The sequence below is a fragment of the Loxodonta africana genome, chromosome 4 (assembly GCF_030014295.1).
Source record: "Loxodonta africana isolate mLoxAfr1 chromosome 4, mLoxAfr1.hap2, whole genome shotgun sequence".
Taxonomy (NCBI): Eukaryota; Metazoa; Chordata; class Mammalia; order Proboscidea; family Elephantidae; genus Loxodonta; species Loxodonta africana.
The window spans coordinates 66,293,295-66,354,242 of record NC_087345.1 but is presented as its reverse complement, the minus strand read 5'-3'; the positions used below and the strand labels follow the sequence as shown (position 1 = coordinate 66,354,242).

The window sequence follows — 60,948 nt, the reverse complement described above, 5'->3', positions numbered from 1 at the left end:
CTTGGAAAATTATAGTCATACTAGCAACGACATTTAGCTACTCTTATTGGCAAGAGCCATCCAAGGAATTTTTTAAGAGTACAGCTCGGATTCAAATCCAGTTTTGGAGGATCTGAGATATCAGACCCTTTAGCATCAAGAGAGAAATGGTGATTATTTCTCAGCATACACAGACTAGGAATTTAGCCAGTTGCTGGATTCATCTGTTCTCTTTCTATAGGTCATTTCTCTTCATTAGTCTTCTTGATGGTTGTCTCATTTTTACCTTCCTATTTTTTTTTTTTTGATTGGCCTAAATCAGAGTTTCTCAAATTTGGTATTTTGGTATTTATATATAAAAAAAAAAATTTTTATGTAATATATATATATTACAGCTTCAATTAGTTTTTCATTCAAAAATTTTGTACACGAATTGTTTTGTAACATTGGCTGCAATCCCTGCAATGTGTCAGCACTCTCCCCCTTTCCTTTTCCACCCTGAGTTCTCCATGTCCATTCATCCTGTTTCCCTGTCCTTTCCTGCCTTGTCTTTGCTTTTGAGCAGGTGTTGTCCATTTGGTCTCGTATACTTGATTGAACTAAGAAGCACCTTCCTCACATGTGTTATCGTTTCTTTTATAGGCCTGTCTAATCTGGCTGAAAGGTGGACTTCAGGAGTGGCTTCAGCTCTGAGTTAGCAGGGTGTCTAGGGGCTATAGTATTGGGGGATTCCTCCAGTCTCCATAAGACCCGTAAGTCTGGTCTTTATCTGTGAATTTGTATTTTGTTCTACACTTTTCTCCATCTCTGTCCGGGAACCTCTATTGTGATCCCTGTCAGAGTGGTCAGTGGTGGTAGCCAGGCACCATCTAGTTCTTTTAGGCTCAGGCTTGTGGAGGCTGTGGTTCACATGGTCCATTAGACCTTTGGTCTAATGTTTTCCTTGGGTCTTTGGTTTTCTTCATTCTCCTTTGTTCTGAATGTGCTGGGAACAATAGATGTATCTTAGATGGCCGCTCCCAAGCTTTTAAGACCCCAGATGCAACCAAAGTAGGATGTAGAACATTTTCTTTATGAACTCTGTTATGCTAATTGACCTGATGACCCCCGAGACCATGGTCCCCAGTCCTCAGCCCCAGTAACTCGGTGCCTCCAGGTGTTTGGATGTGTTTAGGAAGTTTCGGTGACTTTGCCTTGGTTAAGTTGTGTTGTCTTTCCTATATTGTGTGTTGTCTTTCCCTTCACCAAAGTTAACACTTGTCTACTATCTAGTTAGTGATTTCCCATCCCATGTCTCTCCTCTCTTGTAACCATCAAAGATTGTTTTTTTCAGTGTGTAAACCTTTTCTTGGGTTTTTATAATAGTGGTCTCATACAGTATTTGTCCTTTTGTGGTGGACTTATTTCACTCAGCATAATGCCCTCCAGATTCATTCACGTTGTGCGATGTTTTGTGGATTCATCATTGTTCTTAATCATTGCATGGTATTCCATTGTGTGTATGTACCATAATTTGTTTATTCATTCATCTGTTGATGGGCACTTAGGTTGTTTCCATCTTTTTGCTATTGTGAATAATGCTGCAGTGAACAAACCGGTTGCCATCGAGTCAATTCTGACTCATAGTGACTCTAACAGACAGAGTAGAACTGCCCCACAGGGTTTCCAAGGAACGGCTGGTGGTTTTGAACTGCTGACCCTTTGGTTAGCAGCTGGACACTTAACCACTGTGCCACCAAGGCTCCACTGCAATGAACATAGGAGTGCATATGTCTAGTCTGTAATGGCCCTTATTTCTCTAGCATGTATTTCTGGAAGTGGAATTGCTGGATTCTGTGGTATTTCTATTTTTAGCTTTTTAAGGCGGCACCATATCATTTTCCATAGTGGTTGGACCATCTATTTTTTGAAGAAACATATCCTAGGCAATTGTGAGCTGAAATTGACTGGTGTTGGCCATTTTGATTTGGACAATCATATGGTCTACTATGCTGGGAATGACAAATTAAAGAGGAATGGCATCACATTCATTGTCAAAAAGAACATTTCAAGATTTATCCTGAAGTACAATGCTGTCAGTGATAGGCTAGTATTCATATGCCTACAAGGAAGACCAGTTAATATGACTATTATTCAAATTTATGCACCACTCACTAATGCCAAAGATGAAGAAACTGAACATTTTTACTAACTTCTGTAGTCTGAAATTGATCAAACATGCAATCAAGATGCATTGATAAGTACTGGTGATTGGAATGGGAAGGTTAAAAACACAGAAGAGGGACCATTAGCTTGAAAATATGGCCTTGGTGATAGAGATGATGCTGGAGATGGCATGACAGAATTTTGCAAGACCAACGACCTGTTCATTGGAAATATCTTTTTTTTTTTTTTTTAACAACTTAAACCATTACTGTACATGTGGACCTTACTACATAGAATACAGAGAAATCAAATCGACTACATCTGTGGAAAGAGATGATGGAGAAGCTCAATATCATCAGTCAGAACAAGGCCAGGGGCTGACTGGAGAAGAGACCATCAATTGCTCGCTCCTATGCGAGTTCAAATTGAAGCTGAAGAAAATTAAAACAAGTCCACAAAGAGCCAAAGTACAATCTTTGTTGCACGGGCCTGTCCTGTGCATTGTAGGATGTTTAGCAGCATTTCTGGCCTCTACCATCTAGATGCCATAGCACCCCCCAGTGTGACAATTAAAAATGTCTCCAGACATTGCCAAATGTCTCCTGGGGGAAAAACTGCCTCTGGCTGAGAACCACTGGACTAGATGAAGAGCCTGGGATACACCAATATTTCTATGCAAAACCTACATTTTGAGATGTTCTTATTTGTTTTTAGGATACAAGATACTGCATGCCTTTTGAAGCCTCCGATAGGCAAATTTCTAAAACTAGAAGCTCTGAGAAGATGGTTCCAGGTAACTCATACTGCCCAAATTTTCCTGTGGCGAAAGGAACACTTGGGCCCATTATCTGAATTAATTCAGAAAAAAAATAAACGAAACGCAAAAACTTTGTCTTTGGTCCCAATTTGAGTAACTGGAGAAAATGTGGTTTTCTTGCCCCTAATTTCCAGGGTAATAGCTTCAGTTTTCTGTTTGATGTGCCAGGGATCTGCCGGCTGCACACAGAGTCGGTGAAGGGAAAGTTTGGCAGGCAGTATAATGTTTGTTGGGGTAATGTATCTTAATCTTTACCAATGTGTTTGGATCCTTCTTCTGGGTTTTGTAAGAATTGAAATAGGAGAACAATCCTGTTTTTATGAATTGGTTCTTTCATCTCAATGGCCATTTCAGTGGAAAAGGCTGCCCTAAAAATTAGGATTCATTGTTGTTTTTGTTAGGTGCTATCCAGTTGGTTCTGACTCATAGTGACCCTATGTACAACAGAATAAAAACTGCCTGATCCTGTGCCATCCTCACAATCGTTACGTTTGAGCCTATTGTTGCAACCACTGTGGCAATCCATCTTGTTGAGGAGCTTCCTCTTTTTCATTGACCCTCTACTTTACCAAGCAGGAAGTCCTTCTCCAGGGACTGGTCCCTTCTGATAACATGTCCAATGCACGTGAGACAAAGCCTCGGCGTCCTTGCTTCTAAGAAGCATTTTAGCTGTACTTCTTTCAAGACGGATTTGTTCATTTTTCTGGCAGCCCATGATTATTCAATACTCTTCATTGGTACCATAATTCAAAGGCATCAACTCTTCTTTGGTCTTCCTTAATCACCGTCCAGCTTTCACATGCATATGAAGTGATTGAAAATATCATGGCTTAGGTTAGGTGCACCTTAGTCCTCAAAGTGACATCTTTGCTTTTTAACATTTTAAAGAGTTATTCTGCAGCGGACTTGACCAATGCAATACTCTGCTTGATTTTTTTGACTGCTGCTTCCATGGTTGTTGCTTAAGAAAAACAGTAAGTGTACAAAAGGATTTAGGATCTGCTTGAAAGAGTTTTTTTTTTTTTTTTTTGGAAAGACTTTGGAGCCCTGGTGGTACAGTGGTTAAGGGCTCAGCTGCTAACCAAAAGGTTGGCAGTTGGAATCCACCAGCCTCTCCTTGGAAACCCTGTGTGGCAGTTATACTCTGTCCTATAGGGTCATTATGAGTTGGAATCGACTTGACAGCAATGGGTTTGTTTTTTGGGGTTTGAGAGAGTTCAGTGAAATGAAATGTGAAAATCCTTGGTTATTACTACTAATAGGCAATCATTTGAACAGAGCAAGAGAATACTGTGTGGTTTAAAATTAAGAAAGTTGTGTGTCAGAGTTGTATCCTTTCACCATACTTATTCAATCTGCATGCTAAGCAAATAATCTGAGAAGCTGGACTATGTGAAGAAGAATGTGGCATCGGGATTGGTGGAAGACTCATTAACAACCTGCTATATGGCATTACACAACCTTGCTTGTTGAAAGTGCAGAGGACTTGAAGCGCTTACTGATGAAGATTAAAGGCTACAGCCTTTGGTATGAATTACGCCTCAACATAAAGAGACCAAAAATCCTCACAACTGAACCAATAAGGAGCACTATGATAAATGGAGAAAACTGATGTTGTCAAGAATTTCATTTTACTTGGATCCACAATCAACACCCATGGTAGCATCAGTCAGGAAATCAAATGATGTATTGCATTGGGCAAATCTGCTGCAAAACACCTCTTTAAAGTGTTAAAAAGCAAAGATGTCACCTTGAAGGCTAAGGTGCGCCATGATATTTTCAATCACCTCATATGCATGTGAAAGCCGGACGATGAATAAGGAAGACCGAAGAATAATGATGCCTTTGAATTATGGTGTTGGCCAAGAATATTGAATACATCACGGACTACAGAAGAATGAACAGGTCTGTCTTGGAAGAAATATAGCCAGATTGCTCTTTGGAGGCAAGGATGGCGAGACTTTGTCCCTTGTACTTCGGACATGTTATTAGGAGGGACTAGTACCTGGAGAAGGACGTCATGCTCGGTAAAATAGAGGGTCAATGAAGAAGACCCTTGACAAGATGGATTGACACAGTGGCTGCAACAATGGGCTCAAACATAAAAACAATTGTGAGGATGGCTCAGGACCAGGCAGTGTTTTGTTCTGTTGTACATCAGGTCCTATGAGTTGAAACTGACTCGATGGCACCTAACAACAACAACATTACTACTAATACCGTAACATCTCAGAAATGTTTGTTGTTGCTCTCATAGATGATGATTGTGATGTCAGAAGGGCAGGTGAAATTAGATTCTTGTTTGGCTCTTGCAGGGGATTTTTACAGTTGTAGCTATTATTTCTAACTAACTGATAATGATCAGGTGTAGGGAGATTAGATACCCTGAGAGGGTCCTTATGATGGATTGAATTATGTCCCCCAAAACATGTCTGTATCAGTTTGGCTGGGCCATGATTCTCAGTATTGTGTGATTTTCCTATATGTTGTAAATCCTGTCTCTATGGTGTTAATGAGGGAGGATGGGTGGCAATTGTGTTAGTGAGGCAGGACTCAATCTACAAAATTGGATTGTGTCTTGAGGCAATCCCTTGACACATAAAAGAAAGAAGTGAGCAGAGAGACAGGACACCCCATACCGCCAAGAAGGCTGTGCAGGGAGCAGAGCGTGTCCTTTGGACCCAGGGTCCCTGTGCAGAGAAGCTCCTAGTTTGGGGGAAGATTGATGAGATAACCGACAGAGAGAGGGAAAGGCTTCCCCTGGAGCTGACACCCTGAATTTGGGCTTTTAGCCTACTTTATGGTGAGAAAATAAATGTCTCTTTGTTAAAGCCATCGACTTGTGGTATTTCTGTTATAGCCGCACTAGATAACTAAGATAGTCCTCTACTTCAAACTAGGGGTTCTAAATCCTCCAGATTTATAGTGGAAAGAACAAGAGCAACTGCTTTTTCTCTGGTTCCACATTTTGATGGAAAGGATTGATACACGTGATGGATTAGGGGAGGGCTTCATCACCATGGTGATGAGGCCTGGGATGTTATGGGGAGCAAAAGGAATGATGAAACACAGTGGAGAAAGGATGATGGGGAAGAAGTTGGAAAGCATGTGGAAAAAAAAAAAAAAAGAAGCCAAAAAAGAAATGAGAAGGTTAATAAACTGGGAACTTAATGCTATGTGTACCAGAATAAAAGCTTTCTGAATGAAGGATTAGAACCCTGGAGAATAAGGGCATTCTGAAAAGCAGATGACTTAGGGTAGAAATTTATTGTGAATCCATGGAAGCAGCAAGCCCTAGTCATCTATCATCTATACGGTGCTGAGTGGGGTTCCCAGCCTCTTTTTCACACAAACTATCTCATGACTCTGCACAACGGCCCAGTGAAATGACCCAAAAGGCAGCCCATCTTATAGATGCGAATATGAGATTCAGAGCACGGGGACTTGTTCAAGTTCATAAAGCTACTAAGAGGGAATTTACATGCTGATTTTGTAGTACTTATTCCACAACACCACATGGCTCAGCAGACTCTGAGAGAGCAGATTTTATGATAATGAGGTCTGAGAAACATGACCGAGAATTGAATCAGTTTCTCTGGAGAAGGAGGAAGCTACAGGAAACAGCAAACAAAGGATAGATGTGAAAGTGAGTCTTTTCTTCACACTGATGGTAAATTCTACATCTCTATATTGCATTTAAATAATGTTTTATATATCTCAGACTGAGAGTGGTTGCTGAGACCCTGGCGTGGTGGAGGCGGTGAGTAAAGAAGTAGATGGGACTGTAACAGAGGGAGAGAGCAGCCTTCTTTGTTTTGTCAGGGGCCAGTCATCTCTAAATTCTTGAATAACAGGGAACAAGTTATTGGGCCTGTACCTAACTGAATACTGGGAGCCAGTATCAGGGCAGAGTTATCTCTGGAGATGGGAGGGAAGAGAATGCAGTACACAGGGCTTGGGCTCACTGTACCCTCTGGATTGTGGATTCCATTTAATGAAGAATAGAGCTGAGCCTGTTCTTGGCACTGACAAGCCACAAAGAAAAGCCATCAGGCCATGTCTCCGGGTGGTCGAAGTTCCTAGAGCTCAAGTTTAGGCAGGCAATGAAATCAGGTAAATGAGAAGAAGTCATTTTGTTTTTGCAAATTTGGTCTGCATTGGGTGAAAAAAAAAAACTCATTTTAGAATGAATACAGAATTTCTACAACTGCTCTGGGCAATTGCTGTCTTGAATTCATAGCTGAATTCAACTGTATAAGCTCCGTGAATGGGTCATTACTCAGTTTTCTAGCAAGGAGAAAATAGGAAGTCAATCTCAGATTTTAAGGAAATTAAGTAATTCTCTGGACAAATGTGTATAAGGGATGGATGAAAACAGAATATCTCCTAGTTCTCTACAAAATGTATGATTCTATTTGTGTATAATTTATCACGTTGGATTTAAGGACAAGAAAATGATTATATTTCAAAAGCAACGACTTGAACATGGGATACAGCCAAAGAGAGGAGAATGGGGACCTAAGTTGAATCACCCAAGAAAATGGCATTAAGAAGCTGATGACTGGAAACAGGTTAGAGTTCCTGCCTTTTAGAAGTGTTATATTAGGGCTTGATTCCATAGTGTGTAATGCTTCAGGAATACGTGCTTTCCCAGGTGTAGACATTATTGAAGGGACTGGTGGGGCAGTGGTTAAGAGCTCAGCTGCTAACCAGAAGGTTGGCAGTTCGAATCTACCAGCTGCTCCTTCGAAATCCTATGGGGCAGTTCTACTCTGTCCTATAGTGTCGCTATGAGTTGGAATTGACTCGGCAGCAACGAATGTGTGACACAATCAACCCACATAAAAAAACCATCGATGTATAGTATCTCTCTTAGTATTATTTATTTTTAGCCCTTTGAGAAAAGCCAGTAAAATAAATGTAATTGTCATTGTGCCCAGGGGTGCCCAGTTGGATATGAGGCCTTGTAAAAGTGTACTAATTATAACAGTGCATATCATGAGGAATTGGGGAGGGGAAGGAAGGGCCCCTCCAACTTTCTGCTGTCATAAAAAATGAAGAGGATCATGGCCAGGCCTCAAATTTGGAGCAGTGCCCTCCTTTATGAATGCGTAAAAGACACACCGGTAGACTTAAGCCAGGGGGACCCAAAGAGGCCTCCAAAGCTGGAGAGGTTCAGCATGAACTTGTAATGTTGCTCTCCTGGGGCAGCCTTTGGAATTCTGGGTAAATTGCTGGCGTATTCAGGGCCTTACAGATAGCACAGCAGAGAGGGAGCACAGTGGTTAAGAGCGCGGGCTCTTGAGTCAGATAAACCTGGGTTCGAATGCAAACTCTACCATATTTCGTGGTTATGTAACTTTAGGCAAATTATTTTACTTCTTCAAAACCTCTGTTTTTCTCATCTTTAAAATGTAGGTAATGGTCTATCCACCTCATCAGATTCTTGTGAGGATTAGTGAGGTTATCTGTGAGCTTTATGCACTGCTCCTGGAACATTGTGAGCATTCAATAAATGATAGCTGTCGTTATGATTTTATTTATTAAGCCATATGTATGCAAGGTTCATCATATGACAGAGATGGTGAGAGCAGCATTCATAAGACATGACCTTCCAGACAAAGTTGGGGATCCTCAAACTAACAGCTAACCCAAGAGCTCCTTGGAGGAAGCTAGTCAATGTCTGTCCCCATCATGTAGTCCTGGACCCCCTTAACCTCCCAGCTCCAATATTCCTACCTAGTCCCAAATAATTTGGTAGACACAGTAACTGGTCCCATGCTGTGACATGATTAGGTTATTTGCTTAAGATTTGGAGTTAAACAGATTGAAGCTATGCTATCCTTAGGTTCCATAGTGTTTGGTTATGTGTGTTTTGTGTCCTCTTGCCTTCATCTTCTCCAGTGTTCAAGCAAAGAGTGGAAGCATAAGAAACGGTAATGGCTGCTGAGGGTGTAATGAGATAATGTCGACTCCTATGCCCCTTCTACTGCTAGGCTGATGGTGTGCCAAGTTTGATTTGTAGACAGCTTTGGTTATTCTGTGGGAGACTTTGCCAGTGGCTTTTTTTTTTTTTTTTAAGCATGACAAGAAGTAAGCAACAGAGTTGACAAGAGAACGTGTTACAACCTGATAGGTGGGACATCAGTCATTAGAGAACAAGACTAGGAAGAAGGGAAGGGAAAAAAGATAAGAGAATAAAGGGGAAAGAGAGAAATACAAAGACCTGAATGTTGAGGAGGAAACTGAAGAAAAATGAAATTTTCTGAAGCTGATGAAGGTTAAGAATTAGGAAATAATACATAGTTATTGAAAGTAGGAATGAGATGACTAGAAAGCCTCAAACAAAGAACCAGTATTAGGAAGGGGGCTTTGGGACATTATCTGATCCATCTCCCTATCTTTATAGCTGAAAAAAAGAAAGAGAAAGAAAAGAAAAAAAAAAAAAAAAAGAATCCTTTGTGTTTGGGTCTCAGGCCTCATTTTCATTATTGGCAAAACAAGGGAGTTGGACTGTAATCTACAGTCACTCCTCACTTATCAACATAGTTAGGTTACGAAGTCCAAGTTGTTATGTGAAAGTCAGTGTTATGTGAAAATGGAGGATGATCATATCGAATCACAAAATGAAGGATGACTACATCATTATATAAATGCCAAATTACATCATTACGTAACTGCCAAACCACAGAGAATCATGGCCCAGACAAGCTGAGACCTAACCTTGACCATCACAGTGTTACTCTTGCCTTGAACTTTGGTTTTTGTTACCGCCAGACATACATCGTTAATGTGCAGAAGAGTCAGAGAATAGATTTTTTACTATTGTAAATGCAAAATGTCACATAACAAGGTGGTCAATAAATGATGAGCAGTTGCATAAGTTTCTTTCCAAAGCTAACAATCTATGAATATATGGCAATATATATTCCTAAGGTTCCTTGTTTGGTGAAGATACATCACTATGGTCTGTATAACTTCCATGAAAGCTACTCTGTGACAGATATGAATGTATTTGATTTTCTTAGTTTTCAGAAAGTCAGAATCATAATGCCCTCGAAGTTTTAAGTAGCTTATAAAAAATATATATATATACAGTGTGATAATTAAAAAGAAAAAAAACTATTGTCTTGACCAGCCCCAGATATGTTCTGGAACTAATGCTAAACTTGGGAAAATAAGAATCTAGGCTAGGACAAAGCCCTGGAACTTTCTGGCATTCTTTTAGGCGATTCTTCAGTTTGCTCGTTGTTAAACTCTATGATATCTGTTTCCTTGGTGTCCAGGTTTTCCATTAAGTACAGCATATCAGGAAAGACTTGAGAGCTGGGTACAATGTTGATTCCACCGGTCTCTGGGGATGTTTCTGTATCGAGTAAAAGGGTGGGCTCAGGGCTTGGAGGATCTAGATTTAGGCCTGCCAGGGAGGTGTGGTTGGACTCCAGGCATTCTGGGGGGCTCCACTTTTTCAGGAACCTGTCATTATTAGCAGGGTCTTCCTCAGAAGCAAACTTGAGTATATTTCCCTCAGCTTTGGCTGAAACAGTTTGGGGACTGGGGCCCCTAGGAGGTATACCCTTCTCTGGGGGAGACAGAATTGAACTTGCAGGGTCCTCCTGCTGCCCAGTACTGCTTGACTGAACCCCGGTAAACTCAAAGTTCAAGAGGGAAGCAGTGGAATCATGGTGGTGGTCATCTGACTTGGGCACTGGTGCCTCGGCTGCTGTGATCAATACCTCGGGGACCTGCGGCATTTTGGTTGGGGAGGCCTTCATACTGGACTGTGGGGTCAGACTCTGTAAAGTGCTTGTCCAGCTGGTTTCCCTGATTGTGGACAGTTCTGCTGTGCTAGAATGCAGCTTGGGGCTCTCTTCCAGGGAGTAGGACTGATTCCGGGTGGGTAAGGCCCTGTTGGGATTTCTCCAGGGCAAGTCCAGCAGGTCTCTGGCTGGGCTAAGGTCGCCTGGTGGGAAGAACGCGGAGCTGTCACTGGCCTGCCTCCCAAAGCTTCTCCTCCTGGGGCTGGAGGGGTGTTCATGGGCACTCAGGAACCTCTTGACTCTTCTAATCACAGAACGTCGGTGGCCATGCTTCTCATAATCCCACAGCCACTCCTCACCAGGAAAGTCAGACTCAGACAGCCTGAAACACAATGACAAAATACAGGCAGAATAGCTTCAAGGGGTTGCCTTCAGGGCAGAGCCTCAAAGCTAAGAGCTTGGTATTTTCCCATTACAGATTTTGAAATGAGAGAGTGATACTTTAACTTGGGATTGTCTAGCAGATATTCTCAAACTTTTTGGTCTCAGGACTCTTTTCTATTCTTAAAAAATTACTGAGGACCTCAAAATTTTGTAGGTTGTATCTGTGGACATTTAATATAAGTAATAACTTAGAAGTTTAAAAAATACAAGAATGTACAAGCACACGTTCCATTAGCTGTTATGTGATGACATTATCGCGTATCATGCCCTCTCTGGAAAGCTCCACCTTACACTGGTGAAAGATGAGAGTGAAAGAGGCAAATAACATGTTAGTTTACTGAAAGAAGAAATTTGTTTAATGAGTCAATCAGAATTTACAGGGCTTTTTTTTTTATTGAGTGATTAGCTGTTGGAGAACAGGGAGTGCCCAAAAAGGAGCTCCCTCAAGCATCTCGAGTGCAGGTTTTTAAAGGCAGCATGGCAGCGGGTTTAGGGGATTTCCAGTTGGGAAGTTGTAATGATTAGATCTTAACATGTCTTTAATCAAACATAGGGCCTTACAAAGCGAGGGTCTTTCTGTCATTGGTTTCATAAGTATACGTGTCTGGTGGGAATTGGTTGTTTTGGTATGGTGAGTCAGAAACATTTTTAACTGTTACATGGTTCTCCTGGGGAAAGTTTTTGTGGTTTGAACACTTTGAAAACTCCCTATTCTTTCAAGGTTTGTGCCTGGCACAACTGGCCATTTTGATTTACTGTTCTCAGAAAGGGTTTGCACCTTGCACAAATGATCATTAATTTTTATTTAATATTTAACAATGGTATAATGAAAATGGTTTTGATCTTAGGAGCCTGGAAGGATTGCAGGGATTGCTGTTGTTGTGTGCTGTCGTGTCGATTCTGATATATAGCGACACTAAAGGACAGAGTAGAACCACCCCATAGAGTTTCCTAGGTTGAAATCTTTATGGAAGAAGATCACCAGGGGTTTGCACCTGAGGAGCTTCTGGTGGGCTTGAACCACTGACCTTTTGGTTAGCTGCCAAGCACTTAACCACTGTGCCGCCAGGGCTCCTTACAGGGAACCCTAAGGGTCCCCTAAACACACTTTGATAGTCATTGATTTAGAAACTTTGACAATAAAATAAAAAAAAAAAAAGATATTCTATGCATTTTTCTCCTTTATTATAAGTGAACTAAGGTCGTGTCTCCCCAGGATCCACGAAACTTTCCAGAACAATGGATCCTAGCTAAATTCAGGAGAACGCAAATAACGGCTATCTTTTTTTGACTATGTACTATGAGCCAACTAAGCATTTTGGATACATTAACTCACTTGATTATCACAACAATGCTCTGAGTTGGTATTATTATTATTCACATTTTACAGATGAGCAGACTGAGGCTTAGGGAGATTCATTAAGCCCACGTACCTAGTGAGGGCTAAACCTAGAGGTCTGACTCCAAATCCTTTTGATATAGCATCTATTTCATAGCGGCTCTGTGGGAGAAAGACCTGGAGATCTGCTTCTGTAAAGATTACAGCCCATAGGGGAGTTCTACTCTGTCACATAGGGTCACTATGAGTTGTAATTGACTCCACGGCACCCAACAACAGCAACAAGTGATGATGTGACTCCAGGGGCAGAATAATAAATAAAATACAATTCTTGCCCAGAGGTAATTTGGGAATATTGACAAGTAAACAATCTGGTCAATTATTTGCATTTCTGTCTGCTCAATTACCATTAAGGAAGGAGAAATGTGAATCTGTGAAAAGAGAGTATTTATTGAGGTGGTGAGGGCTGATGGTTGAGCTCCACCTGTGATTAAGTTTAATGGATTTGCCATTGCTAAGAATTTCCTGTTGTGTTTTTAACATTTAAAAATAAACAGATAATCCTGCCATTTTGAACCTGAGTGGACAATTGAGGCAATGATGAGGGCTATTTACTACTAAAGTCTACTCGTGGCTCAGATTACTTGGTTATTTGTTTCACATCTCTGTGGATTTAGAGTCTTAATGAGATTCCAAGAACTACTTAAGCACTATGCTTAAGCTACAAGTGCTGCTCACACTGACCCTGGGAGAGGCAGTGACCAGACCATCCCAGTCCAATGTCTATACTGACATTATGATGAAAAGAAAATTTTAAGTCTGCCTGTTGTTTTTTATGTGACATAAAGGAAAAAGCTAGGACAGTACAATATTGATATAACCTGAAAGGGCAAAGTGAGCAGCCAAAGCAAATGTTGTTCCTCCGTGTTTATGAATAAAAGATGGGCAATTGAGATGATTAACTAGCTAAATGTCCTGGTATGGGGTTCCATTACAGCTGTGTGCTGCTATTCTAAAGCCCCAGCAGTGCCCTTGGCTCCAGATAGCCTTCTGGCCCCACCCTCCCATGCAGGGCTCAGATTCTATTACATTGACTTGAGAAATGCAGATTCGTGCTTCAGCAGCCTCAGTGACCCTGCTCGTTAGATTTCCTTAGGTCAGATCTCCAGTCACACTTCACAGGAATCCATTTAGTTAGGGAGGACACAGGAGGAGAGACAGGCCCAGTTGTTCATTAAGATTGCCATACTGGATGTGCTCTGGGAATCTGAGGTCGATTGGCAATCTCTCTTTATAGGATAAGTATCTATCCTCCATCTGGAATCTCATGTATTTATTTGGCATTTGTTTTCCTTAACTACCTCTTCTAAACACAAAACCTCGTAAGAAAGGGAAGCTACTCAAAATCTTCTAGGAAAAAATGTTTGTATTATTATACAAAACTTTCTACCTTTGTATTGCTATGTTGGATCTGTCCATTCAGCTGGGACAAGAGGAGTAAGCCCCTGGGTCATAGATGGGAGAAAAACAGAGAAATAGGGAAGAATAGGTTGTAAATGAGGCTAGTGCTCTTTCTAATGTTCTAGTGACTCAGTCCTTGAGATTGGCAAACCTGCCTCATGAGTCTGTGGTGTGGACACATTAGATTTATCCACTGATTCACCCAACTAATTTTACTGAGTATCTACCATGAACAATTTATTGTATTAGGTATTGTGTAACCCCTAAAGGAACTTATAATTTAAAACGGAGGATAAGCCATATATATAAATATCCACATATGGGGAAAAGAGACCCCCCCCCCTTTTTTACTATCAGTTGTTTTATTTATTTTCTGCCTGCTTTTTTCTTTTAGTTTTGGTGAAAATATACACAGTAGAACATATATCCATTCATCAATTTCCACATGTATAATTCAATATCATTGATTATATTCTTCATGCTGTATCACTATTCACCCTATCTCTTCCCATATTGTTTCACCACCATTGACTTAGACTCACTACCCCCTGAACTTCTCATCTATGCTTTAGAGTTACTATTGACAATTTGGTCTCATAGATAATTCTTCAAAAGTATGCAATGCTCATGGCAAACATTCTTTACTAATTTAGCTAAACAGTTTTTTAGTTTAAAGGTGACTTTAGGGGATAATTTCTGATCATGGCTTGAAGATTTTCTCAGAGAAAGAAGAGCTGGACTTTGTATACTAAGTATTGTTGTTACAGTGTGCTCTGGAGTCAATTCCAACTCATAGCAACCCTATATGACAGAGTAGAACTGCCCAATAGGGTTTCCTAGGTTATAATCTTTATGGAGCCGATCACCAAGTCTTTTCTCCTGTGGAGTAGCTGGTAGGTTTGAACTGCCTACCTTTTGATTAGCAGCCAAGCACTTAAGCAGAACATCAGCAGGGCTCCTTTGATACTGAATAGGAATTAAAAAGTGGAGAATTAGATAAGTAGAAAAGGAACCTGACTCCACTAATTAATAGGTGTGGGTTTGTGAGCAGGTAACCTATCCTCTCTGTAAATCACTTTCTTCATCTGTAAATTGGGGATAATATCCATCTTCAGGGTGACTTACAGAATTGAATGAGATAAGCCACAAGAATGGAATCTTTCTGGCTATTACCAGCCATGGTACACTCACGTGGTATAATTCTCGGATTTTTTCTTGATCCCTGGGGTGTTGATAGTTGCCAGAGCACAAAACTCAGTCTTTTTCAATAAAGAGCTAGAAAGATAGATGATTCCTTTGCCCACTTGAAAATCTCAAGCTACTTGAAAAGTAATATTGATGAATTTTGTCACCCAGAAATGCTTTGGATAAGAACCATGACTTGGGAGTTTTCCATACTGTTAGTCAGAAACTAGGTCTTTGGGAGAACTCTTGGTTGTCTGTGACCTGGGAGTGGCTTTATGTGTCTCATGCTGAAGTGATGAACGATTCCTTTCAGGTTTTTATGGCTATGGAAACGCAGTAGGAAAACTCCCCAGTGCGATGAACCTAATGGCCTTTCATCTAAAGGTTCCAGTGATGGAGGGTTTCATTGTCAACACATGATGCCTTGCTCCTTATTTCTCTGGTCGTCTTGGTGCTCAATATGACACCGAAACTGTGCTTTAGGAACAAAATGGTTTAAAGCATAGAGCACACAGAATAAAATAAAAGATGATTTCCCAATGGAAAGGCTAGGATGTACCTTTCAGGTCATTTTATACTTTCTGCTCATTCTTATTTGATTTTAAAAAATGTAGCTGTGGTATAGGGTTAGTACAATCCTGACACCCAAATTTAATGCTGCTTAAAAGGCACAAAAATAATTATAGCTGAAACATTAGATGATAGAACTTAAGTGCTCTCCTTATATTGCCATATATTAGAGAAGGTCACCTTAAAAAGTTAGGTCTTTTGTTCTGGAGCTCATTCAGATTGAGCTAGGCAGGTAATTAGAGATAGGAGGACATTCATGGCAAGTGCCATGCAGCCGGCAGTTTCCAGAAGGTGGAATTTGAGAACTGCTTCTGTGGTGATGAAAATGATTTATTTTGAGAGCTTGCAGAGCCAGGAGAGCTGTTGCTCAGCCTGACACTAACTAGCTGTGTGACCTTGGGAGACTCACTTAAACTCTCTTTGGCTTATAGTATCCTACTTTGTATACTAGAGCCCTGGTGGCGTAGTGGTTAAGAGCTCAGCTGCTAACCAAAAAGTTGGCAGTTCAGATCTACCAGCTGCTCTTTGAAAACCCTATGGGACAGTTCTACTTTGTCTTATAGGGTTGCTACGAGTCAGAACCTATTCGGAGGTACCTAACAACATTTTTTCTTTTTTTTAACAACAACGCTTTGTATACTGATGATCACAATACTCTACATGCCTGACAGGTGGTTGGGGAGTTCAAATGGGGTGATGTCTATGGAAAAGCTTCGAAGAGCAGAAAATATAGAGGACTCTGTCAATAACTGGCAAACTTTCAGATGTGGTTTTTCAAATCCTCATTGACTTTTCACACATGGTTAGGGAAAATGACAGTGTCTGCCTGATGGTTACTCCCTTCTTTTTCCTTCAAGAGTTTCCTTTAAAAAACATGAATATGCCTTAGAGTTGTCACCTAACAATGAATACCTTAGGAAGGATAACTTAACAGCCATTTAAGGTAAGATAAGGCACTGGGTCAAATGGAGAAGAAATATTAGGATGAGAAGAAGCTGGGTTGTTAGAGGGAAGGAAGATAGGGCTGATCAGGCAGTGGGGATTTCAGAACCAGGACTGCACTGACCTTGCTTCTCAATATAGTTTGTTGCAACATTTGCCATAAATTGACAAACTCTGCAGTATACATTTACTGTATAATATAAATCATTGATACAGAAATATAGAAAAAATGAGAAAGGTTGTGCCACATATTGGGTTATTTCTGAAAGGTAGGAGAAAGATAGATTGGGGAGACAGAAAAGGTGATGTTAAGCTAGCCAGGCTAGTTGGTTATAGTAGAGTCTAGAAGGAGCAAGAGCAGGTGTTATTATTTCTACATGTCAAATTGATGTCTGGACTGGGATGTGTTCTTATTTCAATCTCAAGTATTAAAAAGACAAACCCACCAGGGAAGAGGGATTTGCTTTCCTCACAGACACCTGGGGGATGGTTGTCAGCCCCCTGCCTCGTTCAGAGCGTGAGCCCTGCTGCAACCAAATACTGGTACCTACACCAATCACCCCTGCCCCCTAAGACTGTAGGACAGAGACGTACCACACACTTGATGACCAACTACCTGGACACCTGAGCTGAATTCATACAAGAAAAGTGAATGGACTCCTAGGCTGATATACCCGATAACAGCTATAGCCATCCAGTGACAAGACATCAGAGCTTCAAAGGTGAAAATAATCAAGATAGCTCACTCAAGCAACCCATTTGGGCATATCAAGACAAAACAAAGCAAGAAGCTAGGATAAAGTAAGCAAACATAAACTAATACACTAACATGAAGATGGATTGGAGACAATAGTCAATATCAAATCACATAAAGAAGCAGACCACGATTGCTTCAACAAGCTCTCAAAACAAATACTCAAGGAATCTTCTGGATGAAGGTGCCTTCCTGGAATTAGTGGATGCAGAATACAAAAGATTAATATACAAAACTCTTCAAGAGGAATGACATCAGGAAGGAGATCAGGCATTACTCAGAACAAGCCTAGGAACACACAGATAAAGCAGTTAAAGAAATTAAAAAGATTATTCAAGAATATAATGAAAAATTTAATAAGCTGCAAGAATCTATAGAGAGCAGTGATCAGAAATTCAGAAGATTAACAATAAAATTACAGAATTAGACAACTCAATAGAAAGAGAAGCAGAATTGAGCAAGTGGAAGGCAGAATTTGTGAGACTGAAGATAAAGCACTTGCCACCAATATACTTGAAGAAAAATCGGATAAAAGAATTAAAAAAACTGAAGAAACCCTAAGAATCATGTGGGACTATATCAAGAGAAATAACCTACGAGTGATTGGAGTACCAGAACAGGGAGGGATAACAGAAAACCCAGAGAGAATTGTCGAAGATTTGTTGGCAGAAAACTTCTCTGATATCGTGAAAGATGAGAAGATACCTATTCAAGATGCTCATCGAACTCCACATAACATAGATGTTAAAAGGAAGTCATCAAGGCATATTATAATCAAACTTGCCAAAACCAAAGATAAAAGAGAATTTTAAGAGCAGCTAGGGATAAATGAAAAGTCACCTACAAAGGAGAGTCAGTAAGAATAAGCTCAGACTACTCAGCAGAAACAATGAAGGCAAGAAGGCAGTGGGATGACTTATATAAAGCATTGAAGGAAAAAAAAAAATGACAGTCAAGAATCATATATCCAGCAAAACTATCTCTGAAATATGAAGGTAAAATTAGGACATTTCCAGATAAACAGAAGTTTAGGGAATTCATACAAACCAAAGCAAAACTACAAGAAATACTGAAGGTAGTTCTCTGGCTAGAAAATCAGTAATATCAGATATCAACCCAAGACTAGAACACTGGGCAGAGCAATCAGATGTCAACACAGATAGGGAAATCACAAAAATAAATCAAGATAAAAAAACTCTCAAAACAGGGAAATAGCGATGTCATTATGTAAAAGAAGAGAACATTAAAACAATTAAGAGAGACTAAGAAATATAGTCATAGATCTTTCACATGGAGAGGAAGACAAGGTGATACAAAGAAATAAAAGTTAGGTTTAAACTTAGAAAAATAGGGGTAAAAATTAGGGTAATGACAAAGGAGACTAACAAACCTACTCATCAAAATAAAATATAAGAAAAAAATAAAGACTTAGCAGAAAGAAAACCAACTACAACAAATAAGAGGAAAAGACAATACATAAACATAAGCTACTCAAAAAAAAAAAAATTTTTTTTTTTTTTAAAAAGCTACTCAGCACATAAAAATTAAGTGGGAAAAGGAAACTATCAACAACACACACGAAAAAAAAAGAAAAATGACAGCACTAAACTCATACCTATCTATAATTATACTGAATATAAATGGACTAAGTGCACCAATAAAGAGAAAGAGAGTGGCAGAATGGATTAAAAAAACACAATCTGTCTATATGCTGCCTACAAGAGACACACTTTAGACTTAGAGACACAAACAAACTAAAACTCAAAGGATGGAAAAAAAATATATCAAGCAAACAACAATCAAAAAAGAGCAAGAGTGGCAATATTAATTTCTGACAAAATAAACTTTAAAGTTAAATCCAACACAAAGGATAAGGAAGGACACTATAAAAAAAACCCAGTATGATTAAAGGGACAATATACCAGGAGGATATTACCATATTACATATTTATACACCCAATGACAGGGCTGCAAGATACATAAAACAAACTCTAATAGCACTGAAGAGTGAGATAGGCAGTGCCACAATGAACAACACACCACTTTTGGTGAAGGACAGAACATACAGAAAAAAGCTCAATAAAGACACGGAAGATCTAAATGCCACAATCAACCAACTTGACCTCGTAGACATACACAGAACACTCCACCCAACAGCAACCAAGTATACTTTCTTTTCCAATGTGTATGGAACGTTCTCTAGAATAGACCACATATTAAGTTATAAAGCAAGCCTTAGCAGAATCCAAAACATCGAAATATTACAAAGTATTTTCTCTGACCATAAGGCCATAAAAGTAGAAATCAATAAGAGAAAAAGCACAGAAAAGAAATCAAACACTTGGAAACTGAACAATACCCTGCTCAAAAATGACTGGGTTATAGAAGACATTAAGGATGGAATAAAGAAATTCATAGAATCCAATGAGAATGAAAACATTTCCTATCAGAACCTTTGGGACACAGCGAAAGCAGTGTTCAGAGGTCAATTTATATTAATAAATGCACACATACAAAAAGAAGAAAGGGCCAAAATCAAAGAATTATCCCTACAACTTGAACAAATAGAGCAACAAAAGAAACCCTCAGGCACCAGAAGAAGGCAAACAATAAAAATTAGAGCAGAATTAAATGAAACAGAGAACAGAAAAACAATTGAAAGAGTTAACAAGACCAAAAGCTTGTTCTTTGAAAATATTAACAAAATTGATAAGTCATGGCCAAACTGACAAAAGAAAAACAGGAGAGGAAGCAAATAACCCAAATAAGAAATGAGATGGGTGATATTACAACAGACCCAACTGAAATTAAAAGAATCATATCAGATTACTATGAAAAATTGTACTCGAACAAATTGAAAACCTAGAAGAAATGGATGAATTTCTTCAAACACACTACCTACTTAAACTAACACAAACAGATGTAGAACAACTAAATAAACCCATAACAAAAGAAGAGATTGAAAAGGTAATTCAAAAACTCCCAACAAAAAAAAGCCCTGGCGTGGAGGGCTTCAGTGCAGAGTTCTACCAAACTTTCAGAGAAGAGTTAACACCAGTACTGCTAAAGGTGTTTCAGAGCACAGAAAAGGACGGAATACTCACAAACTCACTCTATGAAGCCAGCATATCCCTGATACCAAAACCAGGTAAAGACACCACACGAAAAGGAAGTTATAGACTATATCCCTCATGAACTTAGATGCCAAATCCTCAACAAAATTCTAGCCAAAAAAATAATTCACCATGACCAAGCAGGATTCATACCAGGTATGCAGGGATGCTTCAACATTAGACAAACAATTAATGTAAATTATTTATCATATAAATAGAACAAAAGACAAGAACCACGGATTTTATCAGTTGGTACGGAAAGGCATTTGACAAAGTTCAACACTCATTCATGATAAAAACTCTCAGCGAAATGGGAATAGAAGGAAAATTCCTCAAGATAGTAAAGGGCATTTATACAAAGCCAACAGCCAACATCATCCTAAATGGAGAGAGTCTGAAAGCATTCCTCTTGAGATCAGGAACCAGACAAGGATGCCCTTTATCACTGCTCTTATTCAACATTGTGCTGGAGGTCCTAGCCAGAGCGATTAGGCTAGATAAGGAAATAAAGTGCATTCAGATTGGTAAGGAAGAAGTAAAAGTATCTTTATTTGCAGATGACATGATCTTATACACAGAAAAACCTAAGGAATCCTCAAGAAAACTACTGAAACTATTAAGAGTTCAGCAGAGTACCAGGATACAAGATAAAAAAAAAAAAAGGATAAACATACATAAAACAGTTAGATTCCTCTACACCAACAAAAAGGGCATTGAAGAGGAAATCACCAAATCAATACCATTTACGGTAGCTCCCAAGAAGATAAAATACTTAGGAATAAATCTTACCAGAGACATAAAAGACCTATACAAAGAAAACTACAAGACACTACTGCAAGAAACCAAAAGAGACCTACATAAGTGGAAAGACATACCTTGCTCATGGATAGGAAGACTTAACATTGTAAAAATGTCTATTCTACCAAAAGCCATCTATAGATACAGCACAATTCCGATCCAAATTCCAGCTATGATTTTTAATGAGATGGAGAAATAAATCACCAGCTTCATATGGAAGAGAAAGAGGCCCCAGATAAGTAAAGCATTACTGAAAAAGAAGAACAAAGTGGGAAGCCTCACTCTACCTGATTTTAGAACCTATTATACTGCCACAGTAGTCAAAACAGCCTGGTACTGATACAACAACAGATATATAGACCAATGGAACAGAATTGAAAATCCAGACATAAATCCATCCACATATGAGCAGCTGATATTTGACAAAGGCCCAAAATCAGTTAGATGGGGAGAAGGCAGTCTCTTTAACAAATGGTGCTGGCATAACTGGATATCCACCTGCAAAAAAAAAAAAAAAAAAAAGAAACAAGACCCATACCTCACACCATGCACAAAAACTAACTCAAAATGGATCAAAGACCTAAATATAAAATCTAAGACGATAAAGATCATGGAAGTAAAAATAGGGACAATGTTAGGAGCCTTAATACATGGCATAAACAGTATACAAAACATTACTAACAATGCACAAACACCAGAAGAGAAACTAGATAACTGGGAGCTCCTAAAAATCAAACACCTATGCTCATCCAAAGACTTCACCAAAAGAGTAAAAAGATTACCCACAGACTGGGAACAAGTTTTAACTATGACATTTCTGATCAGTGCCTGATCTCTAAAATCTATGTGATACTGCAAAAACTCAACTACAAAAAGACAAATAGCCCAATTAAAAAATGGGCAAAGGATATGAACAGGCACTTCACTAAAGAAGATATTCAGGTACTTAACAGATACATGAGGAAATGCTCACGATCATTAGCCATTAGAGAAAGGCAAATCAAAACTACAACAAGATTGCATCTCACCCCAACAAGGCTGGTATTAATCCAAAAAACTCAAAATAATAAATGTTGGAGAGGTTGTGGAGAGATTGGAACACTTATACACTGCTGGTAGGAATGTAAAATGGTACAACCACTTTGGAAATCGATTTGTCACTTCCTCAAAGAACTACCATATGATCCAGCAATCTTACTCCTTGGAATATATGCTAGAGAAATAAGAGCCTTTACACGAACAGACATATGCACACCCATGTTCATTGCAGCACTGTTTACAATAGCAAAAAGATGGAAGCAACCAAGGTGCTCATCAACGGATGAATGGATAAATAAATTACGGTATATTTCACACAATGAAATACTACGCATTGATAAAGAACAATGATAAATCCGTGAAACATTTCATAACGTGGAGGAATCTGGAAGGTGTTATGCTGAGTGAAATTAGTCAGTTGCAAAAGGACAAATATTGTATCAGATCACTATTATAAGAACTTGAAAAATAGTTTAAACAGAGAAGAAAATATTCTTTGATGGTTACGAGAATGGAGAAGGAGGGAGGGAGAGGGGTTTTTACTAATTAGATAGTAGATAAGAACTATTTTAGGTGAAGGGAAAGACAACACACAATACAGGAGAGGTCAGCACAACTGGACTAAACCAAAAACAAAGAAGTTTCCTGAATAAACTGAACTCTTCAAAGGCCACCATAGCAGGGCCAGGGGTTTGGAGACCATGGTTTCAGGGGTACCTAAGTCAATTGGCATAATAAAACCTACTAAGAAAACATTCTGCATCCCACTTTGGAGAGTGCCGTCTAAGGTCTTAAACGCTAGCAAGTGGCCATCTAAGATCGGTCTCAACCCACCTGGTGCAAAGGAGAATGAAGAACACCAAAGACACAAGGTAATTGAGCCCAAGAGACAGAAAGGGCCACATAAACCAGAGACTACATCAGCCTGAGACCAGAAGAACTAGATGGTGCCTGGCTACAACCGATGACTGCCCTGACAGGGAACACAACAGAGAGCCCCTGAGGGAGCAGGAGAGCAGTGTGATGCAGACACCAAATTCTTGTAAAAAGACCAGACTTAATGGTCTGACAGAGTAGAAGGACCCCAGAGGTCATGGTCCCCAGACCTTCTGTTAGCCCAGTACAGGAACTATTCCCAAAGCCAACTCTTCAGGCAGGGATTTGACTGGGCTATGGGACAGAAAATGGTACTAGTGAAGCGTGAGCTCCTTGGCTCAAGTAGACACATGAGACTATGTGGGCAGCTCCTGTCTGGAGGAGAGATCCAAGGGCAGAGGGGGGCAGAAGCTGGCCAAATAGACATGAAAACAGAGAGTGGAGGGAAGGAGTGTGCTGTGATTAGAGGGAGAGCAACTAGGAGTATATATAAAAAAAAAAAAACAGCAAGGTGTATATAAGCTTTTGTATGAGAGACTGACTTGGTTTGTAAACTTTCACTTAAAGCACAATAAAAATTAAAAAAAAAAAAGACAAACCCAAACTTTTCAAACATCTACTGAGTACGTACAAAAGCAAGGAACCCTGGTGGTGCAACAGTTAAGTGCTCGCCTTCTAATTGAGACGTTGGTGGTTTGAATTCACTGGTGGCTCCATGAGAGAAAGGCCTGGTGATCTGCTCCTGTAAAGATTACAGCCTTGGAAACTCTATAGGGCTGTTCTAGTCTGACACATGGGATCACTATGAGTCAGAATTGAGTCAACAGCACTAACAACAGCAACAACAACACTTACAAAACCATCAGCCTCACAGTGTCCCTTCCTTCGTGATAACCAAGATCTGAGGGTATTGGCAGCAATCATTTAATTCCAGATTCTTTAAAAGATGGTGGGGCTGGCCAAGGCTACAGAAGAACACTTTTCCCTTCATGCTACCGTAACGAAGGAGAGGCAGGAGACAGCAGGGCTGAAGATGTCAGCAGACTTCCACATTTCCTTGGGACATGTCTAATATGGAAAGAGTGAAATAGCCCTGATGACTTGAAAGATTTAATGCACTTTTTCCAAAGCAAGTGTTTTGCAAAGCAATTCCCTTCTTAACTAGGGTGATCAGGTAAATATAGAACTTCACAAGAGTAAAACCCGATGATGCTTGCTTTCTTTCGCTTTTTCACTTAAAAGTGTTATTTTGACAATTTAAATTCAAATAATAAAAGGGCATTTTAACAGAACTGAAATGAAGACTTTAGGACAATTATGTTTAATGTGATGATTTCTGCTTTTCATGTCACATTTATTGTTTTCAAATTGCTGTATATTCAAAGTCAGGTGATTTCCTTGGTGGGAGCTGGTAATTTGCCTAAGAATCTATTAGAGCAGAGGCATACGGGGAGGAGCATTTATTCATGGACAAAGCAAAATGTACTCTTCTCTTCAAACCTGTTGGAGGCGAATGCTGTTATTTTTAACCTTCTGTGCCACAGGATTCCCGTCAAAGCTGTAGCCAAGGATTTATAAAACTGGCAAGGTAGTCCTCTAACTGAGCTGGGAGGTGCAGGGCTGAGAATTACCAGGAAATCCCAGTGGGACAGAATGTTGTATCCACCCAGCCCTTCCCTCTTTGCTCCGTTTCTGGTAGACAGTTTCAAGCTAGTAAGCATCATGGGAGGTACTCTTAACCCAGAAAGCTGTACCTAGAGCTGGCAACCCTTCTACTGCCTGATCTAATGGCTTAGATCAAGGGTTATGGAAAATCTGGTTTAAGAAGTGGCCTAATGCACCCTTGCAGAGACATAGGTAGCCTCAGGCTACCACCCTGTTTATGCTCACTCACCCCTGGCTGCCTGACAAAAAAAATTATGGCCAGGAATGGGGGTTCACTTAAAGTTCCCCTCACCCTTTCTAATACTGTTGAATTCTATAAAGTTTTGCTACGAAAGGAACCTAAGTGAGGTATACCTCTGACGGTTTAAAAGGTAAAAATGGAGCACCAATGGTGACCCCACAGCAACCTATGAAAAAACCCGAGTAAGTTCTAAAATTATGAACTTAATGCACGTTCATCTCCTTGGGAGGTTTTATCTGTTGTTCCTTTCTGGCACAGTAAGTGAAAATCAATATTCCAAGAGTACATATTTGTTGAAATTAGTGACTCAGAATTTGAGATATTTTTGGTTGTTGATAACACAGTCATGAAATAGTATATGTCAGGCTGTGTATTTTTGGGGAAAGCTAAAATATTTGAATATAGTTGGCTAAGAAAAGATTACTGAATAAAACATCAATCTGGAGGCATATGTAACTACACTTTAATAAAGACTTTGTTTGCTAAAATATGTATTTTGGTATATTTGAACTAATATCACTGAGATACTCCTGACCTACTGTAAATCAAATGCTTTGTGCACATCAAATACAAATACGTATAATTGCAAAAAAAAAAAAGGTTGATTTACAGTGACCCTATAGGACAGAGTAGAACTACCCCATAGGGTTTCCTAGGCTGTAACCTTTAAGGAAACAGACTGCCACATCTTTCTTCAGTGGAGTAGCTGGGGGGTTCGAACTGCCAACCTTTTGGTTAGTAGTCTAGCCCTTAACTGCTGCACCTTAACTGCTGTGCACCAAGGCTCCTTAGTGCTATGTGTAAGTGATCCATCTTCTGAACAGATACAGACTCACTTTCCCAGAATTTCAAACCCTTTAGGTGTTATGGATGGATAGTTTGTTGTTGTTATTAGGTGTCATGGAATTGGTTCTGACTTATAGTACAACAGAACAAAACACTGCCCAGCTCTGCCCCATCGTCACAATCGTTGCTATGTTTGAACCCATTGTTGTACCACTGTGTCAATTTATCTCGTTGAGGGTCTTCTTCTTTTTCACTGACCTTCCACTTTACCAAGCATGATGTCCTTCAGGGACCGGTCCCTATTAATAACATGTTCAAAGTACGTAAGATGAAGTCTTGCCATTCTTGCTTCTAAGGAGCATTCTGGCTGTACTTTTTCCAAGGCAGATTTGTTTGTTCTTCTGGCAGCCATAGTATGTTCAGTATTCTTCACCAACCTCATAATTCAAAGGCATCAATTCTCCTTTGATCTTCCTTATTCACCGTCCAAATTTCTCACACATATAAGGAGATTGAAAATACCGTGGCTTAGGTCAGGAGCACCTTAGTCCTCAAAGTAACGTCTTTACTTTTTAACACCTTGAAGAGATCTTTTGCAGCAGATTTGTAGAATGCAGTGTGTCTTTTGATTTCTTGACTGCTGTTTGCATGGGTGTTGATTGTGAATCCAAGTAAAATGAAATCCTTGACCACTTTGGTCTTTTCTCCATTATCACGATGTTGCTTATTGTTAGGGTTCTTCAAATGCCTATAGGGAATTTGTGGTTCTTTACTCTTGGCTGTTCTGATTTTCAAGACAGGATTAAAAGTAGTTATGAAACTTCAGGTCTTTAATTTCAGTGTGTTCCATTCTTCAGAGTCTTGAACATTTGTGTTACTGCATAATCCCAAGTAATTAAAAAATAATGCAAAATTTTGACGGTATAATATGAAGACAAGTTTTCTACCTCAAGCCAGCTGTGTCAGGTTAGGTCTGGACCTTGTTTTTTATTTGTTTGTCTGGTTGGCTTTTAGAGATTTTTATTTTCAGCAGTGGCGGTTTGAGTTTTAGCATTCTGGGTTTGTTCTGGTAAAGTTATGTTTATCAAGCATATGTGTTTACCATTGCCCCAAGAAGACCCATTTTCACTTCAGGGCTTGGATGTGTTTTCTTGCTGTGCATCTTATGGGCAATTCTTCTTTTGGCTGCTTGTGGGTGGTTTCTTAATCTTGGTTAATAGTGTCTCTGTGGTTAAGCTAATGAAAAGATGCCTTAATTAAAACAGCAGACAAGAAAGCATATTATGTTATGACAAAAGAACAAATTGAACACATTCAACTGAAGTGATTTCAGGCATGATAATAGGAAAAGATTTTTCATTTCTCAATTAATTTATAGGATAGCTTATTAAGTAGAGATAACTGGCCATACAATAATTATCACTGTTGATTAAATGCTCAAGATAGTTATAATTATGAAAGCATTGCTATTTTGGGTACTCAGATTTTCAACTGGCCTTTTGTCATCCAAAGTGTTGATTCTGAAGTTAGTTTTTAACATAGCCCATACAAAGATTGGAGCCCTGGTGGTGCAGTGGCTAAGAACTCAGCTGCTGACCAAAAGGTCTGCAGCTAGAGTCTACCAGTTGGTCCTTGGAAACGCTAGGGGACAGTTCTATTCTGCCCTATAGGGCCACTGTGAGGTGGAATCTACTTGACGCCAATGAGTTTGGTTTGTTTTTTTGGTGTACAAGGATTGGGAGCTGGAATTTCAGCACAGGTTTGATGTTCGAACTTATAAAATATAGTTTTAAAACAGTGGCTTTTTGGTCTCAGATTGGACAGAGAAAGATGGGCCTTGATAAAACTTGGTTTGAATTAGACATGATTATGATTGGATGGGAGTCACTGGTGGTACAAACTGCTGATGAGCTCGGCTGCAAACTGAAAGGTTGGAGGTTCTAGTCCATGTCTTTGGTCAGCTGCACCTTAGTCTTCAAGGTGATATCTTTGATTTTCAACACTTTAAAGAGGTCTTTTGTAGCAGATTTGCCCAGGGCAATGTGTGTTTTGATTTCTTGACCCCTGCTTCCAAGTGTGTTGATTGTGGATCGGGGTAAAATGAAACCCTTGACAACTTCAATCTTTTCTCTTTTTATCATGATCTTGCTTACTGGTCCAGTTGTGAGGATTTTTGTTTTCTTTAAGTTGAGGTATAATCCATACTGAAGGCTGTGGTCTTCAAGTCCTCACTTTCAGCAAGCAAGGTTGTGTCATCTGCATAATGCAGGTTGTTAATGAGTCTTCCAATCCTGTTCTTCTTCATATAGTCCAGCCTCTCGGATTATTTGCTCAGCATACAGATCGAATAGGTGTGGTGAAAGGATACAACCCTGAGACGCACCTTTCCTGGCTTTAAAACATGCAGTATCCCCTTGTTCTGTTTGAACCACTGCCTCTTAATCTATGTACAGGTTCTGCATGAGCACAGTTAAGTGTTCTGGAATTTCCATTCTTTGCAATGGTATCCATAATTTATTATGATCTACAAAGTCAAATGCCTTTGCATAGGAAATAAAACACAGGTAAACATCTTTCTGGTATTCTCAGCTTTCAGACAGGATCCATCTGACATCAGCAGTGATATCTCTCTCTGGTTTCCCATTCTCTTCTGAATCCAGCTTGAATTTCTGGCACTTGCCTTTTGATGTACTGCCACAACTGCTTTTGAATGATCTTCAGCAACATTTTACTTGCATGTAATATTAAAGATATTGTTCAATAATTTCCGCATTTGGTTGAATCAGCTTTCTTGGGAATAAGCATAAATATGGATCTCTTTCAGTCAGTTGGCCAGGTAGCTGTCTTCCAAATTTCTTGGCATAGACAAATGAGCACTTCCAATGTTGTACCCATTTGCTGGAATGTCTCAATTGGTATTCCGTCAATTCCTGGAGCTTTGTTTTTTGCCAATGCCTTCAGTGTAGCTTGAACTTTTTCCTTCGGTACCATCAGTCCCTGATCACATGCTACCTCCTGAAATAGTTGAATGTTGACCAATTCTTTTTGGTGTAGTGGCTCTGTATATTCCTTCCATCTTCTTTTGATGCTTCCTGCGTCATTTAATATTTGCCCCGTAGAATCCTTCAATATTGCAACTTGAGGCTTGAATTTTTTCTTTTTTTTTTATTAAGGTTTAGATGAAGGTTTACAGAACAAACTAGTTTCTCATCAAACAGTTAGTACACACATTATTGTATGATATTGGTTAACAACCCCATGACATGTCAACACTCTCACTTCTCAAACTTGGGTTCCCTGTTACCAGCTTTCATGTTCCCTCCTGCTTTCTAGTCCCTGCCCCAGGGCTGGTGCACCCCTTTAGTCTTTGTTTGTTCCATGGGCCTGTTCAATCTTTGGCTGAAGGGTGAACCTCAGGAGTGACCTCATTACTGAGCTGTAAGGGTGTCTGGGGGCCATATACTCTCAGGGTTTCTCCAGTTTCTGTCAGGCCAGCAAGCCTGGTCTTTCTTTTTCAGTTAGGATTTTGTTCTACATTTTTCTACAGCTCTGTCTGGGACACTCTATTGTGATCCCAGTCAGAGCAGTCAGTGGTGGTAGCCGGGCACCATCTTTTGCCTAATTGTTTCTTTGATCAATTGGTTCTAGCAGAGTCCAGTTAGACATCTCAAAATCTCCCTCAGTAGAATCTGGCCTTTGTCTGTGCATCTCACCACCATGCTAGTAAATACTCCATCTTAACTGGAGTTCTCTCTGGCAACGGTAATGTTTCCTGCAATCTTAGGTGCCCTATCTCCAGGTTTTCTCTCAGGTATTTTACTTTCTGTCCCACATTTCTGGTGTTAGTTTAATACAAAAAATAGGTTGTTTAATCTTTTTGTGCCTCGGTTTGTCATCCACAAATAAGAGACCTACACTAGTTGATAATAATAATGGATTATAGTACATAATACGGTCTCCAGATGCTTTTATATTTACAATCTCATTTAATCTTCCCAGTAATCTTTGGGAATAGGTATTCTCTCCAAGGTCTGGTAAATCACTAATTCTATGTGTCTATATGTAGAAATAAGAGAAAAAATATGTATAAATACATTCTAAAGAACATGGGCATTTACTTAATATTGCAAAATTATGTGAGTAGGGTGAAAATATAGATCAAGATAAAAATCCTGAGACAATAAGAAAACATTTTTCACCACAATGGAAACACAACTGCATGGACATTAGAAATGGCGCATACATGGCGTCTGCAGTGTAAATAGAGTCCTCACAATGATGTCCTGGCCCTATCAGTGGTGTTGGTCTCTTTTTTTACAAGCTAGATCTTCATATACTTTACATTAAACAAAGTTGGGAGTGGGAAGACAGATAAAGAATATTTAATTATCTAAAAACAAACTTACAGAAAAACATTTCCTATTAATTTAAAAATTGAGAAGGTTGCCAGATATACATGAAGCTCTGCCACTGCAGGATGCATTAGCAAAGGCTGAGAAGAGCAAGCAACAAGAAATTAAGATTCACACAAACTGAGTAATAGGCTGGGGATAGGCATGAGCATCCAGGCCTGGAAGAAGCTCTGGGTAGGATGGTCCAGCCTTAGAACCATCCCTAGAAGTGGAAGTAAGTCTGTGCTGGAGTAGGCAACCTCCTCTAATGTGTGAATGAGGGCTACAAGGCAAATCTCTTGGCTCCTAAATCCTTATCATTTGCAACAACTCCTGAAATTCCACTTTCAGTCATCCTTTTCTCTGGGTCTGGAAGGGCTTTCAGCCTCAGAGGCCCCTTTGGAGAAGTGCCACAAGTCATTATTTACGAGGATTAGGAAACAGCTCCAAACCCACTGCCGTTGAGTTCATTCTGATTCCAAGTGGCCCGGTAGGACAGAGTAGATCTGTCCCATAGGGCTTCTGAGACTGTAAATCTTTACAAAATCACACTGCCACCTATTTCTTCCTTGGAGTGGGTGATGGATTTGAACCATCACCTTTTGGTTAGCAGCTGAGTGCTTTAACCACTGCATCACCAGGGCTCCTCTAGGAGACATCTACCTAAGAGTAAGTAGGAGCCCTGGTGGTACAATGATTAAGGGCTTGGCTGCTAACCAAAATGTTGGTGGTTTGAACTCCTCAGCTGCTCCATGGGAGAGAGACCGGTGATCTGCTCCCATAAAGATTAGAACCTAGGAAACCTTATGGGACAGTTCTACTCTATCACATGGGGCCGCTATCAGTAGGAATCGGCTCAATGGCACACAACAACACCACCATCACCTAAGAAAAGCCTTGTAGGAAGGGGATTCAGGCTAGGTATCCTGAGCAGGGAAAGAAGAGGACAGAACTGCTTGGGGTGGGGAGTAGGGAGCAGGAAAATTGGTCACAGGGAGGCAACTACCAGACATGAACCTATTTCACTAATCTGTTTAGTGTTGACCTCGGGAACAATGAGTCACATTTTTGCCAAAAGTTATAAGAAAAATGTCATGGAAGTTTCCCCTTTTTCTACTATATAAATAAATAAATATACTTTTTTTTGCTCAAATTCTCCTCTTTAAGAAACTTCAAAACCATGGCATCTGCCTTTAGCAAATATACTTGTTTCCTCCACATTCACACATTTCTCCAAAATCAAATACATTATCAAGTTTAATAAAATTGTTCAAGAATTGCGCATGATTTACTTAAGGTCTCAGTCCACTTACTTAAGGCTCATAGTACTTAGGGACAGATTGTTATGTTAACACCACTAAACAGAGATCGACTTGTATACTGAATGTAGGTGGAGTGAATTATAATCTTAGAGAAAACTTTTGATAAAAATTACCCCATTTTTAAAAATTTAGCTTGTTTCCAAATAGCCTAACACAGTGCCTGCCACAGGTATGTGCTCAATGAATATTTGTTTAAAAAATACATTTAATTAAGATAGTCATTTAAACTACTCTTCAAGTTGGTTGGGGGTGGGGGATAGTTTCACAACTACTGGAAAAGTTTGCTATAGTATGAAAGCAAAGTAAAATGCAAATTGTATCTCCCTCCCAAAAAGAAATACCATGCTTAAACCAAAAAGCAAACAGAGAAGCACACCACGCTTAAACCAGAAACTATGGTCTCTTTACTCTGTAATACCCTTGAGCCAATTAATTACATCTAAAATTTTGAAAAGGACACAGGTATAAGATATTAGTAATTGAGAACTGTCAATTGAGTAACTTCAAGCCCAGGGTGTAAAAATATCAGAACAGTGATCTACTTGTTTTCTAAATATTGAAGATTTAAAAAAAATAAGACTTACCCCATTTGGATCGTTGACCCCAGAAATGAGGGTATGCAGTAGTCAGCAGCTGCCAATGTATATGGTGGTTGAGCGGCAGAGTCGTTCCAGTAAATGTCCTTCTTTATCCTGGGTAAACTCATGTGCATTTCATCCACAGCTAAAAGAGAGACCTAAAATCATTGTTATAGTGTTAGAATAATTCAGATATAAATTGCATAAAGAGAAGGAATAAGTTCCAGTGGGTGGATGGGATTTGGAATGGGATAGGACACAGTCTAAAAATGAGTGAATATACAAATATCCATGTTTGTTGACACCAGTGTTGCTGCAGAGAGCTGTACAAGAGCACTTGGCCATGGAGGTAGGTAGGGCTATAAAACTGCCCACACTTGCTTTGTCAAGCCACGTGCCCCCAATGGGAAGTTCACAGCCTGAATTCAGAGTCTGCTTAGATTTGAAACATTACAGTGATTTATTGTTAATGTTTGTAAAGGAAAGAAAAGCTCCTCTAACCTGCAAATTTCTATCAATGCACCAATTAGTTTCAAAATCATCATCATCTTCTCCAAAAGGGTTGATAAGCTGCTCAGCTACCTGCAGTCGAGAACATAGAATAAATCCGTCATGATGCTTGTGAAGACTAAGAATGAAGATTGAAAATAATCCCCATTTCACTCTCTGCTTCCTTTTGTTACTTTCAGAATATGAAGACTAGAGGAGAGTGAGTTGTTTAACAGACACAGGTATTTATCAGCAAAGCAACTCAACTCTCAGACCACGAATGATGTGCCCTGCACAGGCATGTTCTCCAAATGGATCTGTCTGTTCAACGAGTGAAAATGCAGGCTTATACTGCAGGAGAAGCCATGTACTATTTAAGAGCCAAATTATTGATTTTTAGGCATAAATCAAACCAACGAATATTAAAGGAGCACAGATTATGTGTAAGGTACTATGCTCAGCATTTTGAGGGGTGTATACCTCTGCTCTCAAGGGCCCAGATGACAAGATGGAGTATAAACATGAGGAAGGTTAAATGGCCAAGAAAGGCTTAAATCAATGCAGTAGTAAAGGAAATAATATAAAGAGATTTCACAATTATTGGGCATAACTGCTAAATGAATGAGTTAGAGAGCTAGTAAGTCATAAAACTGGAATTGGAATCCCGTTTAGTCTTACCCAAAAGGTTTACTGTTAACCAGTAAGTTAGTTTTCCTGCAGCGAGAAGTTTAGGCAGCTTCTTACCATACATCTTCGAATATTTGGCCAATATTGAATGTTCTTACCATGTTCTGGAACTGAATGCCTTCTTGATGAGAGATTTATATGCCAAATATGACTTGCCTGTCATTCTTGCTTTTCAGTAATTCCCTTTGACTATTATTGTCTGGAACTGTGTGTGTGTGTTTACATTTGGCAGATGGGAAAAATTTTTAAATGTATGATATAAAGGCATGATTTGATTAGTTGAGTTTCTAGAGTCTGAGACCATTCAGTAAAACGCTCACTTATTTTTAAGATTTAAATCAAACTGTTTAGAGCAGTGGTTTGCAATTTCGGTGGCATATTAAATCATCTGGGTGCTTAAAACAAAGCACAAACAAAAAACAACAACTACTACCTGGGTCCTACCCCCTGGAGATTCTGATTTAATTGGTGTGGGGTTAAGCCCCAGGCATCAGGATTATTTCAAGTTCCCAGGAACTTTCAGAGCAAAACCAGCGTTAAGAACCACCTACTTGGAGAAGCACAACTTCCTTATTCTAATGGACAGCACTAAGGACAGCCTGTGCTCCAAAGCAGTCATCCTCACAGCAATATCCATGTCAAAGTCCTTTATTGAGAGTTCCAAGGGACTATTTACCTTTTTATGCCTAGGGTGTTGCTTAAATGGATCAGAGGCTGCATCTTGAAAATTTTTTTTTGTTACATTCAGACTTTTACTTTTATGGCATCAATCCTGCATACACTAGCATAACCAAAAAAATAAAAAAGGCAAACCCGTTGCTGTCGGGTGGATTCTGACTCATAGCAACCCTGTAGGTCAGAGTAGAACTCCCCCGTAGGGTTTCCAAGGAGCGGCTGGTAGATTTGAACTGCTGACCTTTTGGTTAGTGGCCGAATGCTTAACCACTCTGCCACCAGGGCTCCTATGCTATCATAAAAAAATAGTCTACATAAAATTTCCAAAATGACAACTACATTTTTGAATTCACTATCTCACAAAGATATCCTTTACTTTCTTGGAGGCAATATTTCCAGCAAGTAACTGAGTAATCTACTGTTCATAATGTAAAGATGGATTTTCTTCACTTTGAAAAGATTTATAACTATCAGGATGGTCAAGATGGAACAGCTGTTTAGAAATTGAGACAACCTGCTGGTGTGGGAAAGCTCACTTCTATGAGGGTTGCCTATGTCTTAACTGAGCTAAGATTGTATCTTTTTCATATTTTGCCTTTTAAAAGTATCTTGTAAATGGAAAAGGATATTAATATTTTAGAAAGCATGAAGGGGGAAGGAACTGCCAACCATTACTCACAGGTTGGCCAAGCACCTCACGTGAACACAGAGCAAAGAATGAGGAGCTCACCACAACTCAAGGGAAAAGGCAGTATAAGACCAGAATGGTTGATCCTTTGGGCCAATTGTGGTGATGTTATGTTTTAGTGGTAGAGTCTACTTTGTCCTCTAAGGGGAAATGAGAGCTATGAGTCTTTCTTAATCTTTCTCTCTCTTAAATAGGTGAGAATAATTAAGAATCACTGTCATCTAGTTAAAACTGTTTTTTCCATTTGTAAAGGGCATGCCTTCCTCTTTGGAGTAGAATCTGAAATGCCAACATATTTATTTTTCATGGTTTAGCTTCAAACCGATGAAAGTAAAGGCATCGACAGGGAACGTACTGACCCAGCCTGGAAGGCTGTGACTGTGCACCACATATGGCTGTTGGGAAGGTCAGATGTTTGAAAATTCTATTTTATTAGAGTCAAATTCAAACTACCGTTAAATTTCAACTCACGTAATGAAACCGTTGTCTTTGATTTTTTTTCCATCACATACTTCCCTTTTGGAAGTTGACAAAACAGAAATAAAACAATGTAAAAACCAGGCCCCTGATATTTACAAACACCCATCTGGGAGGGAGGTGGTGAGGGGAGACGGGGAGAGATGGTGGCGAGACCAAATAAAATCCTACACTGATAATTGCTCTGACCTGTTTTTAATTTCTTGGCAAACCAAATGTTGTCATTGGTCTTGGTGCTTCTGGTTTTGATTCTTTTGATTCTGATTAATTCTTTTCTGGGTCTCAGCTCTGGTTTTGAAAATGGACGCATTTAATGTTTTGGGGTAGTTAGCAAAATTCCAGAGAATTTCAAATAACCCTTTAGTGACTTGGGCCGAAATAAGATAATAACACAGTATTAATGCTTAAGTCTGATATACAAGGTTTCTTGTTTACTCTTGTTTGCTCTGGCTAGTTGCTGATTGTGGTATAAAATATCAGTGCAGGTACAGTGTATTGCTTTAATTACATCATTGTAATACTAATGGGAGCACACAAATACTTAAAAAAAAAAATCAATAGCCATAAAAGAATATGCTTCTTGTGATCTCTTCCATAAATGAGCTGCTTCAGACAGCTGTAATGGAGTACTCACTATAACCCTGTTACTTTAATCTTTGGCTGCAAATAAAACATCTCTGAGCTATCACATGTTAAATGAATAGCTTGCTAAAGACTCATAAAGGATCAGTGTGGGGGCATTTGGAACATGACAGAGATTACAGAGCAGGTCTCAGGCCCTGAGACTTGCTGGCTACCTTGAGCCATCCTGCATAGAAGAAGAACTGTAGGAGAGTAAAGATTGGAATGTAGAGATCTAAGTCATGCCCTGCGTAGCCTTGGGTGGGATCCAAAAACTGGCGTCCAATCAGGCATGCAAAGAAGAAGGTGTAGACAGCAAGAGTGACAACCTGGAACAGAGAGAAACCAGAGTGAGAATACAGCGCTGGCCACCCACACAGCAAGCTAGAGTGCCAAGGTGGGCAAGTGGAAACCAAAAACGATGTTCAAAGTATTTAATACCTGGGTGTAAACCAGCGGAATCCCAACCCAGTCATAACCGAATAAGAGGCTGCACCAAGAGCGGTATCGGTTCATTTCCTAATTTAGAAACAGATAAAATACAGTTTACTAAAATGGATGTGGTAATGGATATTTACTGGGATTCAGAATGTGGGCACATCTTTTATGAATATGTCTGTAAAATAATGCTAAGCTACTAAATTGGTGCTGAAGGACATTCTATAGGGAAATTTCCAAAAAAAGACAATGACCATGACTAAACAATGTGCATGAAGATGAATATCTTTGGACATATTCTTAAAATATTAAAATAAGTCAGGCTTCATAGAAATATCTCCTAGTATATTTAATCCATAATTTCTGACATGGTTATTGGTTCAGAGGAGTGATGGAAAGGCAATATTTTAAATAAGTAATTTATAGCCACTTTGATAAATGACGTGAAAAGCAAAATATTTTTGTTTCTTTCTCTAAAACATGCTTAAAAAATAGAAGTAAATATATTTTAAACCTTTCCTCCCACAAATGGGGCTTTAGAATGGTCACATTGACAGAAAGTCTCTCTATTTGGGACAGGAAGGACTGGGCTCCATTGATTTTTTTCTCTTATCATTTTAAGTTATTATCCAAGACTGGGAAAAATAGATTCATGTTAATTTGGGAGCTATTTTTTAATGATTCGCTCCTTTTAGCCTAATCCAGGCAGGAGACAGAAATGGCACAAATATACTTGTCCCTCATGTAAGTATTTGAAGGTTGATTTTGTTCTTAGATGACTCGAGGGTTATTTTGTTTAGACGAAACACTATTTTGCTTACTGGAGCATCTGAAGAGTTGGCTTGACCTTGGGATACTCTCAATTTTGGGGAAGTTTACTTCTATTCCAGATTTTCTTCCGGGGAGGTTTATTTCTACTCCAGATTTTATTCTAGGGTCCTGGAGCCAGGGATGGCAAATACGCAGTGAATGTGCCATATCCTTCAGACCCTTGGCCAGCATTGCTGATCAATCAAGGTGCACTTGCTTACAGAGCCTATTACAAAGCTTAATTCCGTTTAAAACAGAGCTTCCAAACAACCACTACAAATCAATCTGTGTGCTATCTCTGTATATTGGGGATTCTAATACCAGCCCAATCTTCCTAGTTTCTTTAGAACTAGGACTGAACAAAGCAGACTCTTCCTGGTCTGGTCTGTTTTATCCAGGTCCCTTTTGGTCTCTGATTAGCATCTTTTCCTGTATGATGTACTTACAGTCATCAGTGATTGAAGATCAACACTGTCTCTGATTCTACCTTCATTCCGGGCTTTAGTTGCAAGATTTCCAAACCAGATGAATGGAACCCAGTATTTCAGATGAGGAGATTTGAGGTTGTCAAATAATTTTCTCTCATCTGCTGTCATAAAACCTTTGCACAAAAGAAAAAGAGCCAAATGATGATACAGATTTAGATTAGCGCTAATGCATTACCATAAGTATTTTACTGTCTACATGTGAGCATAAAATGGGGAGATACTGAAGAAGTATAAAGTTTTCTGTCTCAAGTAGTTTATACTTGTATTAGAGACAAAGAATGTATACACACACACACATACACATTAAATATCAATATATGAGACAATATATGGTTCCATTTAAAATACATGCTGGCAATCCCTTATAGAAAAGGCCAGTAGGAAGTGAGAAGACATTAAATGTGGACTAGAACAGTTGGGGAAGGTTTCTTCTCTAGGTTTTGGTTTACTCGTCTAAAACTGGGGACAATAATATTTAGAATTGTTAGGATTAAAAGAATAAAATACGATAATGTGATTAATTAAGAACTCCTTGAGGGGCAAAGAGTTTATTAACCTTCATCATTTAGTAAACATTTGGCATATATTTTAAAAGTGATTCTTTGGTTTAGTATATATAAATAGGTTAAATACACAATTTTGAGCTTGGGCAACCTCCCCGTGCCTCAGTTTACCTACATGTAAAAGACAGATGATAATATCTCCTTCCCAGGGATGTTGTAGAATTACCTGAGATGATGAACATATGTCAAGTGGTTAACATAATGCCTATATTATGTGAAACTTGAACTATCCTCTCTGCACACGTCAAGAAAAGAAGAGATTTGACTAATAGGAGAGGAGGAATAAGGCCAGTTAAGAAAGAAACGTTTATGAACTGTCTACTATGCACCAGAATTTGTTTACAGCAATATGCATTTTAAATGCTTACAGTTTATACTCGATCTTTCATTTTTTAAAAAGTTGAATAATTCAAATGGTTCAAAAGTCCAAAAGGGCCAAAGGAATATTAATGGGGAAAGTAAGACACATTTCCCTAGCCACGTAGTTTTCTTTCCTGGAGAAAACCACTATGGCCAGTTTATTGTGTATCTTTCTAGAGAAACCATGTAGATTTTCATACAGACCTATTTTTTTTAAACGTAAATAGTTTCATACTACATACATACCTGCCATTTGCTCCTATTTTTCAGCTATATCTTGGAGACCAGAGCAGCATATTCTTTTTAAAAGCTGCATGCTAGTTAATTGTATGCCACATTTCACTTAACTAGTCCTCTTATGACAGGCATTTAAGTCGTTTTTATGTTTTTGCTATTAAAAGTGATACAATGATTATCCTTCTACCTACCTCCTTGGCCTCAAGTGGACTTCAAAATGTTAATTACAGGATTTAATATTAGTCATTATTTTCTGATTGAAAGCTTATTTATAAAATTTATTTTTATTAAATATTAATTTTGAGTTACTTTTGTCTCAGAAATGCAACTATTTGCTTATGAAAGTCTGACAACACATTCATATTAAAATCATTTTTGCCCTAAATACTGTATGATCTCACTTACATGAAATAGGCAAATGTATAGAAATCAAAGTTTATTAGTGGTTACCAGGGGTGGGAGTGGGGGAGAAAGAGGGAGTTTTTGCTTAGCAGGCACTGAGTTTCTGTTACTGGTGGTGGAATGGTTTGGAAAAAGATATTGAGAAGATTGCCCAACCTGAAGAATGTAACTAATGTCACTAAATTGTACATGTAGAAATTGTCGAGTTGGTGTATGTTTTGTTGTGTATATTTTCACTGCAACTAAAAAAAGGCAAAAAAAATTATATAGGATCAAATTGACAACAGCTACTCAGAAGGTTAGATGAAAAATGTAGGGAAGCAGTGAGTTTATCTTCATGGTGTTAGAATAATTTGGAAAAGAATAACAAGAATGGTTCCACAACTTGAAGAATGTAATCAGTGTAACTGAATTCTACATGTTGAAATTGTTGAATTGGTGGATGTTTTGCTGTGTATATTTTTACCAGTTAAATAAAATTTACATATATAAAAAAATAATTTTTGTCTAACATAACATATTTTATGTTTTAACCACCTGTAGTCAGTTTACGTATTTGGTTATCCTATTTAAAGTCATTTTCCCTCCTTACCGTGTAGACTAATTTTTATTTAAGAAGTGTTACTGTAAAACACACTCCCTACCCAAACTAACACAAAATAATGTTGAAAATCTGAACAGACCCATAACAAGAGAAGAGATTGAAAAGACAATAAAAAAACTCACAACAACAACAACAAAAAGCCCTGGCCCAGATGGCTTTACTGGAGAATTCTACCAAACATTCAGAGAAAAGCTTACAGCAGTACTACTCAAACTATTTCAGAACATAGAAAAGGAAGAAATACTTCCAAATTCATTCTATGAGGCCAGCATAACCCTGATACCAAAACCAAGCAAAGATACCACAAAAAAAGAAAATTACAGACCAATATCTCTCATGAATATAGATACAAAAATTCTTAAGAGAATTCTAGCCAATAGAATTCCCAGCATATCAAAAAAAATAATACACTACGACCAAGTAGGATTCGTACCAGGTATGCAAGGATGGTTCAACATTAGAAAATCAGTCAAAGTAATCCACACATAAATAAAAAGAAAGATGATCACATGATCATCTCAATCAATGCAGAAAAGGCATTTGACAAAGTCCAACACCCATTCCTGATAAAAACTCTCAATAAAATAGGTATAGAAGGAAAATTTCTCAACATAATAAAGGGCATATATACAAAACCAACAGCCAACATCATTCTTAATGGAGAGAGGCTGAAAACACTCCCTTTTAGAACAGGAACAAGACAAGGATGCCCTTTATCACCACTCCTATTTAATATTGTGTTGGAAGTCCTAGCTAGAACAATAAGGCAAGAAACAGAAATAAAGGGCATCCAAACTGGTAATGAAGAAGTTAAACTGTCCTTATTTGCAGATGATATGATACAATACATAGAAAACCCAAAAGACTCCACGAAAAAACTACTGGAACTAACAGAAAGATTCAGCGGAGTATCAGGATACAAGATAAAAATACAAAAATCAGTTGGATTCCTATATACCAAAAAAGAGAATGATGGAAAGGAAATCAGGAAAACAATACCATTTATAATATCCCCTAAAACAAAACAAAACAAAACTTCAGAATAGATCTAACCAGGGATGTAAAAGAAGTGTTACTATAACAGAAAAGATATAAAAAGAGATGTGCAACATGCCCATTTTGAGAGTCATCAACTCACAGAGCTTTGGACTTACCTAGATCTTTGATCTTTGATATGACTTAGGTCAGTGTTTTTGAGAATAAGGTCCATGGACCGTGGGTATTAGAATTTTTGTGACACCTGCTAAATATGGAGAGAGCTGAGCACCACCCTGACCTACTAAATCAAACTCAATAGAGCAAGAGTTCTCGATTGAGACCTGCCCTTTAGAATCTCCTGCAGATACTTTTAGAAAATACCAGGGCCTTATCCCCTGTTTTTTTTTTTTTTTTTTTAATGCCCTGAGATTCTGATTCAATTGCTGAGGTCCAGGTGTCAGCATTCTTTTAAATCTTCTGGGTGATTTAATGAAATCGAATCCAAAATAGTTGCGTGTTTACTAAGCTCTGCAGGAAATTCTGACATACATCAATGTTTGACAATTTGTGCCCTACTGAATAAAGACTTTGTTCATTCAGTATTTGAAATAAACAGAGTAACAAATACTAAGTCAATATTTACCAACAGAAGACTACTTTGAGATAATACTCAGGTTATTTATACTAGCTTAAAAGGGTGCTGTCCATGCCTGGAGAATTGAACTACCCCTGGAGGTCAAAAATCAAAATGAGCCTAGTAATTCTCTACTTGTTTCTCAGTGCAATCAAGGTTGTTGCATGATCCAGGTACCTACCCTGCTTTTTTTTTTAAAGACTTGCAGAGCATGACTAACTTTTACTATAAGAAGTTAGTAGATAAGCTTGACTTGTCTTGGCTTTACGCTTAAAGACTTGCTACAGCTGTTCTTCCCTTAAAGAAACTTCTTTTCAGAACTTTCATATCAATTATATTTTTGGGAATTATAGTGAAATTTAAAAACAGGAGCCCATTTGTATATTAGCTGTAATCTCTGTCATTTGACCACAGAATAACTTTATCTCTGGTTATATTTTATTCAAGGGTATGGATTAAATTGTGGATTAAATATATGATGAGCAAATAATCCAAGGAGCTGGACTATATGAAGAAGAATGGGGCATCAGGATTGGTGAAAGACTCATTAACAACCTGTGATATGCAGATGACACAACCTTGCTTGCTGAAAGCGAAGAGGACTTACAGCACTTGCTGATGAAGGTCAAAGACCGCAGCCTCATAAAGAAAACAAAAATCCTCACAACTGGACCAATAAGCAACATCATAATAAACATTGATGTAAAAAAACAGAAAATATTTACATCATCAAGGATTTCATTTTACTTGGATCCACAATCAATGCCCATGTAAGCAGAAGTCAAGAAATCAAACAATGTATTACATTGGGTAAAACTTCTGCAAAAGACCTCTTTAAAGTGTTGAAAAGCAAAGATGTCACTTTGAGGACTAAGGTGCGCCTGACCAAAGCCACGATATTTTTAATCGCCTCATGTGCATGTGAAAGTTGGACAATGAATAAGGAAGACCAAAGAAGAAATGATGCCTTTGAATTATGGTGTTGGCAAAGAATATTGAACATACCATGGACTGCCAGAAGAACAAACATATCTGGCTTGGAAGAAGTACAGTCAGACTGTTCCTTGGAAGCAAAGATGGTGAGACTTTATCTCATGTACTTTGAACATGTTATTGGGAGGGACCAGTCCCTGGAGAAGGACATAATGCCTGGTAAAGTAGACGGTTAATGAAAAAGAGGAAGGCCCTCTACGAGATGGTTTGACATAGTGGCTGCAACAGTGGGCTCAAGCATAGCAATGATTGTGAGGATGGGGCAGTACTGGGCAGTGTTTCATTTTGTTGTATGTAGGGTTTCTATGATTTGGAACCAACTGGAAGGCACGAAACAACAACAACAAGAGCATGTCCTTTCTTGGCTTTGAAGCAGAAAGCAGGCATAGTGATGGTTTATTTTGTGCAAAGACTAATGCCCTCCCCTCCATGTAGCATGTCCATTGATTGAAAGGTAACATGTAGAGTGAGGAAAGCTGGTGATTTTTAGCTTTCAGCCCAAATTATTGAATACTTTGCTAAAAAAAAAAAAAAAATTGCTAGGGGTTATAAAAGATACATCAGAAACATGTATCCTCAAAGAATGTACATGCAGGAATAATTTTTGTTATTTCCTACAGGGTCACACATCTTATCCAAAGCAACCCCATCTTTAGAAATCAAGTTATTGGTCAATTGAAAGAAAATTTCTAGATTGTTGGTCTAAAGAGCATTTATTATTAAATGGAAAGTTATCCTAATCAGCACTTCAGGCTGTTTCAACTGGAGACCAGTGATCTTTCTCAGAATGTGGGCATTATCTTCACCTCTAAGGCTATGTTAGATACTGATTTCCTTTCCAGCCAGTCCATCTAAAGTTAGAACTTTTATCTCAACAACCACTTAACAATTGGGGCTTTCTTGGTTGTATTAATGCCTGTTAACCATAAGTGTCACTAAAGATTCCAGCAGGGCCTCATCAGGCTCTCTCTAGTCATAGAAGTTCAAGGAACTTCATGTTAAGATTCCAGGACTTATAAGAAAAGTAAAGGGAGCCCTTTCCTTAAATTTGACATCCTCTAACCACCCTTGTGGACTTCCAAATACAGGAGGAAAATTTCTGTTTTAAAGAGATGGAAATGTAATTTAGCTCTAAATATATTTGTGCTTGTTTCAAACTGCTGACCTTTTGGTTAGCAGCCATAGCACTTAACCACCACACCACCAGGGTTTCCAAGAAAGGATTAGTGTCATTGTTACTGATCCTTGAGGACAGGGACCATATCCCTTCTTGCTCACAGCTGTACTCCCAGTGCATATAGTACTCTCTCAATACATTTTTGTTGTGTAAGTGCATGCATGACAGGTTTTAGCATCAGCTTTGGTGATGGTTCTTTTAGAGGAATGCGTATAATTTCTTATTTACCTAAATTTGTGCTACTGGTGAGTAACTTTGAAGAGATGTGTTTTCTTTATCTGATCATTGTGAAACACTAGATAAAATGTTCTGGTTTGGTCAGATACCATAATATAAGCACTCAACTAAAGCCATCACTGGAATTGGTGAAAATCTGGTATTTTGTGCCTGGCTTGGCTTGGAATACAGGAGCCCTGGTGGTGTAGTGGTTAAGCACTTGGATACCAACCAAAAGGTTTTCAAAGATGCAGCAGTCTTCTTCTGTAAAAATTTACAGCCTTGGAAAACCTATGAGGGCAGTTCTACTTAGTCCTATAGGGGCTCTATGAGTTGGAATCAACTCAGTGGCAGTGGATATGGCTTGAAAGAAGTGACATCTTCCAGGGCAGGTGATTGGAACAGCTGGAATTTTCCAGGGCAGGTTTGCAGGAGTAGGCTAAACAACAGCAACTATACTGCAGCCTCTCTTGTAAATAACTGTTTGATAACAGATCAGTTCAGGGAGTTTTCAGCCTAACAGGCATTATTCTGAATTGTTATATTTCTGTTTTCATGTGAATAGAATAAAAGCCCTTTTTTTAAATTGGAGAAATTTAAGCTTGACATGACCTGTAGCATCAATGTATATATACACACGCAATTTGATGTTCATTTAAAACAAACAACTCATATCCATTTTAAATAAACATATATATGTGTATATATATATATATTCCCCTATAGCATGCATTTCTATCTTTTTATTTCCAAGAATAACGTAAGTTCACTGCCAGCTTAAAAGCAAGGAGCATCTAGGGACCAGCAGGTAAGTAACCTGGCACATGGAGATCCAGTCAAGGGTCAGCTTACAAAGAAGATGTTGGTCTCATTCCCTCTGCCCTCTCATTCATTTTCTCCCGGCCAGCACTGAATCTATATGTAGGCAAGGTCCCTCCCTGAGCAAGAGGGAGAGGAGGTTGGAGGGCAACTACATTACCTTAAAGTCAGTTGTTTCTCAGAGTGTGAAATTATGAAATATACAGATTTCTTGACTCCTCCCTTTATCTACTAAATCCGAATGTGGGCGGAATCCTGGACTCTGCATTTTAGCAACATTGATTTTTTAACAATATTAATGGTCGCTCAACTAGTAACCTAAAGGTTGGCGGTTCGAACCCACCCAGTGGGTCCAAGGGAGAAAGGCCTGGCGATATGCAGCCATAAAGATTGCAGCCAATAAAACCCTATAAACCAAAAACTTACCCCGCTGCCGTCGAGTCGATCCCGACTCATAGTGACTCTATACGACAGAGTAGAACTGCCCTGTAGGGCTTCAAAGGAGTGCCTGGTATGTTTGAACTTCCAACCTTTTGGTTAGCAGCCGTAGCTCTTAACTACTACACCACTGGGGTTTCCTAAGGAGCAGTTCTATTCTGTCACATGGGGTCACCATGAGTCAGAATTGACGTGATAGCAATGGGGTTCGTTTGGTTAAAAGGTTCTGAAGGTTGAGAACTTACACTTTTCCTTCCAGGTGATTTTATGTAGGGGGGGTCAGCTGATAAGACTTTTTTTTGTGCCCTCATCATTCCCCTCTTTCTCTGCCCCTACTCTTCCCGGCCCCCTGCATTTTACTTACGGCTCTTTTTGCCCTCAGGCGGAGCAGGTGCTTGGCTCTGGCCTCAGGGAATCTGCCAAACATTTTCCGGCATCCCTGAACTTCCTGTTCTTCCCAGAAACCTTGGCATAGGAATGGGACAGTCAGGGAGTGGTGGAGGCATGTGTCCAGTTGGGAGAGCTTGGAAACTGGCCCCACATCCAGACTCTGAGTCAGTCATCTTCTGGAGAAAGGAGCAGGAAGCTCAGGGAGCCAGCACTGCCTGTCCACAGAGAGGGTGGCTAGCTGAGGGGCTGGCCCTGGGGACATGGCCTCTGAAGTATTTCTCCCAACTTAGACGGTAGTGGCTTGTAACGTTTACCCTGCTACTGAACACACAAACCTTATATTTCTGGTGCCACAAGTTGTTCCACTAAACTGTTTTCCTGACTTTCAAAAATGAAAGAGAACAAGAGGGACCTTTTTACTGAGAAAATTAGTGATGGTCCCATGAGTTCTCTTCTCTCCCTGCCTCAGCCACTCTAAACAAACAAACAAATCTAAAACAAAACAACACTTGTCATGTCCAAACAGCTCAAATTCCCTAGATTGTGTCCTCTGACCAGACTGCTATTCCAAAGCTCCTCTTTATAATTCTGGAGCCTCTGGTATGGCTATAACCTTGACTCTACTCTCCTTCTTAATTGTCGCAGCTGTGTGTTAGTGATGAAATACTTAGTGGTTGTCAAAGCTTTTTGCCCCAAGGTTGAGAAAAAGCGTTGAAAAAGTATCTCAGAAAAGATTCACATCAATACTTCTCAAACTTCAATGTACAGAAAAAAACAGCATAGGCAGGTTCCTAGGCCTTATATCCAGATGTTCTGATTGTGTAGGTCTGAGGTGGAGCCCCGGAATCTGCATTTTAAATAAACAATTCAAGTTATCCAGGATGTAGAGGTCCTATGGGTCTATGGATCATACCTGGAGACGGAAGTTAAAATGCACATCAAGAAGTGAATGACTCATCTTGAGATTCCTTTGGAACGGGGGGTGGAGGGGTGTAGAATTGATGGTTGGAGAAAGAGAGGTTAATGCCTTGGAAAGGAAAAAAGGCTGGATACAAGTATGTGAGAGACATTTGCTAAGTTTTTTACAAGGAGTAGGCCATGGCATTATGAAAAATACACCTAAACTAAATGAAATCACATTCTCCTATTGCCTTGCTGGATCCACTTGTCCCCTGACACCTGACCTCAGATCAACCCCCTTTTAGCTCATCCCTGATCAGAGGTTTCTCCACTGCCAGCCATCCTGGGTTCTTCCTGATGTGCTTTTGATACAAAGGTGACACTCAGAGAATGAGATCTGCTTTGAGAATTGAGTCTGATGTCTGATTCCTGTCAGAACGTACTCTCCTCATTTCAAGGATGCGTCAGGACTAGAGAAATATCATCTTTATTCACCTAAGTAAACTTTACTGCTCAGTCATCAATTTGGAATGGGTCAAATCTTTCTTATTTGTTTCTATGTCTTTCTTCAAATGATGATAGCCCACAGAGGAGGTGATTCTTATTGTATTTGATCCTTTATACATTAAGACATTTTGTTATCAAGTAACATTTTTCTCAACTTGGTCATTCTGAAGCCGTATCCAGCTTTTAAATTTGGAGGAAGAGGTAGCAGTTAATTTTTAAAAATGCCTACTGGTTTAATACAATACACCTATGTATTTGCCGGGTCATTCATACCCTCCATTTGAACCCTTAACCAACTTCTTTACCCCATTACTCTTTCTCATTATACTGTGCACCCCTAACAACCTCACCTACACCCCTTCTTCCTTATTTCTACCTGGATTTCCATAACCTCCTGGTCAAATCGATCAGGAAGACCCAGGATGCCATATCAAAAATGAGTCTTCTCAAGTGACTTAGGTGCTATGTTATACAATTGGACTAGATATTTCCTTAATAATAGCAGGAACTCCCAGAGCATTCACCATTTGCCAGGTGCTGTTCTAAACACTTTGCAAATAACTCATTCAAGCCTCACAACAAGCCTATGAGATAGGTGCTTTTATAAACTATTACACGTCCACTTTAGGGATGAGGAGATTGAGGCACAGAAAGGTTGAGTAACTCGCGCAAGGTCATATAGCCAGTAAGTGGTAGAGTAAGGATTCTAACCCTTACTCTGGGCTCTAAACTACTATGCTATATTGCTCACCTAAGAAAGAAAAACAAAACAAGTAAAAACAAAAGCCAACAAAATATCTTCAAAAACAAACAAGCAAGTAAACAAACAAACTTCTTAAAAAATCTATTCTATTTTCAAGGACGTTTCAGAAAAGGAGACTCGAGAAGTAAGATGATACACAATACTGGGAAGTCAGCACAACTTGACCAGGGCAAAGTCCTAGAAGCTTCACAGACATCCAAATGCTGTGAGAGACTGAGCTACTGGTCTGGGGACCATGATCTTAGCAGATATCTAGCTCAATTGGCATAACATAGTCTGTAAAGAAAATGTTCTATATCCGACTATGGTAAGTAGCGACTGGGGTCCTAAAAGGCTGTGAGCAGACACCTAAGATGTATCTACTGGTGCCATTCTGGCTGGAGCAAAGGAGAATGAAGAAAGCCAAAGACACAAGGGAAAGATTAGTCCAAAGGACTAAAGGACCACAACTACAACAGTCTCCACCAGACTGAGCCCAGAACAACTAGATGATGCCCGGTTATCGCCGTGGACTGCTCTGTCAGGGATCACAGTAAGTGGGTCCTGGACAGAGAGGGAGAAAAATGTAGAACAAAATTCAAATTCACACACACACACACACACACACACACACACACACACGCAAAAGATCAAGCTCCACAGAGACTGGAGAAACCCTGACAGTATGGCCCCCAGACACCATTTTAACTCACTACTGAAGTCACTTCTGAGGTTCACCTTTCAGTCAAAGATTAGATAATAACAAGGGCCAACAATAACACACATGAGGGACATGCTTCATAATTCAATCATGTATACAAGACTAATGGGCACACCAGCCCAAAGCAAAATAAGAAGGCAGGAAGGGACAGGAAAACTGTAAGAATTGAAACAGGGAAACCGGGGTGGAGAAGAAGAAAGTGTTGACACATGTCAAGTTTGGCAACCAATGTCACAAAACAATTTGTATATTCTGTTTAGTGAGAAACTAATTTGCTATGTAAACTTTCATCTAAATCACAATAATAAAAAAAGAGTGTGTATAAGCGCCCTAATTTGAAACTGTACCCAATAAAAAGACTGAATCATCTCATGGTTCTTATATCATTTATTTGGTCATTAATACATTTCAACCAGCTGTCAGGACTATTAAAGGAGCCCTGATGGAGCAGTGGTTAAAACACTCGGCTGCCAACCAAAAGTTCTACAGTTCGAACCCGCCAGCTGCTCCACAGGAGAAATATGTGGCAGTCTGCTTCCATAAAGATTTACAGCCTTGGAAACCCTATGGGGGCAGTTCTACTCCATCCTACAGGGTCGCTATGAGTCGGAATCTACTCATCAGATGTAGGTTTTGGGTTTTAGGCCTATTAACAGCAACCCAGCCAAAACAACTAACATGTATTCAGCACCTGTCGGGCATTACCTCACTTAATCCTCACACTATTGAAGGCTGGGTTAACAGCTTCTTTGCTAAACATTAACATACTAAGAGAACCACCTTTCAAACATGATTTGTTCTCAGCATACTGTGTCCAGGAGCCCAGATAGAACGACGGCATCTACTTTGTGGAATAGGGGCTATAACAGATCCACAGTGCCGCAGCCTTTTACTGCCACCTCTCAGGGTCTGCCTAGATGACAACCTTTATGGTGGGCTCCTACCAGGATCAGCTTATGCAGTGGGATAAGCATTAACCTGGTAGTTCTGAGCCTGAATTGTAATGCTGACTCTCCCACTTGTTAGCAGTGTGCTCCGGGGTAGGTCATAACCTCTCTGAATCTGTTTCCCAATTTTCTCAGGTTTTTTTCGAAGTCCAAATGAAGTATTGTCTATGAAAGTGAATAAATAACAACGTGCTAGAAAAATGCATGGTAATATTACAGATTGTTTTGAATAAGTACGATAATAATTTTTATATTGACCTAAAGGCAACATGACAATGCTGTTTCCCCTCTCCTACCTTTCCAAGTAAACTTTTGTAGGACAAGAACTATGCCATTCATCTTTGCCTCTTTAGACTGTTTCTGGTATATAGTTGTTGTTGGGTGACTTTGAGTCGATTTTCGACTCAGAGCGACCCTGTGTGACAGGGTAGAACTGCCTCATAGGGCTTTCTAGGCTGTAACCTTTCTAGGAACAGATCTCCAGGTCTTTCTCCCACAGAGTGGCTGGTGGGTTCGAACTGCCGACTTTTTGGTTAGCAGCCCAGTGTTTAACTGTTGCCCCACCAACGCTCATTCTGGTACATAGTAGGCAATCAATAAATGTTTCTTAAATGAATGAATAAATAAAGGGAATTTTCAAAGGAATTTCAAAGGCTGAGAAGAGCCTCTGGAAGGAAAAACTGTTCACAATACCTGCTTCAACCACGTGATCCATTGTTGGGAACCTTTTGTACACAGCTGTGCTTACTGAGCGGAAGATGAGCAGGGACGTGAGATTTACATAGCGCATCAGTGTCCTTCGGAGCAAGCGGCCCTGCTCGTCCTTCCCGAGAACACTGCTGGAGATGAGGAGCATCAGCCTGTCTGGCCAGGGCAGATTCACAAACTGGTTCCACCATCGGTTTACTACCAAAGTAACATAAAACCCTGTAGAATAACAGAAAATTATAAACTGATTTCTTACAGCAGACACGGTAACACTGATGCTTTTAGCAGAATTTTAGCCTTTTTCGGGTGCTGGGGTATAAGAAGATGTTATCCATGTCTTATGATTTTGCCCTCCAGAATAAAAGATATTTGTGCCTGATAATGCCATGGCACCCAGTAAGTGCGTATTAGAACTCATATGTTGACTGCAAAAGTGGAGTTAGTGGAGAGAAAGCTTAATTGCCCAAGAGCAGATTATTACCTCAAACTTGTTTGGTGTTAATTTAGCGAAAGCAGCCCTGAAGGCAAACCTTACAGATGACTGTGGTTCTATTGCAAGCAGTGGCTTTTTGGGCATGCCTCTCAGCTTGAACACACTCCCATGCAGAGTCATCGGTGTCATCCTAATGGAGACAGCTATGTGGCTGCATTCTGCGTGTGACCTATACTTACCAAGCACAAAGGTTACTGGAATTTGTTCAGCATATCTGTCACAGTAAATTGATAATTTTTCAAAGTAACGTTTTTGGGCTCCTGTAAGTAACAATCTGGAGCAAAAATAAAATGCACAGCCCTTTATGATATTATACTTCTGCACCTGCTTTGCAAGTGACATTAAGTGCAAACAATTAAGCACAAATAATCTCAATTTTGCCTTTTAAAATCAGCAATAACTTTTTCCTTTTTACCTGAGCTGACGTGTCTCAAAAGCTTTTTAATTGCTTAATTTATGTACTAAAGGTCTTAGTACATAAATGTCATTGGCCATGAAATACCGAAATTTATGAACCATTTTAGTTTTTACATTTTAAAACTTTTATATGGTTGATGCATTGGATTTGGAGCAAGATCTGGATTAGGGTTATTGTTAACTGTTAAATAATAACCTTGATCTTAATTTCTCCTGAATATGCTACTTAGCACATTCTTGATTATACATGTTATACTTCAAAGGGTATTATAATTGTTTATTTTAAAGCCCACAATTATTTTAAATGTAAAGATAAACCAGATTTAACAATTAGAAATGAAAACGTTTTATTATCAAATTTAGTTGCCGTCTCAAAACTTGTATTATAGATCTGACCCGACCTGCCCAAACCCATTGTCTGGTACTGTTAAACCTAAGAGCGTTTAATGGGGCTGTTATTGACATTTATATTGTAGGAAGGAGATTCAGAGTCAGAAGTCAGGTTAATAATAATGATCAAAATATGGATAGCTAAATTTGCATAAATCAATGAGTGCACCTGCTCCAAGGGAGGGACAGATCCCTAGAAAAGATCCATCGTAACAAGCCTCGAAGGACCGTTTGGGCCGGTAGAACTTTGACAAGGGAAGCAGAGAGATAATGAGATAATGGTGAGCAACCAATTGGATTGCTGATGAAGAAGTTTTGGGGGCTGGTAGTCCTGACAAAGAAGGTGTGCAGGTGTGGGTGGGTGTGGAGTTCCTGCCTCAGCTTTGGAGGAGGTGTCAGCATTCCTGAACTCAGGAAGGCTGACAAGAGGCACCATTTGCTTATCAGGGTCATGCCGATGACAAGGTACAGTCAGTCTGGTTTCTGATGCTCAAATAAAATGGTCAAAGAAGATTTAAGTGTGGAAAGCATGTACTTCAGGGTGAGACAAACTCAAGTTTGAATCTCAGACCTGCCAGTTGCAGATTTGTACCTTGAGCATATTTTTAAATTACAGTAAAACCTGCAAAAGCCAGAACCTGTGTAAGGCAGAAACCTGTCAGAGAAGGAAAACTCAAATATTTTCCACTAAAATAAGTGCTAGAAAAGTGGTAAGACTGCACCTGTCAAAGGCAGAAAACTTGCAAGACCCCAGACCTGGAAAAAAAAGGCAGACTGTCGAGTTCTGGCTCTAAGATTTTATGTACATATAGCCTCAGTTTTCTTATTTGTAATAATAATACCTGTGTCTCAGGGATGTTATAAGAATTAAATAATATAAGTAAAACTACCTAGCATATGGCCATGTAGTTGATAATAAAATGGTTGCTATTACTAATAATTGGCCAAAGAAAATATTTAGCTACTAGACACACAGAAATTTTAATAGCTAGAAAGTACTACAGGGATTCTTTTGTCAAATCCATCCCAAAATAGGAGGAGATATAGCCAAATTAATAAAATTCTGGTTCTGCCTTATGATTTTTACTGAGTATTATTATTTACTTATAATAGAATTAAAACAAACAAACAAACAAAAAAAACCCACTTAGGGCCATGAGCAGACATGAGAAAGAAGCTAGGTATTTTCCCACAGGTACGTTTGACTTTCTTGACAACTTCAGCCCATACTTTTTTGTTTTACCATTGTTCAAGATATATGGGTCCATTTTGACAAGTTTTACACTTGAACTTTAAAAAACTGAAGGATGATTTGACCTAATGACTATTGTAGTAGATGTAAGCACTTTTTGTCTTTAGAAAAGACATATGCATACAATTTTATGCGGTGTTTTTAAGTATGGTATTGGGGCAAAAGTTGAAGCCCGATGGATCATTTCTGGCTATATTGCAACTGTTTTAAGGGCTATGCTATTCTAAGCAGCAGTAGCAGCAATAAATACACATTAGTAAAAATAAACTAATGAGACAGTTACCCTGAAACGTCACTGTGTCTTCCACCATTTCATATTCTGAAGGCATAGGTGACGCATAAATAAACTGGCAAAAATAATATCACGTTACATAAGATGTATCTGAAAAATTATTAGAGGTGTTTAATAAGACTTTTCTTTTAAAGACATTTTGCCAAAATGTATACCAATATATACATTTGTTTGGAAGAGTAGTTTGGATGGGTAGCAAAATAGCTCCTCCTATTTCACTCTTGAAAATTATCAGCCAGCTAAATTAAATCCCTTTTCTCCAAATGGGGTCCTGTTGCTATAAGGAAGAATGCAGATGAGATCAAAGATACACACATTTGTTCATCTGTAGCAGAAAAAAAATAACAGTGATGTACATAGAAAAGTGGAAATACAGCCTCAAAAATCTTTAGCTTTCCTATTTTAAATTTTTTGCTTCTTCCAGTAAAGAATTGTATGCAATTTTAATAATAAAACTCATAAAGCTTCCCTTTTATAATGCTGATAAAATTTTATTAAGAATATAACTTTTAGTCATGAAAGTATTGATTGGATATGATACTGCTCAAATATTCTGTCAGTCTGACAGGTATGAGTTGTAACATTATAAAGAACAAGCCTTTGCTTTTATGATAAAATATCCTGAATTCGGAGATGTAAAGAAAACAAATTAGTCCTTGGCCTTTTTTTTCAGTTGAGGTATTGGTAAGGTTGGCGGGCACTATCCTGGATAAGCTTTTGTCATTTCAGGCAAAATACAGGAAGGCTACCTAATAAACACTATTCACAAACATATTAATTACATGTGCAGTTGCTATGAGATGTCAATCACAAATTCAAACTACAAATGACATATTGAAAGAGGCACAAATAATTATTTGTTTCTGGACTTTGTATTCGAAATCATAACATAGTCAAGATCTAAGGATAAATCTTCCATTTTAGGCCTATAGCAATGTTCTTAAAGCATGATAATACCTAATTAAATGCCCAATAATTAATATGGGGCTGGGATTAGAGCCACTGAACACGACAGAGTCTACTTAACATCCCAAAAATGGTTAGGTATGGATTAAAATACCCTGTCCTGAGGAGAAGATGACACCAGAGAGGTTCATGCAAAAGAAGAGGCTACATAATGCAAAAGTCAGCGGCAACCAGAGGGTTGAGATTTTTGAGACTGTATTCCTACAGGATGCTTGATGGCCATATAAGGAGACATGCAAAGGAAAGTACCTGTACACCAAGCTTATCGCTGTGTAAAGAATAGCAAAAACAATAAATTCCCTGTATAGTAGTTTGTAGATGCTGCCTCTCCACTTGAGGAGTAACCTATGAAATCCAAAAAATGTCGCATTTGCTACTTTACTGGAGTAAGTGACAGTCATCTTGGATAGATTTTTTTTCTAGAAGAGTAAGAAGATAAAACACAAGTGAAAAATAATGTTTAAGATAGAGCATAAATCTGTATACTATCCACCAGCCAGCCACATCCCTTTTGGCTTCCTCAGGGAAGAGAACAATTTGTACAATTTGGAGCTTGGAGATGATCACCATCTCAGTGCTAAATCTTTTAACAGAAAAAAGGGTAGAAAGAGGTATCTAGAAGGAATAACATTGGAAATCCTAAACTTGCCTTAATTGCTAAATCTCATTTTTAGATTTTATAGGCATTGCAAAAAAAAGTTCAAATGAATAAATGAGATTTATGAAAGACATTATAATGCCATTTATCACTTATTTTCTTAATCTGTGGGAAGATTAGGGGTACTAGATATGCTATATTAATTCACATTTTCAAAAGCAGTTGCCAAAATTATTGTTTAGGTCTCTATTTGCTAAAGTATTGTATAGAAGTATTTCACCCCTAAACTTCCTAAGCAGAGTTGTGGCTCTCCTCTTTGAAACCAGGAGATATTGCTGGAATGAAGCCAGCCCTTTGTGAAAATTAAATTGACGAGTTACTTTTGCTTGTTTTAGTTAGAAGTGTCTCTTAGTGGAGCTCTGAGTGCTCAGTTGGCACTTTGTGCACTTCAAATAGCAAAAATGTTGGGTGATAGTGATATTAAGAAAGGGGCACTTTCCTGACAAAAAGTCTTGCATAAAATACTGAGGAATGCGTCACTTTCTGTTTGGAAGTGAACAAAACAAGATTATTATTTAAGGACTCTTTCTACTTGGGTTGAGGTCCCTGGGTGGTGCAAATGGTTTAAAGTTGACTACTAACCTACAGAAGCCCAGGTGGTGCAGTGGTTAAGAGCTCAGCAGCTAACTAAAAGGTCTGCAGTTCAGATCCACCAACCACTCCTTGGAAACCCTATCGGGCAGTACTACTCTGTCCTGTAGGGTTGCTATGAGTCAGAATCGACTCGACAGCAATTTTTTTTTTAATTTTTTTTATTACTAGCCTACAGATTGGTGGTTTGAACCCACCCAGCAGTGCCCCAGAAGAAAGGCCTGGCAATCTGCAATCCTCTTTCATTAAAAAAAAAAAAAAAAGTTACAGCCAAGAAAATCCTATGGAGTAGTTCTACTCTGTAACGTGTAGGATCAACTAGACAGTAACAGGTTTGGTTTTGGTTTTCTACTTGGGTCATTTCCATGGATGTAGTTGGACGAGAACTGGGCCCCAAAGGTGAGTTGAGTTCTCCAGAATTCCCTCGCTTTTCACCGAGACATTAGCTCTTAAGATGTGGAGCTAATACTTATTTGAAAATCCTCCTCAACTACCCTTTAACATTGGGCATGCTCAGATAAAATGAGATTCCTTTGAAATCTTGGTTTTCTCAAAAGTATACATGAGGAAAGTCTTTAAAGTCACTGAGACTGAAATCATGGATCTTTTAGGTAAAATTCAGCTAGACACAAGAAATAAATCCTACAGTAGATTTCTTCTACAAAGTAGCCTATATCACACATTTTGTCATAAACAGGAAAATGCTCTAATTTAAAGCTGAGAAAACAGTCCGACTCTAAGTTGACCATTTTATATACTAAATGAAACTCTGGAGGTACATTTACAGTGTTTTTCTGGAATCACAAACTTAGCCTTCAACATTACTAATTTTAATTGAGAAACCAGGGCCTTTTGGCGTGTTATGAAGTGACGGAACACTTGCCGTAAAACCGGTTTGACTTTTCCATATTTGTCTAATGCGAAAACAGTCAAAATCGGAATGAGATCATATTAAATTAGGCCCATTTCATAATTTGTTCTCATAGGCATAGTATTTGGAAAGAAAAAAAAAGTCCTCAAATAACTTTCTTTTCTTTCATTCAATAGTTTATCCTTCTAGTTAAGCTTTGTCAGGAAAACTAAAATCACATAGAGTAGAGGTCAGAATTAAAATGCATAGGTATAGGCTTTGTGCACTAACCTATTGATGTGGCTCGGAGTCTCCAACAGGAAAGCAAATCTTCAATTTCAGGCTCCCCCTGAAGAGGTGCCTTCGGGTCAGTGTTGCACTCTCGGGTTCACCCTTCACTCGTGCACAGTCAGATTTTCTTTCTGTCCTCTGTCCACTATGTGGACCCAGAGTGTGACCAGCACAGGGGTTAAATGTTTTTCCACTTGCGGAGGCCTGTTTATGCCAATTTGCCAACTGATGACGGTTATAGCTGCGGACAAACAGAAGCAACAGCTGCTGATTTTTTTTTTTTCCCTAATCTATAATTATAACTCCACCTGCCACCCTAAGTACCGCTTTGAATGAGAAGTCGGCAGTGACGGGAAGATGTTGGGCTGTTTAAGTGTGTTATTTTCATTTTGACTCTATCCTGGGATCAAGGGAACAAGGTCCGTTTTCCCATATGGGGTCCTCTAGAGGCTCCACCAGCCAAAAAAAATAAAAGGGGGTATTAAAAAAAAAAATTAGGACCATCTTTTTGCACTTAATATGAAGAATAAATTCTTTTTGTACTTTATGAAGAATAAATTCTTTTTGTACTTTATGAAGAATAAATTCTTGTGAAGCCATAAACTGGGGCAGACAAGAATATAACAGGATTCTCACTCATTTGCAAGGTATTGAGAATACTCTTTCACTAAAAGCAACAAGCATTAAGTGTGCGTTTATGCACACACCTGCATGTGTGCATGTGTGTGTTTTAGAAGAGCATGGAGAATTATGACACGTGATGGCTTAGTGTAGTGGAAAATGATAACATAGCTGATTCATCACATTTCTTATCCTCCCCAGTAAGCTAGAAAACATTTTAAATTGTTCAAAATGTTTTCTTGTAGTTTTCCTAAGAGAAACACATTTGCTTCTTAAAAGGGAGTTCATCAGCCTTCTTCTCTTTTAATAATGGAATAAGTAACTTCAGGGCCAATTCCTGAGACCTTTCCAACCTTCACATATAACTTGTGCACCAAGCATTGCACCTGAAGCTTAAATAAAATGACTACAAAAAAGGTGTACTTTTTTTTGAGAAAGGTATATATTAAAAATGCTTATTCTAAAATTGAGAATAGAAACATTTACGGTGCAATGAATTACTTAATATGGCCTTTCTAGCCATAGTCTTTGTGACCCACACACAGTTATTTTGTGGGACTGTGCAAATAAGGTATATGGAACCCTAATGAGGGGATTGGTCAGTTTTGCCATCCTGTTAGGCTTAAAATGAGCCATTCTAGAGGCAGGAGGAGAGAATCTCAACACCACTAATGAAGAAGAGCCAGGAGCATAGCGCTTCCTTTGGACCTGGGATCCCTGACAAACTCCTGGAACCAAGAAACGGAGAGGAGAGAGAGAGAGAGAGAGACCTGTAACACTGAAGACAGCAAGAAATGGCGGCAGCAGAGGCAGGAGATCAGCAGGATACAGGTAAGAGAAGGCACGGTGGGCCTAGGCTCACTTGCGGAATGGAGTGCCTCTGGGCATTTATTGACAGAGCTAACAGAGCTTTATAACACTTGCCAGAGCAGGGCAGAGGCCAGGCTAAGGGGCCAAGGGCCAGAGAGAGAGATGTGCCTGCGGGCACGGCTGAGAAGAGACTGTCCTGATTGAAGAACTAAACCTGAATTGTAATCTGTAACTTCCCTAATAAACCCCATAATCATGAGTATTGTCTCTGAGTTCTGTGTGACCGTTGCAAGGAATTATTGAACGCAGCAGAGAAGCAGAGAGCGCCGTGGGAGGGGCGACTGGTGTCAGAATTGGCAAAGATGGAGAGAGGAGGCATGTCTGACCTCTGCCTCATAGGAATCAGCCTTGGGCTGTTGATCTTGATTCTCCCTCCCCCTTCTAAAGTTAGAGGAGGTCAGACACTGCCCCCATGCCATTTTTGCAACATTTAAAAGTTTCTCTAAAGTATGCATAAAGTTTATATGCATTTGCCTTTTTTAAAATCAGACTATAAGTTCCTTAGAGCAAAGATAGAAATGAAGGTGTCTTTGAATTCTTGCTCCCACCAGTACTCATAGTTCCAACACAGAGCCCTGTGCATAGTGGGTATTCAATATACATTTATTTTTGATTATTACCTTACCTTGATTATAATACTTCTGTTAGTGCATTTTGGGAATTTGTGAACATTTTAAAGATATGTATATTTATATATATATACAATGCCACACATTTTGTATTTGGGTTGCCATCAAAGTGGTCAGAGAGACCTGATGTTGCATTTATAAAGGCTTGTAAGACTGATCAATATTATCTAATTTGAGCACATCGAAACCCAAATTCTTATGAAGAAGAAATACTGGAGTCATGTAAAAATTTTTCACCCTTTCAGCTCCGAGTACAGCACGTATTGACCCTGGGACTTGGCCTAATTCGCAGCAGTCATGACTGCACAAGTGGGGGATTTACTTCCTCTATGGGGTGTTTTTTTTTTTTTTTTTTTATGGAGTGCTGTGAGCACAGTTGGCTGCTCTCATTTTTAAGCAGGGGTAAGTAATGATGTTCATCTTCCCCATGGTTTTTTTCCCTCCCCCCGCCCCCGGGGAATGACCAATTAATGCTTGTAGATAACATTCTAATTGCAAAGTAGTCAATAATGATTAATTGCTTGAACAAACTCTCATCGTTTAGTTCTGAGTCTGGTGGCTATTTCTAAGAGGTAGTAAAATGCCATTGAGAAGACAAACCACTACAGCTTATTTCAAAGTAGCCAGCAAATATAAAACTGCAACGTTTACTGTTCATATGAATTTTGAAGAAATCTTTAAACTTCCTTGTTTAAAAATAGCAATAAAACAACATATACTGAAAAGAGTAGCAACTATCATGGCACCCTGGAAGGGTGCTGGCTATTTGGCATAAAGGTCATCTTTCCAGACTTCTGTAGAAAATATTTCAGCTCGTATAATGAATAGTGAGCCACATGATAGATCCTTAGGCAATTTCAGGGCTCTATGAAACTTGTGGAAACTCTATGGGGCAGTTCTACTCTGTTCTATAGGGTCGCTATGAGTCGGAATTGACTCGACGGCAGTGGGTTTTGTTTTTTTTTTTATGAAATAACTATAATAGTCATATTTTCTTCTGACAGCAAGCATCAAGCTATATGGCCGCGACCACTCTGGTTTTCAAGAGTTCTGATAAACACATTTGTCTTTGATTCCAATGAACCTCCAGTGACAGGACAGTTCATAAACAAACAAACAAGTGATCATTTCCAAGTGGTGGGAATACTGATATTCATCCACAGATGTCAAGATAAATCACCCTTTGTTCTTTGAGGGAACAGAAAACAACAAGTTATTGTAGCCCCTACCACATCCTAAAGAAGAACCAGCTATTTAAAAAGCCCTACATTCATTTTGGGACCTTCGTGGTGCAGTGGTTAAGAGCTCAGCTGCTAACCAAAAGGCCTGCAGTTCAAATCCACCAGCCACTCCTTGGAAACCCTACGGGGCAGTTCTACTCTGTCCTATAGGGTCTCTGTGAGTTGGAATCTACTTGACAGCAATGGGTTTGCTTTTTTGATTTACATTCATTTTAAGCTGATTTACTTACACCACTGATAAGAGCAATCTTTTGCAAAGTGTTTGATTGAATGTATTCACGTGCAGACAGAATTTTGCTCTCAAATACTAACAAAAGACCAGAAATTATTGTGCTTTTGGAGGATCTTATTCTAAGAGTTTTGGATATTATTAAATGGGCAATGAGGAATCATTATAAGTTTTGAACAGGAAAAGGGCTTGAAAAAAATGTGTTGCAGAAAGGTAAGTGTGTGTGCTGGATTGGTATGGCGAGGACAATGGGAAGAGAATCCTTTAGAAGGTTATTACGGTTGTTGTGGTATGAACTGGGGTGGTGGGTGAGTGGAATGGAGAGGAAATATAGTGAAGGAGAACCCAGACAAAAATGACCATTGGCTGGAGAACAAGAAGAGAGAAGAGAGGAGGGAGAGGTGGAGGAGGAAGAAGCCTGGTATGACTCTTCCTGTCCCTTTGAGCCAGTTGGCTTATGAAGAGTAAGCACTACAGGATTTGATTCTCAAATTTGTTCAGGTGACATAGTTCTTTGTGGGCCACCATGAAGTTTTGATATGTTGTATTTCATCCTGCAAATAGGAACGTTTTATCAGTAAAAATGAATGTAAAGTAAAATCACAAATAGGAGCTCATATGCCCATAAAAAAATCAAGTTGTTGAAGTAGGTATGATTAGCTCATCCTCTTTTTTTTTTTTGGTTAATACTTGTTTCTGGCACTTATTCATTTGCTATGTACTGGTTCTTTCTAGAAAAAAGGCAATAGTCAGTGCCAAAGGTTCAAGAAAAATTCGTAGAGTAAAACCTTCGACTGAGAACGTTCTTTTTTTTTTTTTTCTATAGCAAAATACTTCGGTTCCCTAGGTTTGAGAAGTACTCACAGTGATCTTCTGTCTTACAGGTAATATCTTTATTGGCTTAGGTGGACTGTAAGCTTCTTGAGAACAGGGATCATGCCCTATTCTTTCTTTTTCCTATTTTTTGGCTGCCATGATGGATGCAGTGGTTCTATAACAAGCAACCGATTGGGATAAGTCACGTGGTGATGGAGATGTGGGGAGTTTGGGGATAGAGTGCTGACAAAAATCAAATCAAAGCAGAGTGGGACCTCTTCAATTAATATTTTCTATTTGATTTCAGGGTAGAAATAGTGAATTCCTAGGAGTAGGAGGATTATTGAGTTTAATTACAGCTGAAGCTCTAAATTCACAAGACTGGATATTTGAGGAGCCATGTTACTTTCTTTGCATAGAGAAATTGCC

The 60,948-nt window shown here is 39.0% G+C and overlaps 1 protein-coding gene across 1 annotated transcript; it reads right to left on the bottom strand.

Annotated features, from left to right (window-relative positions):
- Nucleotides 1-10,131: 10,131 nt before the first annotated feature.
- Nucleotides 10,132-54,169, bottom strand: BEST3 (bestrophin 3). Its single transcript, XM_003405591.3, has 9 exons — nucleotides 53,973-54,169; nucleotides 50,586-50,680; nucleotides 49,899-50,132; nucleotides 37,536-37,690; nucleotides 36,283-36,360; nucleotides 36,018-36,170; nucleotides 32,706-32,786; nucleotides 32,211-32,362; nucleotides 10,132-11,083 (listed from the first exon to the last, which is right to left on the bottom strand). The coding sequence occupies exons 1-9, from the start codon at nucleotides 54,122-54,124 to the stop codon at nucleotides 10,132-10,134; spliced, it is 2,052 nt and encodes a 683-aa protein (XP_003405639.1). The 5' UTR covers nucleotides 54,125-54,169.
- Nucleotides 54,170-60,948: the final 6,779 nt, after the last annotated feature.

Excerpts from the sequence above, each read along its gene's own strand:
- BEST3 (XM_003405591.3), bottom strand. The coding sequence starts at position 54,124 with ATGACTGTCACTTACTCCAGTAAAGTAGCAAATGCGACATTTTTTGGA. Across the intron at positions 50,681-53,972 it reads GCGATAAGCTTGGTGTACAG|ATTGTTACTTACAGGAGCCC; the intron begins GTACTTTCCTTT and ends TTTTTGCTCCAG. Across the intron at positions 32,363-32,705 it reads GCATTGATAGAAATTTGCAG|GTCTCTCTTTTAGCTGTGGA; the intron begins GTTAGAGGAGCT and ends CAATGATTTTAG.